General features: G+C 41.7%; 1 protein-coding gene and 2 long non-coding RNA genes across 3 annotated transcripts; 1 reads left to right on the top strand and 2 right to left on the bottom strand.

Moving 5' to 3' along the window:
* The first annotated feature begins 26671 nt into the window (after positions 1-26671).
* LOC311067970 lies at positions 26672-27801 on the top strand. The gene is made up of 3 exons (XR_014603315.1): positions 26672-26814; positions 26920-27182; positions 27589-27801. It is a non-coding gene; the product is annotated as an uncharacterized lncRNA (long non-coding RNA).
* Positions 27802-27927: 126 nt separating this feature from the next.
* Positions 27928-30918, bottom strand: LOC311067971. The gene is made up of 3 exons (XR_014603316.1): positions 30464-30918; positions 30224-30347; positions 27928-30070 (listed from the first exon to the last, which is right to left on the bottom strand). It is a non-coding gene; the product is annotated as an uncharacterized lncRNA (long non-coding RNA).
* Positions 30919-36562: 5644 nt separating this feature from the next.
* On the bottom strand, positions 36563-69432 carry LOC311067969 (uncharacterized protein). Its single transcript, XM_084090119.1, has 7 exons — positions 69360-69432; positions 68743-68839; positions 58553-58666; positions 58197-58292; positions 48720-48791; positions 45985-46158; positions 36563-38092 (listed from the first exon to the last, which is right to left on the bottom strand). The coding sequence occupies exons 2-7, from the start codon at positions 68790-68792 to the stop codon at positions 38086-38088; spliced, it is 513 nt and encodes a 170-aa protein (XP_083946245.1). The 5' UTR covers positions 68793-68839; positions 69360-69432; the 3' UTR covers positions 36563-38085.
* Between the last annotated feature and the right edge of the window lie 665 nt (positions 69433-70097).

Genomic DNA, 70097 nt, shown 5'->3' with positions numbered 1-70097 from the left:
TGTTTGATCACATCTGGGGCCTGTACCATGAAGGTAGCTGAACAAACTCGGGGTTACAGGATTAGTTTTGAGTTGACAAAACCAAACCGATGCAATCAGGCTTTATTGGTACCATGATGCAGCTCATCAACTTTCTCTGTCAACTCAGGCTTTGATCCTCAAGCTATGATTACTCCACGCGTGCACATAAAAGAGTGACGTCGACACTGAACAACCAATCGCGGGTAGAGCGAGAGCGATATATTTTCCCGTGGAGGAGCAAGAGATAATCATTAAGAATTACGATGAATTTAAATATGTACAGGTGCTGGTCATAAAATTAGAATATCATCAAAAAGTTGATTTATTTCAAGAATTCAACTTAACAGGTGAAACTAATATATTATATAGACTCATTAAATGCAAAGTGAGATATTTCAAGCCTTTATTTGTTATAATTTTGATGATTATGTCTTACAGCTTATGAAATCCACGAAATCAAAATCTCAGAAAATATTACATGAAATCACATAGTAATTACACAGTGATACCATGGTCATTGCACCAGGTTTTGTTTGTTTTGGCAGTGTGAGCAGGTGCAAATCCTGCTGGAAAATGAAGGAAGCATGAAGTGCTCTGCAAATGTCCTGGTAGACGGCTGTGTTGACTCTGGATTTAATAAAGCACAGTGGACCAAAGTCCTCTTTTCTGATGAGAGCAAATTTTGCATCTCATTTGGAAACCAAGGTCCCAGAGTCTGGAGGAAGAATGGAGAGGCACACAATCCAAGATGCTTGAAGTCCAGTGTGAAGTTTCCACAGTCTGTGTTGGTTTGGGGAGCCATGTCATCGGCTGGTGTTGGTCCACTGTGCTGTCCACTCAACGCAGCCGTCTACCAGAACATTTCCAGAGCACTTCATGCTTCCTTCAGCAGACAAGCTTTATGGAGATGCTGACTTCATTCTCCAGCAGGATTTGCACCTGCCCACAATGCCAAAAGAACCAAAACCTGGTTCAATGCCCATGGTATCACTGTGTAATTACTGTGTGATTTCATGTAATATTCTAATTTTCTGGGATTTTGATTTTGTGGGTTTCATAAGCTGTAAGCCATAATCATCAAAATTTTAACAATTAAAGGCTTGAAATACACTGCTCAAAAAAATAAAGGGAACACTTTTTAATCAGAGAATAGCATCAAGTCAGTTAAACTCCTGGGATATTGATCTGGTCAGTTAAGTAACAGAGGGGGTTGGTAATCAGTTTCAGCTGCTTTAGTGTTAATGAAATTAACAGCAGGTGCACTAGATGGGCAACAGTGAGACAACCCCCAAAACAGGAATGGTTTTACAGGTGGAGGCCACTGACATTTTTTCCCTACTCATCTTTTCAAACTGTTTTTCACCAGTTTTGCATTTGGCTAGGGTCAGTGTCACTACTGGTAGCATGAGGCGATACCTGGACCCTACAGAGGTTGCGCAGGCAGTCCAGCTCCTTCAGGATGGCTCATCAATACGTGCCATTGCCAGAAGGTTTACTGTGTCTCCCAGCACAGTCTCAAGAGCATGGAGGAGATTCCAGGAAGACAGACAGCTACTCTAGGAGAGCTGGACAGGGCGGTAGAAGGTCCTTAACGCATCAGCAGGACCGGTATCTGCTCCTTTGTGCGAGGAGGAACATGATGAGCACTGCCAGAACCCTACAAAATGACCTCCAGCAGGCCACTGGTGTGAATGTCTCTGACCAAACAATCAGAAACAGACTTCATGAGGGTGGCCTGAGGGCCCGACGTCTTCTAGTGGGCCCTGTGCTCACTGCCCAGCACCAGGGAGCTCAATTGGCATTTCCCATTTAACACCAGAATTTGCAGGTCCGCCACTGGTGCCCTGTGGTTTTCACAAATGAGAGCAGGTTCACCCTGAGCACGTGACAGACAGGAAAGGGTCTGGAGAAGCCGTGGAGAATGTTATGCTGCCTGTAACATCGTTCAGCATGACCGGTTTGGTGGTGGGTCAGTGAGGGTCTGGGGAGGCATATCCATGGAGGGACGCACAGACCTCTGCAGGCTAGACAATGGCACCCTGACTGCCATTAGGTATTGGGATGAAATCCTTGGATCCATTGTCAGACCCTATGCTGGTGCAGTGGGTCCTGGGTTCCTCCTGGTGCACAACAATGCCCGGCCTCATGTGGCGAGAGCATGCAGGCAGTTCCTGGAGGATGAAGGAATGATACCATTGAAGGGCCACCACGCTCACCTGACCTACATCCAATAGAACACCTCTGGGACATTGTGTTTCGGTCCATCTGACATCACCTGGTTGCACCTCAGACTGTCCAGGAGCTCAGTAATGCGCTGGTCCAGATCTGGGAGGAAATACCCCAGGACACCATCCGTCGTCTCAGTAGGAGCATGTCCCGACGTTGTCAGGCATGCATACAAGCACGTGGGGGCCATACAAACTACTGAGAACCATTTTGAGTTGCTGCAATAAAATTTCAGCAAAATTGACAAGCCTGCTGCATCATTTTTTCACTTAGATTTCCGGGGTGTCTTTGAATTCAATCCTCTGTAGGTTGATTATTTTCATTGCCATCAAACGATGTGGCATCCTTTTGTTCATAACACATTACCCAGTTCATATTAGTATAGATATCCAGCATGATATTTTTCCCCATTGAGATCTGATGTGTTTTCAAAGTGTTCCTTTAATTTTTTTGAGCAGTGTATATTACTTTGCATGTAATGAGTCTATATAATATATTAGTTTCACCTGTTAAGTTGAATTCTTGAAATAAATCAACTTTTTAATGATATTCTAATTTTATGACCAGCACCTGTATTTCAAGCTCGAAACAATACGGTCTCTGCGGCCAAAGCAAGAGAAGACTGTTGGAGAAAGATTGCTGATTGTTAATGTGTAAGTTAAACAAATACGTTCTATTTTTATGTACAATTATGTATATATGTATGTGTAGCCTATATGTGTAATATAGCCTATAGCCTATTTTTATAATATATAAAAATGTGCATGTACTAAGAAAGATTAATATTCATTGATTTTTAGATGCAACCCCAACTCCAAATGTTCTTGGCAGCAGATAAAGACAAAATATAAAAATATAATTAAAAGTGGTGAGTATTTACCACAACCTTTTATTATTTTTGTGAACATTTTATCACAAACACTTGTTTGCAGCAAACAGAAATAAAGAGTTAAATTCAGAAAACCAGAATACACTGGCGGAGGAGTTGGCTCTGAGTAGGCAATAAGGGACGGACGATTATGGATGGGATTACAGGTGCTGTACAATCTGACCCTGGTGCTGGCTCCTCTAAGCAAGTAACACTGGGTACGTGTGCAATACATTACTACTTTTTTAAGTTTTAAATATAGCTGACTGTATGTTCTGCAGTAGAGGGAAATGCAGTGTCCCTGTTGAAGCCAGCACACATACACACAGTCTCCCACACAGAGGTCAGTATGCAGCAGACAGAACACCAGAAACATAACCTGCTTTACAACAGTTATGCTCTACATTGGCCTATTTTTATTTATTAGGGTGGAGGAAATGAAGACACTCTGTCTGTGTGTTCTCAGACAGTTGCTGATGCGAATGCACTGGGCTTTTTATTATGGCAAACATTTGAATGTGTGGCATAAAAAAGGGACTGGCCCTTACACATCTCTTTTATTGTAGGATTTTTCACAACCTGCCCCAGAAACTGAGGCCTCAGTCAGGGCCCTGTACAAAAGGAGACTTGAACTAGACTGCACACTAAAGGAGACTTGAACTAGACTGCACACTAAAGGAGACTTGAACTAGACTGCACACTAAAGGAGTCTTGAACTAGACTGCACACTAAAGGAGACTTGAACTAGACTGCACACTAAAGGAGACTTGAACTAGACTGCACACTAAAGGAGTCTCGAACTAGACTGCACACTAAAGGAGTCTCGAACTAGACTGCACACTAAAGGAGACTCGAACTAGACTGCACTCTATAGACTGTTCACTAAAGGAGTCTCGAACTAGACTGCACTCTAAAGGAGTCTCGAACTAGACTGCACATTAAAGGAGTCTCGAACTAGACTGCACACTAAAGGAGTCTCGAACTAGACTGCACTCTAAAGGAGTCTCGAACTAGACTGCACTCTAAAGGAGTCTCGAACTAGACTGCACACTAAAGGAGTCTCGAACTAGACTGCACTCTAAAGGAGTCTCGAACTAGACTGCACTCTAAAGGAGTCTCGAACTAGACTGCACACTAAAGGAGTCTCGAACTAGACTGCACTCTAAAGGAGTCTCGAACTAGACTGCACACTAAAGGAGTCTCGAACTAGACTGCACACTAAAGGAGTCTCGAACTAGACTGCACTCTAAAGGAGTCTCGAACTAGACTGCACTCTAAAGGAGTCTCGAACTAGACTGCACACTAAAGGAGTCTCGAACTAGACTGCACTCTAAAGGAGTCTCGAACTAGACTGCACACTAAAGGAGTCTCGAACTAGACTGCACACTAAAGGAGTCTCGAACTAGACTGCACACTAAAGGAGTCTCGAACTAGACTGCTCACTAAAGGAGACTCGAACTAGACTGCTCACTAAAGGAGTCTCGAACTAGACTGCACACTAAAGGAGCTGGACTGTGAGCTGAGGAGGCTCAAAAAAAAAAAAAAAAAAAAATTGGAGATCAAACAGCTGGATAAAACTGATCTCAGTATGTGAACTTATTTAACCAAGTAACACTTTAGTATGAATATTTATTAATGCAACTTTTTCTTGCTCTCTTTCTCCCTCCCATCCCACAAAAGCAATAAAACAGTTTGAGACCTATCTGCAGTTTCAATGTGCTTTTATTAAGTGTAATATTGTATGGTGATTGCATCTACATCTGCACCAGCTGGGTGGTCAAGTGTGATCGGGTCAGTTTCATCGGGGAGAAGCTGGTTTTGTGGCGTTTCTCGCTCCTTTCTAATGGTGGCTATATTGTGCAGAATGGCAAGCAGCCACTATCTGTGATGCCCGCTCTGGTGACTCTTAAGCGCCGAACACAGTTAATGTGCCTTTAGGATGCCAAAGGTCATCTCTATCTTCACTCTGGTTTTACTGAGGGCCACACTGAAGCGGTGCTGTGGCCCTGTCTGAGGGTCAGGATATAGGGGGTTATTGTGTAGGTTTTTCTATCTCAGTTCAAATTAACAGTGTGTTGTACTGTACCAAATTTAACTTGCTTTCCTCAAAGTGCTGACACAACATACTCAGGGAAAATTTGTGAGACAAGCACTGGAGCCAGGCCATTTGGCATCCAAACTTGATCATATGTTCATGACCACAAGTCGTCTGCAGATGAAATGTTTAGTAGATCATTGTTATATCTGTTAAAGTTACTATTAATTTAAAGATTCATCTCACAGAAAATAATCATCTCACATATTCACATCATCTCTACCTGAACATTAAGGCTGTGATAGGACTTCCTATTAACATAATCTGCCTCATGTTCCCCTAGAGCAGTGGAGATTGGAGCAATAGACGTTGCAATGACTCGTCTAGGGAATCCTATCATAAGATTAACAGAATAATAATAAAAAAGATTTAAAATAATTCTTAACATGTATTATATTGTATAGTACATTTGTGAAATTTGCTTTTTGAAAAAAAAAAAAAGTGTTCATGTGATGTCACCCTATCAATACTGTATATCTTACCGGCAATTTTATAAAAGCCCTCTTTTATGGACATGGTCGATAAATGTCCGGCCAACACTATTAATGAAACTTTTCATGTACTCCTGCAGAGCGAGGACCACCTTGCGAATGGTTTGACAAACCGTGTTTTCCCCTAGCTTCTGTGCGTCACCCACCGTGCAAGAATGTACCACTTGCAAAAAAAACGCAACGCAATACAATTTGCGGTACAGTAAGTGCATGAATTTGACGTGTTAAATTCTTTATGTGCGGCTCAAGAAGTTTGGAAAGATAAGACATTGCTTCCGCGGAAAATCTGTATCTTTCATACAAATAACTATCAGGAAAGGCAAGGGGATTTTGTCATGCTTAAAATTCTTTCTTAACAAAGTGCTCGTCTAACAATTTGCGCTGAGATGTCACAGGATTTGGAAGAAAAGGTGAAGTCATTGCAACAGACACTGGGAATAAGTTACATCACCTATATGTTTCTTTGCTCTCAACTGATTGGTCAAACTTCAGTCTGAGATCTTGAATCCAGAACATAACCTGGCCCGGAGCAGGTTAGCCGCGCAGCGTAAGATACCATGGCGACGAACACAGATTCAAGCCAAGCTACTTTCATAGTGCCTAAAACCCAGGGTTGGCGGAAACTAAACTGAAACATAGCTGGCTAGCCGCCTAAACCAGCTTCATGGTACAGGCCCCTGAAATAAGTTTGTCATCATCCAATCATATTTATAATTACATTTAGTCATTTAGAAGATGATTTTTTCTAAGCGATCTACAAATGTGGAACAATGCAATGTGACATAAACCTGAAAGAATCAGATCAATTAAAACCATACTGTAAAAAATACTGTATTGTAAACTTTTTAACAGTTTAATGGTTGGTTTAATTTGTTCCTGCACTGATAACTTTATTGCACTTTGAACCACTTTTAATTTAATAACTGAATTGGTCAAAAGTCATTAAGAGGAAAGAACAGAAATTATTTAGAAATATTAAATAATGAATAAATCCTGATGTTGTAAAGTGATCTCTTCTGTTCCCTATATCGATACGGCTCACTCATACTGCGTCACTAGAAGCAATGGGAAACGTCTCAGGTTACGACTCTGTTCCCTGAGAACGGGGAACTCGCACTGTATCGATGATGCTTTGGGGAACGCCTCAGGCGTGACAGGTGTCTGAAATCACTATCAAATCACGGCAATCATGTTGACCGGCGACAGCCCGTGAATCATTAGCGTGAATGATTAACACGTGACCTGGAAGTATAAACGGGAGCCTTGCAAACATGACAATCATCTTTTCGTCTTCAGGGACTGTTCTGTCTGTAACGCTTAAAGAGGATTAACGGTAAGAGAACTATAATGAAGCGCAGGGTGAAGGCTGATTGTTTTCTGAAGTGTGCCGACCCGTGCCCAAGGTTTTTGATGCCGAGTGACACACATGAACTGATTTCTGCCTGGGTGAAGAGCACACACGGGAGGTTCTGGAGTGAAGAGGGCTCAGGACCTCGAGGTTCAGGTCTCGCTCGTGCTGAGGCAGAGCGGCGACTTGCCTCATGGAGTTCCCAGATGGAGCTCGTCGATCGTCATGAGAGGGGTGTAAACCTCTCAGACAATTCGGCAGCTGACAAGGGGGAGCTGCAGGTGGATGATGAAGATTAGGCGGTCGCCTAAGGCGCAAACAGCTGGGGGGCGCCAGTGAGAGCCCCCACCACACCAAGAGATTTTTTTCTCGCCCAAGCGAGTGGAAGAAAAATCCTTCTTTTTTTTACATTTCCGATAGTGAAGTGCCTGTCTTTTTGGCAAAAAGACGCCCACCACTATATATATATACAGTGGCATAGGTCGTAAGGCGTGAGGTGCCTGAAAGTAGCTTTTGATGCGTTCGACCCGAGTTCGAATCCGCCTTTTGCCGAACTCGCTCTTCTCCCTTTTCCCAACACATGAGATGTAAAATTTATAGCCTAACATAAAGGTCTCTAGCATTATATTTTGTCAACGAACTAAAATCGAAATCGTGATATGGCTTGGGGGGGGGGGGCTCAATAGGAATCTTGCCTAGGGTGCCAAAAAGGCTAGAAACGGCCCTGCCTGCAGCGAGTGCTCTTCAGGACGAGCAGGAGGTGGTGTATGCGGAGCGGTGGATGTTTTGGAGCGGAGAGACCGTTAGTGGAGAGACCGCTCGCGACAGGCTTGAGGATCAGTTTCTCCCCGGCCATAGGTCACCAGCTCAGGTGAGCCTTCCGTTCCTTCCTGATCTTCCCACAGAGATCGAGAGGGCGTGGAAGAACCCATACTCTGCCCGTATTCACCAACATCAGCGGGCTAGTTTCACTGATGTTGAGGGGATCGGAGAGCATGGGTATGTGTCGATGCCGCCCATTGACGAGACGTTTGATTTGATAGTGATTTCAGACACCTGTCACGCCTGAGGCGTTCTCCAAAGCATCATCCACCCAGTGCGAGTTCCTTATCCTCTGATTACTGAAGCCTTATAGAATCACGCAGCGGTCACCTGAGCTCAGCCTGGGATGATGACGAGTTACTCCGCGTTGGGGTTTGAGTAGTCTTTCCCTGAGGAGTCCACACACAGCCGCCTGGACGACTGGTTTCCTCGTCAGAGAGCATCACCGTTCTTCCCGTAACATCACGACTATGGGTGCTTCTCAATATCCTCCTCTTTTCCTCGCTCCTCCATCCTCCATCCTATGACCCGGAGTCCGATCGAGCTCAGCCATCTTGAAGGACATCTCAATTCTCTGACTGCACCGTGAGGAGGCGAGGATCGAGGAGTGAGGAGCTTCATGAGGAGTGATGAGCGAGGACACACGGGTGTATCTTGTGTGGAAGAGTTTTATCGACTAAACGTGACGCACATATAAATTCTCCTCCCCTTTCACATTGGTCACAATCATTTGAATTTATACTTTACCTTTGCAGTTTAAATAAACCACACATATCATATATTTCAACAGGATATCTTGCTTTATTATTATTTATTGTGAATTTCTTAAAAAAACAAACTTGAACAAAATAAGGGCAGATCCATTGAGCGCTGCTGATGACGCTGTGAAGTGACGCTCGAGTGATCAGGTATTTCAATGTATAAAAAAGCTTTCATTCGATTCCTCCGTCCTCATTTTCTTTCCTCGCAGCCTTTCCTCGCTTTCTACAGGGGGTCTGAGACTACTGAGATGTGAGGAAAGGAAATGAGGATGCAAAAATAAGAATTGAGAAGCACCCAAACTCACCAGGTCGTGGCTCGGGCCTCTCCTCGACACGCTTACGCACTACAAGCTCACCACCTACGGTCCTACAGTTTCCTCAAGCCAAACTCCTGCGCCTCATGGACGAGGGCTGAAGTGGTCCTGCCATGTTACGTGTGTGTGAGTGTGTGTAAAAACGATTATTAGGGCAATGTCACACTGTTGACAAACATTTCACAATCCTAACGGTTCACCGCCAAATGGCATTAATATTTACCTGATCTCGGGTCAGTTTTTGTAGTGTAAGTTTATTATTTACCTGATCTTGCGTCAGTTTTTGTAATGCAAGATTATTATTGTGTATAACACAAAAATGAGAATGATATTTAAAGGGGGGGGGGGGGGGGGTGAAACACTCATTTTCAGTCAATCTCATGTTAATCTTGAGTACCTATAGAGTAGTATTGCATCCTTCAAATCTCCAAAAAGTCTTTAGTTGTATTATATTTATAAAAGAAAGATAGGCTGTACCGAGTCTTTCAGGAAAAAAAAACGAGCGGCTGGAGGCGTGCCGTGTGGGCGAAGCTAAAGAATCACGAGCGCTGTTCACTGTTTACTTGCTGTGCTGACGCGCCGATAGCTAACAACACTCAGACATTTGAAGCAGACAAGCAGTTTTACTCACCGCCTGCGGTTCCAACGCACGACCGTGAACCTTTATCGTTGCGACTGCTCCATCCTTAAGCATTAGACGATCTGCGTCGAACTGGGCTTTGTTTATAAAACAATCATCGTCGAAATGCAGGGAACAAACAGTCTTGCACAACTCCGTTGATGCTCTGGAAAAACAAACTCCATCCACTGGTCCCTTAACGCTGGGTTCTTTGGGAATCTGTGCAGGGTTGTCTTGCCCTGGCAACCAAAAACCCACTTCTTTGGTGACATTGACTTCCCTAAAGCCGAGCAGAGTGCTTTGATGGGCGTACTGCTTTCGCTCTGTTGCTCTGGTCTACGGTTGTGCGCGCGCGCCCGCGACCTTCCGGCAGAAGTGCCCTTAGGACCCATATAAGGAAATTACGCCCCAGCTGACGTCACACAGGCCCATACTCGAAAAAACGTTCCGAAACTTGTGACAAACTGGAAGGAGCATTTTTGGCACAGAAATACTCCTTCAAACGTACAATTTAATTTTGGAAACTTTGTCCATGTTTAGCATGGGAATCCAACTCTTTAACAGTGTAAAAAACTCAGTATGCATGAAATAGCATTTCACCCCCCCTTTAACTTCTAATTGGTCAAGTCTCCCTAGCCCAGTCTAATAACACACAAAACATGCGCTACACATTCATACAAGAACACACATTTTACAGGTTCTAGATTACATCTAAAAGATCAGCCTACACTGAAAACATTTGCAACAAATGTAAAGGTGTGTTTGTGTTGAGTTTCCGCTGCAGTTATACACCAGTGTGACCAGCAGATGTCGCCAGCCTGTTGTGTTTCCAAACAGTAGGCTTGTTTGAGATGCGCCTTGCCTCGCCTGTAATGTATGCGAGAGTAGGCGCTGCAGTGAGAGGAGGAGTGAAAAAAGTGCAGGCAAGCCGGACAGTTCTCTCTTCTCGCATGCACACACAATTATCCATGTACTAGATAAATGTTGTGAATGTATTTTACTAACCACAAACAAATGCCATGTAATTTGAATTTGTGGAATTCAGGATTGAATGATTGTGAAGCGATATGTACAAATACAGACACGTTTGCGAATAAACATGTTCTGTTCTGCATTAATGAATCAAAAATTGCTCATGCGAAAATGAATCTGTGCATTTGTGGATCAGAAGATACGCGTACATTTATTGACTTCTTGTTTGAATCGATCGTGTTCGGTTCATTTGGATTTTGAGACTTCCTTTTCGCAGTTTTCAGCATTACACCCACCTACCCACACACACACACACACACACAACTAACGAACAAGCCAGTGCTATTCATTAACGTGAACACGATTCGTAAATGTGTATCACTATACAATGAAACAAATGCTTTTCAATCGGTGTCTGTAGAATTAAGAATTAGATAAATGTGCAGCAATTTGTACAAATAAAGTCATGTTTGTCAGTATAAATGTTCTACTTTGTATTAAAGTGTGACAATTTCCTACCCTGGTAATCCAGAGTTCTCGCGAGAACTTTAGTAAACATTGCAAGATGGCTCTGGATGAACACCAGTTGTTTGAAACGGCCTTGGCCGCTACAATGAACGAGTTAGGCTTGGCTTTTTCTCTAAAACAGGAACAGAAGACGGCGCTCAAATCGTTCCAGAAGGACGTTTTTGCTGTTTTGCCGGCCGGATACAGCAAGAGTCTAATCTACCGGTTAGCTCCGCTGGTAGCTAAGCGTACGGGGGTTTATTGTTGTGATTGTTTGTAGTGTTATCCAATTGCGTGCAGTGAGATTTTCAAATGCATGCTTGGTGCCGCCCCTCGAGCTGGCCGAGATTCATTAGTCGATGCCAGACCATTAATCTTTTAGATTTAGGTCTGGATTTCCAGGCTAACAATTTCCGCGTGCAAAAAGGAATCCGTGCATTTCTGGATCAGGTGACACGCCTGCATTTATTGATTCCTTGTTCGAGTCGATCCTGTTCGATTTTGAGACTTGCTTTCCGCAGTTTTCAGCACTGACGATCCACACGCAACTGAAAGGCAAGGCAGGCAGCTTCCACTAGATGGCAGTCGCAGAATTACCGAGGTGGGCTGCCCTGGTTTGACAACCGGTGACAATGGACACTGTTCGCTTTCTCCCGAAGAACCTTTAAAACATGGATAATACCATTTTAAACCAACAAACTGGTTGGGTAAGTAAAACCTAGCTTAGCACAAAGACTGGATGTAAATGGCTACAGCTAGCATACTAATCCCAATAAGGGATCTATTTTCGCAGTCCCCTATTTTCTCAGAAGGCGAAGCACTGCTACTTGGGCGAAGTGATTAGCGCAGCACCGGAGAAGCGCTGTTCCGTCAACAAAACCAACGTGACTAACTAGCTAGTAGCGAACGTGATTCGTGATCATGGCTGACAAAAAGGTATGTATGGACTTATCTTACTCTGGGGGATACAGTGAATAAGCTAAAGTCCCAAAAAGTCGAAGGGCCCTATCTTGCACCCAGCGCAATTGACTTTGTACAGCGACGGATGTTTCATTCCTATTTTGCACCCGTGCAAAGCGCGCTTTTCCCTCCACAGAAGCACGTCGCTAAACTAGGGAATGAACTTGCGCTCCCTGGGCGGTTCAGCGCAAAAAAGGAGGCGTGTTCCGGCGCAAACAATCCCTGGTGCTATTTTACTGTTCCATAAAACAATTGCGCCACTGGCCAGAAAAAACCTAGTCTAAAGTCAGTGGCGCGTTGCGCGTTGTTCATTATGCTATTTTAAGGGCGCATGCTTGACCATAATGTATAGCGTGCACAACGCACATACACTTTGATTCTCCAATCTACACAGAAGCAGCAGTTTTCATTTTTGCAAATCATATTATTACAAACGATAGATAGATAGATAGATAGATAGATAGATAGATAGATAGATAGATAGATAGACAATTTATTATAAAAGCATACATCTAGCTTACACATTTACCCACATTATTATATACACTCACCTAAAGGATTATTAGGAACACCTGTTCAATTTCTCATTAATGCAATTATCTAATCAACCAATCACATGGCAGTTGCTTCAATGCATTTATGGGTGTGGTCCTGGTCAAGACAATCTCCTGAACTCCAAACTGAATGTCAGAATGGGAAAGAAAGGTGATTTAAGCAATTTTGAGCGTGGCATGGTTGTTGGTGCCAGACGGGCCGGTCTGAGTATTTCACAATCTGCTCAGTTACTGGGATTTTCACGCACAACCATTTCTAGGGTTTACAAAGAATGGTGTGAAAAGGGAAAAACATCCAGTATGCGGCAGTCCTGTGGGCGAAAATGCCTTGTTGATGCTAGAGGTCAGAGGAGAATGGGCCGACTGATTCAAGCTGATAGAAGAGCAACTTTTACTGAAATAACCACTCGTTACAACCGAGGTATGCAGCAAAGCATTTGTGAAGCCACAACACGCACAACCTTGAGGCGGATGGGCTACAACAGCAGAAGACCCCACCGGGTACCACTCATCTCCACTACAAATAGGAAAAAGAGGCTACAATTTGCACGAGCTCACCAAAATTGGACAGTTGAAGACTGGAAAAATGTTGCCTGGTCTGATGAGTCTCGATTTCTGTTGAGACATTCAGATGGTAGAGTCAGAATTTGGCGTAAACAGAATGAGAACATGGATCCATCATGCCTTGTTACCACTGTGCAGGCTGGTGGTGGTGGTGTAATGGTGTGGGGGATGTTTTCTTGGCACACTTTAGGCCCCTTAGTGCCAATTGGGCATCATTTAAATGCCACGGCCTACCTGAGCATTGTTTCTGACCATGTCCATCCCTTTATGACCACCATGTACCCATCCTCTGATGGCTACTTCCAGCAGGATAATGCACCATGTCACAAAGCTCGAATCATTTCAAATTGGTTTCTTGAACATGACAATGAGTTCACTGTACTAAAATGGCCCCCACAGTCACCAGATCTCAACCCAATAGAGCATCTTTGGGATGTGGTGGAACGGGAGCTTCGTGCCCTGGATGTGCATCCCACAAATCTACATCAACTGCAAGATGCTATCCTATCAATATGGGCCAACATTTCTAAAGAATGCTTTCAGCACCTTGTTGAATCAATGCCACGTAGAATTAAGGCAGTTCTGAAGGCGAAAGGGGGTCAAACACAGTATTAGTATGGTGTTCCTAATAATCCTTTAGGTGAGTGTACCTGTTTATTTTTTTTTATTTTTTTTTTAATTTTTATTTTTTTTTATTATGCAAACAAACATGCTATTTAAAGGTGACAAATCCAATACAGAGTAACCAGGGTCAACAAAACATACATGACAGCCAACATGGTTTGTGTGAATACAGCACATACAGCCAACATGGTTAGTGTGAATATGAGTGTGTGTGTGTGTGTGTGTGTGTGTGTTTGTGTGTGTGTGTCTGGGTGTTGGGGTTGGATGTATAACTAAAAGAAAAAGTACAACAGTAATGATAACAGTAATAATAATAGTAATAATAACATTACTAACAAAAATTAGAGGATAGTAATTAACTCAAAAAAATAAAATAAATAATAATAATAATAATAATAATAAAAATAATTAAAAAAAATTAGGAAAGTTGGAGGGTTAGAAAGAGGACAGAATAGTAATAATAATATTAATAATAATAATGTTAATGGTAGTAAACATAATATTAATAACAAAATAATAATAATATTAATAATAATAAAGCTAAAAAGAATAAATATATTGTAAGGCTGCCTCTGGGCCCTCCTTAGGCAAGGCATAGTTTAAGCCCAGGACGTGCCATCTAGGAGAGGGGCTGCAGGGCACAAGGACCAAAGTCTCACCCCTGGCCGCCGTTCACATGTCATGATTACCTTTCATATGTACTGTATATGTATTGTTAGGTGTATGGTGCATTAAAAAAGTGTGACGTGCAGCGCGGAGCCAGCCCAGTGGAAGGCCCAGGCCCCCATGCTCACGTCCCACTTACCCTGTGTGTGTCTGATAAACATGTATGCATTTTTATTTATACATTTATTCATCCATTTATTTTTTTTCCTTTTTTTTATCATTCCTTCTTTTATATATATATATATATATATCCCTCTTTCCATCATTTTATTTTTTAAGATAGATATATGTATACCGTCTAGAGATGCAAAAAAAAAAACAAAAAAAAAAAAAAACAAGGCATGTAGTGCTGAGCCAGCCAGATGCAAGAAAACCAGGCCAAAGCTGGTACAGGTTGGAGTCCCCGGCCCCACAGCACATCCACCAACTACTAAACCCAACCACACAGGGCCACAGTCAACTGAGGCGTGAAAAGAGAGAGAGAAAAGAAAGGAGAGGAAGAAAAATAAAATTAAAATAAAAATAATAATAATAAAAAAAATAAAAAATAATATATACATATATATATATATACACACATACATACAGTGCTATGCATAAGTGAATACACCCATGCTAAAGTTGACTAAAAAGAGGAATAAAAAATCATATTTTGGAAATTGAACTTAATGCCTTAATTTAAAAAATTAGGAAAAATCCAACCTTTAAGGATACCAATTTTCTTTGTGAATGAATAATGTATCGTAAATAAATAAATGTTCTTCCTTAAAATACATGGTGCATAAGTGAGTACACCCCTATGTTAAATTCCCATAGAGGCAGGCAGATTTTTATTTTTAAGTATTTTTTTATATTTTTTTTTAGGATACTATGCATCCTGATAAAGTTCCCTTGGCCTTTGGAATTAAAATAGCCCCACATCATCACATAGCCTTCACCATACCTAGAGATTGGCATGATTTTATTTCAGTTAGCCTAAAAGCTAGTTTGATTTGCATTGAGAGATGATCTTATGGAAAGTACCCCATGCCAATCTCTAGGTATGGTGAAGGCTATGTGATGATGTGGGGCTATTTTAATTCCAAAGGCCAAGGGAACTTTATCAGGATGCATAGTATCCTAAAAAATTTTTTTTTTAAATACTTAAAAATAAAAATCTGCCTGCCTCTATGGGAATTTAACATAGGGGTGTACTCACTTATGCACCATGTATTTTAAGGAAGAACATTTATTTATTTATTATTTATACGATACATTATTCATTCACAAAGAAAATTGGTGTCCTTAAAGGTTGGATTTTTCCTAATTTTTTAAATTAAGGCATTAAGTTCAATTTCCAAAATATGATTTTTTATTCCTCTTTTTAGTCAACTTTAGCATGGGTGTATTCACTTATGCATTGCACTGTACATACATATATATACATACATACATACATACACACATACAGGAGGATTTGAGTTTGAGTTCCCGGCATCAGTTCACCGGAAGATTTTCGTTGTCAATTATTTAATGCTGAAGATTTCTGTTCTTTCCTCTGGACATTCTGACTCTGTTAATTAAAGTCTGCTTTGCTGCATTTCGCTCTTGGGTCATCTTTCTCTCCACGTTTATAACAGAATAATCTGGCCAAAATGGACTTTCAAGCAGCTGTTGAACTCCAAGGCGCGATGCTGGGCCGTCATCAGGAGGAGCTCTCTGCCGCAAGACAGGCTGTCGAGTCCCTGTCTTCTCAGGTGTCGGACCTTTCCTCTCGTGTTCATCATCTGCGTCCTGAAGCACCCGCCACCCAGGATCACCGTGAGTTTCCAGAACCGCGGATAAACAATCCTCCTTGTTACTCCGGTGAGCCCACTCAATGTCGCGCCTTCCTGACGCAATGTGAAGTTGTCTTCTCTCTCCAGCCCTCGACCTACGCTACTGATCGTGCTCGAGTCGCCTTTGTCATTTCTCTCCTGGCCGGACGAGCCCGTGAATGGGGAGCTGCTAACTGGGAGGTCGACGCTGACTGTGTGTTTAATTTTTCCCAGTTTAAGGCAGAGATGATCCGAGTTTTTGATCGCTCGGCTTATGGAGAGGAGGCTTCACGATTACTGTCTACTCTTCGCCAGGGAAGGCGTTCTGCAGCGGACTTCTCAGTCGAATTCCGCACTTTAGCTACCACTAGTGGCTGGAATGAGCCTGCCTTGGTGTCCCGCTTCCTAGAAGGACTCTCTCCAGAACTCAAGGACGAGATCTACGCTCGGGAAGTGCCTGCTCGTCTCGACTCGCTCATCGACCTGGCGATCCGCATAGAGAAGCGCTTTGAGTTATGTCACCGCGCGCGCCGCCGGGAATCGTCTCTGCTGTCTACTCCGCCTTTCATCTCTACTTCGCCCTCTGCTGGTACGGAGCCGGAGGCGATGCAGCTCGGTGGACTACGCATCACTGCAAGGGAACGAGAGTGCAGAATTACCAATCGTCTGTGCATGTACTGTGCCGCGCCTAATCATTTCGTCAGCGCTTGTCCAGTAAAAGCCAGGGCTCGCCAGTGAACGGAGGGCTACTGGCGAGTGCATACTCCAAGGACTCTCCATCGGGATCATGTACCTCTCTTCCTATCTTTATCCACTGGCCTGACACTTCAGTCTTTTGTTCTGCCCTTATAGACTCTGGTGCTGAGGGAAACTTCCTCGACGAGACGTGGGCACTAGAACAAGGTATTCCCCTCATAGACTTAAGAGACTCCACCTCCCTGTATGCCTTAGATGGAAGTTCACTTCCTAGGATTCAAAGGAAGACCATCCCTCTCTCTCTCACTGTCTCAGGGAACCATAAGGAGAATATTTCATTTTTAATTTTCTCTTCCCCTTTTAGTCCGGTGGTTCTAGGACACCCCTGGCTGGTCAAACATAATCCTCTTATCAATTGGTCTAATAATTCGATTTTATCATGGAAATTATCTTGTCATGTTGATTGTTTAACCTCTGCCATCCCTCCTGTCTCTTCTGTCTCTTCTTCACAGGTCGAGCCAGGTGATTTGTCTGGAGTCCCGGAGGATTATCTCGATCTGCAGGAGGTTTTCAGTCGGTCCCGGGCAACCTCTCTCCCTCCTCATCGGCCGTACGACTGTAGCATTGAACTACTCCCGGGTACCACTCCTCCGCGCGGCAGACTCTATTCTTTGTCAGCCCCCGAACGTGAAGCACTCGAGAATTATCTCTCAGAATCTTTAAGTGCGGGTACTATTGTTCTGTCCTCGTCTCCAGCCGGCGCTGGTTTTTTCTTTGTCAAAAAGAAAGACGGTTCTTTACGTCCCTGCATAGACTATCGAGGGCTGAATGACATCACTGTTAAGAATCGCTATCCCTTACCATTGATGTCATCTGCCTTTGAATTATTGCAGGGAGCAAAGATTTTTACTAAGCTCGATCTCCGTAACGCCTACCATCTCGTGCGCATCAAAGAGGGTGACGAGTGGAAGACCGCGTTTAATACACCACTCGGGCACTTTGAATATCGGGTTCTTCCGTTCGGTCTAGTCAACGCTCCTGCCGTATTTCAAGCCCTCGTAAACGATGTCCTTCGGGATATGTTAAATATTTTTGTCTTCGTCTATCTCGACGACATACTAATCTTTTCTCCCTCTCTCCAAGTGCACGTGCAACATGTTCGGCGAGTTCTCCAGCGCCTACTGGAGAATCGACTCTTTGTAAAAGCAGAAAAGTGCTCGTTTCACGTCTCTTCGGTCTCATTTCTCGGTTCGGTCATTTCTGCTGAGGGGGTCAGTATGGATCCTAACAAGGTAATGGCGGTTACGGATTGGCCCGTCCCCAATTCTCGTGTCGCGCTCCAACGGTTTCTTGGTTTCGCAAATTTTTACCGCCGCTTTATACGCAACTTCAGCCAAGTGGCCGCTCCTCTCACCGCTTTGACCTCTATTAAGTCTAAATTCGAGTGGTCCGATTCCGCTCAACGCTCATTCGATCGTCTTAAGACTCTATTCACTACGGCTCCCATTTTACTCACTCCGGACATTACGAGACAATTTATCGTCGAGGTCGACGCCTCGGAGGTGGGGGTCGGGGCTGTCCTGTCTCAGCGCTCTCCTTCTGATGAGAAGGTACACCCCTGTGTTTTTTTTTCCCACCGCCTCACTCCCGCGGAGCGCAATTATGACGTCGGTAACCGCGAACTGCTTGCCATTCGTTTAGCTCTAGGTGAGTGGCGTCAATGGTTGGAGGGAGCTCCGGTTCCGTTCATTGTTTGGACGGATCACAGAAATTTAGAATACATTCGTTCAGCTAAGAGATTAAACGCTCGTCAGGCTCGCTGGGCTCTATTTTTTACACGCTTCAATTTCACCATCTCGTATCGCCCCGGGTCTAAGAATGTTAAACCCGACGCTCTTTCTCGCCTCTTTGATTCATCAACTCCCGCCACTGCCCAGGAGGAGATCATTCCCTCTGCCTGTGTGGTGGGCGCGGCGGTTTGGGGAATAGAGAGGTTGGTCAAACGTTCACTAGCCCGTGTCGCTGTCCCGCGCGCCTGTCCAAAGCATCGTCTGTTTGTTCCTGTCACTGCGCGTTTGGCTGTTCTCCAATGGGGACATTCCTCTAAATTATCTGCCCATCCCGGCGTGCGGGGCACTCTTGCCATGATTCGCCAACGCTTTTGGTGGCCCACTTTGGACCGTGACGCGCAGCGTTTTATCGCTTCCTGTGTGGTTTGTGCCCAGACTAAGTCCGGTAATTCGCCTCCAGCCGGTTTTCTTCGTCCGTTACCGGTCCCTTCGCGTCCGTGGTCCCATATAGGGCTCGATTTTATCACCGGTCTCCCTCCTTCCGTGGGGAACACGGTTATCCTAACGGTCGTTGATCGTTTTTCGAAATCCGCTCACTTTATTCCGCTCTCCAAGCTCCCCTCCGCAAGGGAGACGGCTCAGATCATGGTTGATCACGTTTTTAAATTGCACGGTCTGCCCATTGATATTGTCTCCGATAGGGGACCACAGTTTGCCTCACAATTCTGGAGGGAATTCTGTCGTCTCATTGGAGCCTCCGCTAGCCTTTCGTCCGGGTTTCACCCACAGACTAACGGTCAGGCCGAACGGGCCAATCAAATTGTCGTCCGCATTCTCCGCAGTCTGGCTCATCGTAACCCTTCGTCGTGGTCAGAGCAGCTCGCCTGGGCTGAGTACGCACATAACTCGCTTCCCTCGTCCGCCACGGGTCTCTCTCCTTTTTCCTGCTGCCTGGGTTATCAACCCCCGTTATTTCCCTCGCAGGATTCGGAATCTAATGTCCCGTCCGTTCAGGCGTTTATCAATCGCTGCAAACGCACTTGGAGAACGGTGAGAACAGCTCTTTGTCGCTCGAGGAGACGCATGAGCACCACTGCCAACAAGCGTCGCGTAAGGAGCCCCTGCTACGTTCGCGGCCAGAGGGTTTGGCTTTCTTCGTCAAATTTACCACTCCACTCTGAGTCTCGTAAATTGGTCCCTCGCTTCATCGGACCTTTTCGCATTTGTAAGGTCATTAGTCCTGTCGTAGTCAAGCTGTCGCTTCCTCCTAATCTTCGTCGCGTACACCCCGTTTTCCATGTCTCCTGCATTAAACCGTCGATTCGTGCGCCCTCACGCCCCTCTATTCCTCCTATTCGTGTCGAGGGGTCTCCAATGTACAGGGTCCGTCGACTCTTGGACATGCGTCGCCGAGGTCGTGGACATCAGTTCTTAGTAGACTGGGAGGGGTACGGCCCGGAGGAGAGGAGTTGGGTGTCTGCCCGGGACATCCTGGACCCTTCGCTGGTCGATGATTTTCTTCGGTCTCGTCAGTCTCCTTCCTCGGGAGCGCCAGGGGGCGCTCGTTGAGGGAGGGGTACTGTCATGATCCTGGTTCTTCCTTTACTTTGTCTCCCCCCTCTGGCCACACACATTCTCACACACATACACACACACACACATTTACGCTCACACATCCCTGATTACTTCATTGGTCATTACGCACACATCGCTCTTTTCCCAGGTGTTCTCTTTCATTACTTATTATCCTCATCATCATTTCCACACCAGTCATCGCTTTCCCTAATTATCTTCTCTTTTTCTAGCCTTGTTTTCCCCTGTCTCTTTGCCAGATTATTTCTGATGCTAAGCGTACGAATTCTCTGCCAAACGTCCTGTCGTGTCGAAGTCCTGTCCTGTCTGTTCTATGCACGTAAGAAGATTGTTCTATTACTGTGAATTGCTACTAAGCTACACTCGTTACAGAGTACCTGTGACTGCGCTCGTGCTTTCTGATCACCTGGAGGTCCCGGAGTCGGCTGGCATTTCTCTCGGTACCCTCTACTTCCAGAGACGCTCCGCTGCTTAGACGGAGGATTTGAGTTTGAGTTCCCGGCATCAGTTCACCGGAAGATTTTCGTTGTCAATTATTTAATGCTGAAGATTTCTGTTCTTTCCTCTGGACATTCTGACTCTGTTAATTAAAGTCTGCTTTGCTGCATTTCGCTCTTGGGTCATCTTTCTCTCCACGTTTATAACATTTTCGTCCAGTAAGGTGAAATCTATGAAGTACTTTATATTGTATAAGTTGAAGATTGGCATTTTTCGTCATGAAGTAAATGCAAATTTGTGTCCAGAGAGCGGCATCGGGTAAAGTAAAGTAAATGCAAATTTGTGTCCAGAGAGCGGCATCGGGGGCAATAGATAAATCTGATTCCCATTTAACATTTGGTATGCCTAATGTATTGTCCGATTTTGATATAATTCTGTATATTTTGGAGAGTAGCTTTTTAGAAGAAGAAATATTTAATAGCGTTGATATTGGCAGGGGGAGGTCTAGATTAATTGTCCTAGAGTCAATTTTTGATTGAAATGATGATTTGATTTGTGAATATTCCAAAAAACAATTGCTCCCAATGCCGTATCTCTGAACCAAGTGGGAGAATGATGCCAGGTTATTGTTATGAAAGATATGCTGAAGTTGTGTGATTACCTTTTCTGCCCATGTGCGTAAATTGAGTGGCTTCTTGTTAGCTGCAAAATCTGGGTTATTCCAAATTGGGGTGTATTTAGATGGTGCAAGAGGAGAGTTTGTGATTTGATGGAATTTCCACCAGGCTGTCAGAGCTGCTGCTATTGTCGGCATTTTAAAACAGTGATGCTTTTTGATTGTCTGATTGTAAAAGGGTAAATCTGAAGTATTAATGTCCTTACAAATTGTTTGTTCAACATCTAGCCATGTGCTTTCTGATGGGTTAGGTTGAATCCATTTGTGTATATTTTGAAGTTGATTGGCCATAAAGTAGTGGTAAAAATGTGGTGCTTCCAGTCCTCCTTGTGTTCTCTGTTTCTGTAGAGTGGTCAGTTTGATTCTTGGGGTCTTGTATTTCCAGTAAAATTTGGTAATTATTGAATCTAGTGATTTAAACCAAGAAAGGGTGGGTTGTGTTGGTGTCATTGTAAATAAATAGGTTAATTTAGGGAGTATAGTCATTTTAATTACTGATATTCTGCCCATAATAGATAGTGGTAGGTTCATCCAGCGTTGTAGATCCTCATCTATTGCTCTAAGTAGTGGAGTGTAGTTGAGTCTAAACAGCTCTGACAGCCTGGAGGAAACATTAATACCCAGATATTTGATGTGATCGGTGCATAGAGGAATTGGTAGTGTATGGGATGTCACATCCAAACTGGTGGAATGTAATGAAAGTATAGCAGATTTACTCCAGTTGATTGAGTATTCAGAGATATTTGAATAAGAGTCAATGAGTTTAATCGTTTCTTGTAATGATGATGGAGGATCTTGTAAATATAATAATATGTCATCAGCGTAAAGACTTATTTCGTGGTGTATATTTAGTGTTTGAATTCCTTTTATGTTGTCGTTTTGACGGATGGCTGCTGCTAATGGTTCAATGAAAATGGTAAAAAGTGAGGGGGAGAGTGGGCATCCTTGTCTAGTCCCGCGGTGCAGTGTGAAGCTACGTGATGTTAGTCCGTTGGTGATGACGGTGGCTAAAGGTGATGTATATAGAATTTTAATCCAATTGATGAATGACTCCCCAAAACCAAACCTCTCTAATGTAGAAAAAAAGGAATTTCCAGTTTACTCTATCGAATGCTTTTTCTGCATCAAGACTGACTATGATGGTTTTGGCTTTGTGAATTGATGAATAATACATTAAGTTAAAAAGTCTACGTGTGTTGTTAGATGCAAGTCTACCGTTAATGAAACCAGTTTGGTCTGGATGTATTATAGATGGTGTGACTTTTTCTAATCTATAGGCTAGTGCTTTGGCAATGATTTTAATGTCTACATTAATTAGGGAAATTGGACGATAGCTTGATGGTAGTGTTGGGTCTTTATTGGGTTTGAGAAGAAGCGAAATTGTAGCTGTGTTCATATTATCTGGGAGTTTTGATTTTTGTTTTGATTCTTTTATCATTCGGATAAAGAGTGGTGATAAGATGGACCAAAAATGTTTGTAGAACTCAGCAGGGTATCCATCAGGACCCGGTGCTTTATTATTCGGCATAAGTTTAAGGGCATTAAAAAATTCATGTTCTGTTAACGGGGATTCAAGAGTATTTATTTGATGTTTACTAAGTTGAGATAAGTTGATATTATTGAGAAATGAATTGATGTCTTTCTGAGTAGGGTGTTTTTCTGAACAGTATAATTTACTATAAAAATTGTGAAAAATTTGATTTATTTCTTCTGGTGAATTGGTGGACTTCCCTGCTGTGTCTGCAATAGCTGCTATTGTTGTTTTTTCCTTATTTTGCTTGATTTGATTTGCCAAATATTTACCAGATTTGTTACTGTGATGGAAGTTTTCTTGTCTTAACCTTTGTATTAAGAATTGGGTATGTTTATTGATTAATTCGTTTAACTGAAGTTTAAATTTTCTTAATGTGTCCTGTGTTTTTTCTGTTGGATTATTTACATTCGAGTCTTCTAGTTCTTTGATTTTTTGTTCTAATTCTGTTTGTTGTTCCTTCTCTTTCTTTTTTTTTGTAAACGGAGAATTTTCCTCTTAGTACTGCTTTCCCTGCTTCCCACAGAAGAGAAGGAGATAATTCCGGGGAGTCATTCATCTCTAGAAAGCATGCCCACTCTCTTCTAAAATAGCTGTCGAAGTCATGATCTCTCAGAAGGGATGTGTTAAATCGCCATCTAGTAATGGGTTTATGTGGACTATTTATGTTCCATTTTAATGTTACTGGGGCATGATCACTAATAACTATTGGATGGATCTTTGATTCAGAAATATTTGATATGATAGAATTACTGGTGAGAAAGAAGTCAATGCGGGAATACGATCGGTGGACTGGTGAGAAAAAAGAATATTCTTTAACGTTAGGATGCTGTGCACGCCAACTATCGGCAAGACCAAAATCACTCATGAACTGTTTTATGGTTTCCACAGATTTCCAGATACGTGTATTGTCTGAACTGTTAAATCTATCTATTGTAGGGTCTAGGACTATGTTGAAATCACCTGCTATTATGACTGGACAGCTAGAAAAGTTTGCAAAAAATGTCTGAAAGAAAGATGGGTCATCTATGTTTGGGCCGTATAAATTGCCAATTGTAACTGGGCTATTATTAATTGAGATGTTTATGATAATGAAACGTCCCTCGGGGTCTCTAATGGTACTATTATGAACAAATGAGATTTTTTTACTTATTAGAATGCATACTCCTCTCTGTTTTGTATTGAAGTGAGCCGAGAATAAATGACTGTACTTTGATGATTTAATTTTGTTATTATCAGATTCTGATAGATGTGTTTCTTGCAGAAGGCATATGTCGGCTTGTAGTTTATTTAGATGATTCAAAACTTTAATCCTCTTTGTCTGAGAGCCGAAACCACGAACGTTCAAGGTTATAAAATTGATAGTTGACATGTTTTAATAGAAAGTGAACAGAAATAAATATTAATGTGTGGGCCTGTTAGTACTGTATATGTATAAATGTGTGTGCATGTATTTGAAAGGGTATAGCAGTACACATGTGTGTAACAGTGCAATGTTGTTGGCAAACTGACAAAACTACAGATACATAATTGACAGAATGTACACAGCAGGACAGCACAAACAAAACAAAAACCATTAAATACAGACATAAGGTGGAATACGGTAGGGGGGCACGAGACCTAGGTGCAAAAACAAGATCACATCTTATATATTAGAGAGAGAGAGAGAGAGAGAGAGACTGCCCTGATGACAGTTATCGGAAGTGAAATGTTCAGAAAAGCCAGGGAGTAATGTCCTTATCGCGATATAGTTGTCCATCTATGTATAATTTGTCCACTGAAATGATTGCTCTTTTTCCTTCATTTATCTTCTGTTTTCGGATTGTGAAAAGTTGCTTTCGACGGTCGAGAATGTCCTTTGGGTACTGCTCGTTGAGACCATAGTTTGTATCTTTAAGTTGTCTGCCTTGTCTCTGAACCAGTTCTTTGTGTTTGTAGTGTTTTGTGAATTTTGCGATGATCGGTCGTGGTCTGTTGTTGTTGTTTTGAGATCTGATACGATGAACACGGTGAAAGGTGATGATCTGTACAGTTTCAGCTGGTAATTTGAGTTGTTTTATCATAAAGTCCTTGACTGATTTCTCTGGGTCGTCTGGAGTTTGTTCCGGTATGCCTGTGAAAACTAAATTGTCCCTCATGCTGCGCGTTTGCAAATCCAAAATGTTTTCTTTCATGATTTTGTTATCTGTGGCGACGGAGGTGAGTTGAGTGTTAAGTGCATGAACTGAATCCTTTAAGAAGTTATTTTCTTTAGTGAGGGTGTCTATCTGTTCTTGGCTGAATTCTAAACTGTGCCGCAATTCCTGGAGATCCTTGTGTATAACTTCTATCAATGAGATCCTGGTGTCAAGTCCGGAGAGTAGAATGTCGCTTACCTCAGTGCAGCACTGCGGTTTAGGTGATGTGGATGGTGTTTTGCTTGGACTGGAAGGTGAATCGGGGCGAGGTCTCTTGGAGATTGGGGTGAGGTTACCTTTGCTTTTTTTGTTGTGATCTGGTTTGTCCCTGTTCATGGTGCAGCAGAGTGTGTTATAGTGCGCTTCGATATACTCCTCGAGATAATCCAGGTTGTAAAACGATATAGTCCAGTTTTGAAACGAGAAGTTTATGAAAAGACGAGAGAAAGAAGGAGGTTTACAGTCTAGCAGACGGGAGCCGCCATCTTAGATCACGCACCAGGTCTCGTGGGTTCTCGCGTTACTCAGCCATTGCCATCAGCCATCAGCATTCATTTTCTTATTTATTATATACCTGTTTAACCGAAGCTAATTTGGGTGTGTTTCTCCATCCCCAATGTCACTTCTCTCTTGGAAGTGGGCGTCCAAGGATTGAAGTGCCTACAGGTCACATTGCCTATCTTCTGGAGATTGGACTCCCTGTTACAACTATTTCAAATTTGCTGGGTGTTCCCCGGGCTACACTCTTTAGGAGGATGGCCGAAAACAATTTATCAGTTAGGGAACTGTACAGTACCTGCACTAAAGCAGAACTTGATGGACTTGTTTCCCAGGTCAAAGAAAGAATGACACATGCAGGCTTACAGATTGATTAAAGGGACACTTAAGGCGCAAGGTCATCGTCTGCAGTGAAACAGAGTAAAAGCATCAATGCACCGGGTGGACAGTCTTGGGATTCTCTCAGGAATGACTCAGTTGGGATGTGTAATCAGAAGAACATATTCAGTGCCATGCAAAGTACTTAATACATATAGACACAAACCATAAACTCATCAGGTAACTTGAGAATTTCTTTAACAATAAATGTACTATGCTCTACAATAGACTGTTTTAATATTTCCAACATTATTAAAGAGTTTACAGTTCAAACGCATTGCATTTGTCTACAGGTACAATATAGTGATCTTTGCTGGGATTGATGGTTTTTCACCCAAGGTGAGCACATGTTTTTATCTAAAAGTACAGTTCATACTGGATATGTGTGCTTAAAATGCTCCTGTCTTTTTTATAGATAATGTACCTGGGAGCTGCAGACAACAACCGATCTGACACAACCCTATCCTTCTTCAGTCAGGCTGTTGAGGAATTTAGGTACCCACTGAAGCAAAACTATTTATTTATTTTTCTTTAATTGCATACTGTAAAAAATAAAATCAAATAAATAAATAATAATTATAATAACTTTCTCTAGACTAGGAAGATAAAAACAATGTACATTTAATACATTTGACATTACATTTTATAAATATTCATTTGATAAGATATTAACAAAAAAATGTTGGTTCTTGATTATGTATGTTATATTCTTGTTTAGAGTGCGAGCTGATCAGGGAGGAGAGAATGTTGACGTGGCTCGTCTGATGTTTTCTGTACGTGGGACAGACAGTAACTGCTTTATAGCAGGCAAAAGTGTCCACAATCAGAGGCAAGACAGATTAATCTAAGATCGTTTAAATGTCTTTAACTACTACTTGAAAGACCTGTAATGTAATTATTTTTTGTAATTTGTCTTTTGTAAAATGAATAGTAGAGAGACTCTGGCGTGATCTCTGGATGGGAGTCACCAGCGTGTTCTACCAAATCTTGCACACACTAGAGGAACAGGACATGCTGGATTTGAGCAACACTCTTCACCTGTTTTGCTGCCATTATGTATTTTTGCCCCGACTGCAAGCAAACCTCAATGTGTTTCGTGAGGGATGGGACAACCACCCATTGAGAACAGAGCAAAACCTCTCACCAAACCAACTGTGGGTGGTTGGTCAGATGGAAAATCCCATTGACAACCCAGAGGTACTGAAGCAGTTAAACAAAGAAATTATCATTTTACAGGGATAGTTCACCCCAAAAACAATTATTTAGTCATTTACTCACCCTCAAGTTGTTCCAAACCTGTATGAGTTTCTTTCTTTTGTTGAACAAAAAAGAAGACATTTTAAAGAATGTTTGTAACCACACAGTTGATGGCACGCATTGGCTTTCATAATAGGAAGGAAATACTATACTAAGAAACTCATACAGTTTTGAAACAACTTGAGGGTGAGTAAATGACAGTTTTAATTTTTGGTTGAACTATCCCTTTAATCCAAATATTACAGACCAAGTTGATTTTCAAGGTGATTGTAACACTGTAATTGAATTAGCCATTATTAGTCTTTAGTAATGAAACAGTGAATCTTTCCCTGTTGTTTTATTTCAGGAGATGAACATTCCTTACATTGACTGGGAGGACAGTGGGTATATTTTGGATCCACACACTGTGGTGAATGTTCCCCGGTTCGACAGCCCTCTAACTCCTGAGCAAGTGGAGATGCTGAGAGAACATATTCATCCTCTACAACCCTCTGAGGCCAATGGCATGGACATTTTTTTGAGTACAGTTCAATATGTTGAGAATTTGCTGGCTGAAAATTAGATAGTGTTGCACGTTATTTTTTTATGCTTTTTAGTTGATTTTTCTAACCATTATACTTTTTTAACCAGAAGATGAAATTTAATCTATTCAAATAAACAATATTGAGTTTTTGTATAAGATTTGTATTGACCATATCACATCGACCTATATCATTAAACTACAAAATGTAAAACCCAAAAATGGGTGAACGGCCCAAATTACACATTAGTATATTATTATAACATTGCCATATTTAATAGACAAGCAACAGTAACAAATAACATTTTCAATCTAGAACGGTTTAAGAAATTCATAAACATCTACACAAGGCCAAAAGCACTGTCCACAGACTGCAGACATGCTGTCATGTCAGCTGAGAGAGCTGAGAGGAAGGTATAGTGATCTACCAGGCGAAGGCGCTCTTGACAAGTGTATGCCTTTGGTAATTGGTTTGGTCCACTGGACTGAACTACTTCCAGCTTGAGGGTGCGTGGCACTATTCCCATCCAACCCAGAATTTGAGAAGTTTCCTCAGGTTGCTGGGTGATGCTAAGACAAAAAAGAGAAAGAAATAAGTTATTGTTTAATGTTCACATATAACAGAAACAAATCTAGTACCCTCTAGTAATACAAGAATATTAGCATGTTCAACAAAGGTTCTCAAAAGGCCTGTAACGAGATTAAGTTTCTCAGGCTGTATGTCATCACAGTCTTCTGTATGCTGTGGTTGGGGCCACTGGATGGCTTGCAGGATCATCTGTAATTAAAAAGAAATAAATTCAGTGTTCAAGTCACGCTACCAAACCAAATATTTTTTCAAGTGAATTTATAATTCTTGCACAACTTCACTTTCTCTTGGGAACAGCAGGGGTAACACATCTGGTCTACAGCTGATAAGTGGCCAGACTCCAGTGTCCTTCAATCCCTTTTTAAATTGTTTTAGCTGAGCACCGACTCAGCCAATGACCTGTAAATTAAAATAATTTTCAGCATTATAAAAAAATAAAAATAAATAACAATTATAAGTAGTATGAATATGTATAATGAACTAGAAAATTATTTGATTAAGTTTGTTAACTTTGTAGTGTTGTTGAGGACAAAAAAATAGAAAGAAAGGAGGACACACAGAATATATTACAGCATGAGTGAGAAGCTGTTGGAAGAGCAGCATCTTGTTGCTCCTCTTGTTTGGTACTGCAAAGTAAAAGTCCAAACTAAGGTTGGATACTTGTGAGCAGGCCCTGAAATTAACACCCGACCACGCGCCAAATGCGGGTGAATTTTGCAATTGGCGGGTAAAACTGTCAATCTACCTGCCACATTGCGGGGTAGCCAATGAGAATTGAGTGGTTCATTAGTTGTTTTTTTTGCGTCTGTTTTTTTTTTTTTTTAAGTCCGCGACGTAAAAGACGACATTTTGGATGTGCGAGTACAGTATTAAACTGTTGGTGAGAGATGGGATGTGATGAGATAAAGCAAAGTTGACGTTGGTTACGGTACAATGACAGTTACACAGATGTGTGTGCGTGTGTATGTTGGGAGTTGGGAACCAGTGAGAAAATGTCCGGTACCCGGTAACTTTACCAGTAATATTAATATTAATTTAGTTCTGCTTAACGGTTCCTGAAGGCTGTAATTAACAGTTGCCAGGAACTGTCCACTGACTAAATCAGCCATCAACACAGCCGTGTGATTTGTTTACATACGAGCTGCGGTAACTCTATATCTGTTGAGTTAGCATGGTGTGTGTGTGTGTGTGTGTGCGTGCGTGCATGCGCTGGCATGCATGTGTTATCAAGCTTACTGTGAATTGTCATTGTTTCTGTAGGGTGGGTGAACAGAAAGGGTTAGCTGTAGTAGGGAAGACATACAGAAATGCAAACCAAGCGCGCGTCCGAGTGAAGAAAGTGCGGAGTGTGCGCGAGCCACACGAGAAAACACTGTATCCGCGCCTCTGATCGCAGCAGCAACGAGCACTTTGATCACTTGATTTAAAAAACACATTTCGGCGCTGGATCGTCTCTTATTTAAAACATGAACGAAATGAATGCTCTGCCAGTTAACTGGAGATGTTTTATTTATTTGTAGAATTGGTACATTCGTGCCGCGAGATGTTTTAAAAAGTGGTGGGGACAATATCGACCCTGGCAAAAAGTGGTGGGGACATGTCAAGGAGACCAGACCTCATGGAAGATGCAGCTGCAGCAGAGGTGGAGGAAGAGGAGTGCATCTGCTCCTTTTTTGTGGACTCAGATTAGCAGCAGTCAGTATATATGAATATGACTGTCTGTAACACACCAAATCAATAAATAAAAAGATTAAAAAAATTATAGTCTAAGAGTTATTATTACTTATAATGATTTCGTTAATAACTTGACAGCACTTAAATGTGTATTCTTACAAGTTAAAGAACAATGTTTGTGTGATTTCTATTTTTCACCTTTATGAGGCAAAAAACAAAACAACAAAAAACTGGCTGGTAAAAAGTTACTGTGGCAGGTGGTCAAAAAAGTTAACTTCAGGCCCTGTGAGGTCTCATCCTCAGTCCATTCATCTTTCAGCAGCTATAAGATACAAGCATTATTTAGTGCACAGAATTAGCAGCTATTTTTTAGATGTCTGCATTTCATTAGAAACCACAAAACACTGCTGAAAGACCTGGTTAATTTTCTGTACTCACTAGACGAATCGTCTCCCTTTGTTCAATGTCTGGGCTGTCCTCTAAACAGAGATTTGTGGTGGCTGTGTCCTTTCTGCCCCCTGTCAAAGAATGTACTATTGCAGGCTTAGGCCTGACAAAGCAGGACCTTGATTGATCAACGAGTGGCCAATCATTCTTCACTCTCAACAAGTACAGCTGATGCAGAGGGCAAAGGTGGTCTACTTCCCCCTAAAACAAACAGAGTGGTCTCTGCTGCAGTTCCTGATAAGAATACATTGCAATTAGAAAATGACACTCAATAACAAGCTTGTAAATATATATATTTTTTTCAAAACTTGAAATTTGAGATATTTTACGGCAACCCTTTAAAATAAGGTTTCAATTGTTACCATTAATGTATTAACTAAAATGAAATACCCATGAGATATACATTCCTTAAAATATTTATTTATCTTTTTAATGTTAGTTAGTACAACTTTTTATTTTAATTATGTATTAGTAAATGTTGGAATTAACTTAACTAATGTTAGCTAAATAAACCTTATTGTAAGGTGTTACCAGTTTTAAAGCTGGATTGACAAACATATAGATTGCTAGATAATGTTGTGTCTGATTCATATAGCAATGCTAAATACGTCTTGCTTCATATTAAAGGTAAATTAGATTTTCTGTTTACTAGACATTGTTCAGGCCCTTAGACGGTTCAGGCCATCAACAACAAAAAACTGCCAAAAAACATAACTCTCTATGAGGACACTAAAATGGCTGTTAAATAAATGTACTTCTTCACTTAACTAGATGCATAGTCCTGTAAATTTTCTAAATTATGTGAAAACTGCATTAGCAATATTTCATGCCGTAGTTCAGTTTAAATCCATGCTTTAATTTAGTAATGGCTGTTGACAGGATATGTCTAGTCACTCCAATGCCAATTGCTGCGTCTCCTACAAAACAAGTCTTCAAGAAGAATTAGTGTTCCATTAATAAATAATAATCATAGATTAAGTTATACTGGTTTATGCTGACTTATTCCCTACAGTACAGGTTCAGCATCATGTATCAATGTTATTGTTATAAATTCTTATATAATTAAATCTTATATTTTTATCATATATGTGTTAGATAATTGTTCATTAGAATCATATGTTTTAGAAACATCATATGTTGTTAACTTGATACCTTGAACGTGACAGTTAAATGGAGCAGCCCACTGGTTATTTTCACGTTGTTGTTTGTAAAATGAAATGAGGGACCTGTCCCGTTCCTCATCAGTATCCCTGGAATCCAGTGTCAGGAAAAGAGTTGGCTGTCTTTTACCTCCTTCACGCAAATGCTCAAAGAAGAGCTGTACAGCGTCCTGAGGGTTCTCCACTGTTTTCCATTCTAAAAAATAAAATAATTAGAACCATTAAAAACAATTTATCAAACTAAATAGACAATGACTTGGCAATCATAAAGTTGGAGCCCATGAGATATTGCATATCATATGTAGCCAAGCCATGCATTCATCCTATGTCTGAGTATGTGCCCCTACAAAGAACAAGAGTCATACAATTTCTACAGTTTTTAGTAAAAAAGAATGTTAAAGTTGTATGTAAGATCAAGTTCCATTTGATTCGATTTGTATGAGTGCAGTAGCATTGAGATGACCTCAATCTGTAATAGTCTCAGAACTTTAGATTTTATGCAGTTTAAACATTTTTCCACTTATTTTCCAACAGTGTCTCAAATGCATACAACCATTTTCACTCATGTACATCATAAAATTCCATTCAATAAAATGTAATTATTAATTACTTCACTAATGTATAACCGTAACTGTTGACATTCACAATTGTATAATTCACCTTCTGTTGCTGGTCCTGAAATACGGGATGAATGAGCTGCAGATGATGGCCCTGGCTGCTCCATGTCATCTTCAACAACACTTGTGCTGAATGATCTTAGAGTAGACATTAGAAAATATAAGACATTTACCTTACGATAACACTGATGCCTTCATAACAACTGAATTCATGCCTTCTTTTATTGTTTGTAATGTCAAGTATAGCCTAACATATTGTATACGTACTGACCTGGGGCCTGTACCATGATGGTAGTTGAACAAAGGGTTGCAGGATTAGTTTCAAGTTGACAAACCCAAACCAATCCAACCAGGCTTTGTTGGAACCATGATGCTGATCATCAACTTTCTCTGTCAACTCAGGCTTTGATCCTGAGTTTAGGAGTTTAGGTGTGACATCAGTAGCAAACAGCCAATCACAGGCTGAGAAAGAGTGAAACTGCGATTCATTTCTTGCGAGAGAAGCAGCGAAATTCACTTATTAAATAAAATAATTAAAATATTAAGAATTTAAACAAATTTACACAGCAAGAAGAAAATAGCTGTCTATAAGAGGACAACTAAAAGTAAAAGTCTCGCTACTGTATATCATTGTTAGTAAAATTTGTGAAGTTTATACAGTTGATAAAGGTATAGAGAGAACTGAACGTAGTCCTTTTATAGCTTCCAAAGCGTATTTATATGACCTTTATATATGTATTCATTTAAACTCTGCGTAATAATAATAGATGAACTAAAATTGTACCTGTGATCGATTTAGGGTATGATAATTACATAAATAATATTTAAATCATACAAATGTATTATTTTAAATTAGCATTACTAAAAGCCATACGATTTTGTCTTTTAAAATAATTTGCTATGTAGTGACCTTTAATTTGTACCGTCAGTTTTTGCAATGTAAGATTATTATTGTGTATAACACAACAATGAGAATGATATTTAACTTCTGATTGGTCAAGTCTCCCAAGCCCAGTCTAGTAACACACAAAACACGCACTACACATTAATACAAGAACACACATTTTACATGTTCTAGATTACATTTAAAAGATCAGCCTACACTGAACATTTGCAACAAATGTAAAGGTGTGTTTGTGTTGAGTTTCCGCTGCAGTTATAAACCAGTGTGACCAGCAGATGTCGCCAGCCTGTTGTGTTTCCAAACAGTGAATCATGTCTGGAAAAGCTTCGTGTCTCTGCGGTGAATGAGGTGGAGATTTCGGGCTCAGTGATTGGCGCACGTGATCCGAATAAACCGCTCTGAGGTTCCCATCTCCTCCTTCAGTCAGAAGATGTTTATTTTATTTTATTTAATTATTTTTAGAAATCACTTTACAAACATTCAGTCATCACAATCCATAAACAAAAATTATACATCAAATAATTACAAGTAGCAAAATACAAATAACAGGAATGAAATTAATAAAATAAATAATAATAATAATAATAATAATAATAAAATAAAAAACAGACTTACAAACTTCCTTAATTATAATGATAAATGGATTTTTCCCCCTTTTTTATTTAAAAGTTTATATATCAGTTATTAACATAGCTTTCTTATTTTTTTACCAATTTAAGAGACTCAAAATATATGTCAGTTTCAATTTGGAATAATTTAAAACATAAATTTCAACACTTTTCCAGAATGTAATACAAAATGAACAACCATAAAAGAGATGAGTTAACGATTCTTGTTCTGACTTACAAAAACTACAAAAATTATCAACAGGCGTGAATTTTGAGATAAACAAGTTTGTGGGATATATATTATGCAATATTTTCAAGTGTAATTCCCTAACTTTGTTCGTGATACACAATCTAAAAGAAACAAGCCACGCCCCCTGCCAATTAATCTCAGTCAAATGAGAATTCCAGAAAAATTTCCCACGAGTTGTTATTTTCTTTAAATTTAGAAAGCATTTGCTGATATGCTTATTAGTACAATTGCTGCTCATAATATCCATACCGTTTATATAAAGAGTAAAATTAAAACCAGGAACTTAATTTAGTTTTTTATAACTTTTCATTAGTTCTAATATGCCATTAGGTATAGATTTGAAAACTGTGTTATATTCTTTGAACGTTATTGGGAATGCCTTCTCTCTGAGAAAGGATTTATAGTTAAGTAATTGGTTATTACAATCAAAAAGGTCTTTTATAAAGATAATATCTCTATCGATCCATTTCTGCAAATAGAGTGACTAAAGTTCCCTTTAGTGATGCATTCATTATTCCATAAGATGGACTTGTGTGGAGAAAAGTTGTGAGAATGCCATCGCTTCCAGGCCAGAAGAGCTTGTTGATCAAACTGGGATAGTTTTAGCGGCAATCTTGTAATTGTCACGGTGTGGTGAAGGCTGAAGAAGCGAACAGACAAAAGGCTCCAATACACACTTTTACTTTATATATTTCCAAACAGGCACAGATAGGCTGTACACACACACTAAACAAGACTAAGAACAGACAAAGACTGACTGAACTGAAGGAACTGAAATACTAACACTGATGAACACTCATGATGTAGTCAGCAGAGATGGTGTTAGCTAGACTCTCTCCTGTGAAGGCCTCATCAACACGACAGGCATCGGCACTGATCCTCAGCAGAGACACAAGAACCAGACCTGTCCTCTGCACAGACCCTATTTTCTTTTAGAGCTGCTTTACAGCTTTACTGACTCAGAATGTGTATTCATGTATGAGCTAAATAATAAACAGATGGTAGTCACAGCAATCTTAATGACAAAAGGAGCCAAAATGAATGTGACTCATATTTTTCAGACGTACAGTTATTTGTTTTCTGATGTTCCTTCTCATACTTCATTGATAGAGCATGATATTAGGGATGCACCGATCTGATACTTAGTATCGGTATCGGCTCTGACACTGCCATTCTTGGCCGGATCAGGTATTGGTCAGACGAGACCGATCCAAATCCGATATTGTGCGTATATACTATTCTGTGTTATTGTTAAGCCCCACAAAAGGCACAAAAACATTATAAAGCACAATAAAGTTTTCATGCACAATGTTATACGTGTCACGACAGACAGATTCAATGTTACTATTATTACACTTGATCTGTAGATAAAGGTCTATGGTTTCGCATAAAACAACTTTATCTTGCTGGACTTTATTGCTGTACCTTAATCATGTTACTTTCTCCCGGGTGTCTGTTAGATCACAACACTGGAGTAGAGAGCACTATAATTGTTCTTCATGGGCACAGTAACTGACATTTAAAACTGTTAAAAGAAAAGGCTCAATAAACGATTGCATAGATAGATACTGTATAATACACTACGCATCAATATGTCTTTCCTGTGTGCTTTGAACTTTTCAATGCGAAGCGCTGTGACTCCATGTTGCTTCGAGAGCATCATTCACTCAGGATGCGCATAAGCGCTGTGTGCCGCACTGTATTGGAGCCTTTCATATCATAATACTTGTGCACAATGAAAGATTATTAATAGCCTTTCTCGTTCTGTCCTATCTATCATATGTTGCTGCTTCATTAAACAGCTGCGCTATACATTTAAAATATGTCTTAATTCAGGGTTCCCACACCTTGGTTACCTTCAATTCAAGGACCTTTCAAGGACTTTCCAGGTCCAATACCTTCAAATTTAAGGACTTAATTTGGGGACACATCTGTGTTCAACAACAAACGTTGAGGTTCCATCGTAGTAGTAGTAGTAGTAGTAGTAGTATATTCATTGTGTATGTGTGTGTTGTGAACAGTAGACCTGCATCAGCTGGACCGGTCTTCCCCAGCTCATCTACTCTAGACCTCAAACTCCAACCAACCCTGTAGAGTTCATGAAGCTTAGAAGAGTTAAAGGAACAGTTCAACCAAAAATATCCCATAATTTACTCCTGCTCAAGCCATCCTAGATGTATCTGGCTGTCTTCTTTCAGCCGAACACAATCAGAGTTCCTATAAAAATATCCTGACTCTTCCCAGCTTTGTAATGGCATTGAATAGTGTCCGAGTTTTTGAAGCTCCAAAAAGCGCATCTATCCTTCATAAAAGTTATCCATACGACTCTAGTGGGTTAATAGAGGCATTCTGAGGCGAAGCGATGAGGTTCTGCAAGTTTTGGGTCTGAATGTTTATTAGGGACCATTTATTTCTGTATAAAACATATTTTATGCTGTTTTTTAAATAATGAAGTATGTAAATTGGAAATAGAGCAGAAGCACTGAATGGAAGCAGAGTAGTTTTGTTTCCTGGTCCAAGTGTTTGTTGCTATTTTATTTTTATTGGTTGTTGCAATTGAAGAGTTTTTCTTGTTTTCTTGTTAAACCGCACCTCTACCTCAGTCTCCTGTGAGGAGGATGCTTGGACTACTCAGTGAACCGGCTGAAAACTGCAACTACAGTGATGCCAGGACTACAATGGCCAAGCAGCTTGAAAAGATGCAGCACAACCCAACACAACTGGTCTCTGCATTTTACAGTTTAGGGATGTTAAGATGTTCAGACGAGCTGCTAGACGACCAGGTCCATTATTGGCTGTCAGCAAACAGCAGTGGCCCGAAGATCAACCGAGACTGGTTCGAGGCGGCGTTTGACAGCGGGACGCCCCAGAAACAGCACTTCTGGTTTAGAGCACGACTACAGTAGACATTCAGGAAAAGGAGGGAAAAGGGTTGTCAGGATACGCCACAAATTGTCAGAATCGTTCAGCCTTGTGTGGCCAATCAGCTCTGTGATCATTGGTAATCATTAACTTTATGCAAACAAATACTTTTAAATGTTATGCAGGAGGACTGCAGGTTATGGATTCATATTGTTTGCAAAACTATATTAAACAATGAAGAATCAAATATTGTTTTTTGTTTTTGACAAACCGTTTTCTTGTGTTTGTAGAATTATTCCATACAGTAACGCATGTAGTTTTCTCAGTGTTAAGCTCTTTTTTGCTTTGTGTGTGTGTGTGTGTGTGTGTGTGTGCACACGCGTTTAAAATCATATTTATTTTGGACACTCGTTAACACTAGCAATTGCACAAGGAAAAAAATGCACTTCTTTTTATTTACATAGTTTTATGACATGTTTTTTATTCATCTTATGGGCCCTTTTTAATGTTTTTTTTATATAAGTTGTATATTCGTTGTATAAGCTGTATAAACTTTTAATTTTGTATACACACTTGTTTCAGCGATGATGTGAGGCCAATCAACACTTTGATAGAGTTGACCAATGAAATCGAGCCATAGACGCGAGTCATCGCTGCAGGGCGTGGTTTGCGCGTAAGGGGCGTGGTTTGCGTGTAAGGGGCATGGTTTGTGTGTAAGGGGCGTGGTTTGCGCTTAACTGGTTTGGGGGAAAAATCACGCAGACTGACCCCGTCACGTCCATAGACATAAATAATATAAGTATTTATTATGTCTATGGTCACGTCAGTCAAGCCCGAAGCAAGACACACGCAAGTGACACAACCCATAGCAACGTGTTACCGCAACGACACCTCAGACTGACAGATACAGAAAAATAGGCTACTTTAATTTTGTTCACATTGTCATGTTAATTATAATTATAATTATAAGTATATAATTTTTATAGGAGACTTTGAGCTTTGTAAGTCTGCAGATCTTATACATGCAAAAACATCTACATAACACACTAAAGAAAAAGAAAACATGAAAACGCATCATATGACCCCTTTAATACATTAATACAAATGTAATGCAACTATTATTAAAAACATGATGTATAAAATCAAGCTTCCACTGTATCTTCAGTCTCTGTCTCTCTCCATCAGATGATCATCAGAAGATCACACTGTCATCTATAACCTAAAATAAAACACACACAGTCACATTGTCACGGTTACCGTTGGTTTCTGCACTACATTACCCAAGATTCCCTCTAGCACACCTGCACTCACTCTCAGGATCATTAATCACCCGCACCTGTTCCCAATCATTAACCTCATCAGTCAACGCATAAAACATTCTCTGTGATTTCAGTCTGGGTCAAGCCTCCAACAGGAACAGACCATAATCTGTTGTCTCCGTTTCCTCTGATACATCAAGACTTCAAGCTGTAATGTATACTTACCTGAAACACTCACCTTTATGTCATTGTTGTGCTGTCTTCAGAAATCCTGTCTGAGTCCATGCTGCCTGAGATCCTGTGTTCCTTTGAGTTTCCAGTGTTTCAACTGAGCTTGTTTGATTGCCGATCTGCATCTGAAAGAGAAGAGACAAAGATTACTGAACTGAGATTGCTTGACGTCAACTTATCCAAAGTGAAAGTGCTTACCTGCTTTTCACTCCACATCGAGTTTCCTTCACGACTTCTGCACTTAAATTGAGTGAATACTCACCTCGCACTCTGATCATCTGTAAATAAAGCTGTGTTTGATTCACTTACCTCTGTCTCCTGGTCTGTATCCTGACAGAAGGCTTGACCGCATATCGTTATGGATCCTACACAGCCTGCAGACCGTGCTTCCGCGAATCCCATGGAATACACTATGTTTGACCAGAATGGTAGAACTTTGGAGGAATTTGCTAAAGTTTACCTTAACCTTTACCAGGATGGGAGCTGGGATGAGGAATTCCTTCAACAGGAGTTCTGGACCGGGTTGAATGATCCACTCGCCCAGTCGCGGATTTGCGTCGCGACTGAGTGCGTTGTTGTGTTTGGAGCTCCGTCGAATTAATTCAGAAACCTTGATTTTCTTCTTTACACTCTTTTACAAACGAACTTTTTCATTTGTATAGCGCGTGAACATATCTGGAATACTATTCTCCTTAAAAAACAATCGGATTGCTCTGATATCGCTACTTATATCCAACCTTTCGAACTTCCGCTACTAGCCTTAGCCCGCTAGCATTACACGCGTGGTCGCGCCTATCGATCGACTTATTTACACCCGTATCACTGAAAGCTATAAATCGCCATTATAGCACATCTGCTATAATGGCGAATATAACGGATGTGTGTCTAACGTTACCTTTGAGTGCAGGTGAGGACACCTTCGAGCTGCATTCTGTGCAGTTAGAGCTGGAATCCGTGGAGAAGCAGATCCGCGACCTACTAGAGAGACAGGCCGAGCTACGAGATCGGCGATTCGCGCTTGAAACATCACGCGCCGATGCTCACAAGTCAGTGGTTAGTAACCTTTTGACTCCGACCTCGTCTACTCCATGTGTTTCTCTGCCCAGGATGCGATCATCCCTGGTTTCATTCACTCCGGCACCGACTCAACACCATGGACCCTGGGTGATTCCACAGCGGAAGACGCGGGCCAGGACCAGAGCTAGGACCTCTCCGCCCCTCCCGGCCTTCGAGATCTCCACCCGGAACCGCTTCTCCCCTCTACGCGAGACGGAACGCGACGCTGTGATCATCGGCGATTCCATTGTCCGGCATGTCCATGCTACCATAGGTAAAGGTAAGGTGCACACTCACTGCTTTCCTGGTGCTCGTGTTCTCGATGTCGCTGCACAGGTTCCCGGGATTCTGAATGGTGACGAGCCCGTCGGAGCTGTCGTGCTGCACGCGGGAACGAACGACATCAGGCTGCGGCAGTCGGAGGTTCTGAAGGAGGACTACAGGAGCCTGATCGAGACGGTACGCAGTACATCGCCTGAAACAACGATCATCGTGTCTGGACCGCTTCCCACTTACCGACTAGGACACGAAAGGTTCAGTAGATTATTTGCTCTAAATGAATGGTTAATGTCATGGTGTAATGAACAGAGACTGCTCTTTGTAAATAATTGGAATCTTTTCTGGGAGCGACCTAGGCTCTTCCGTGCTGATGGCCTTCACCCCAGCAGAATCGGAGCGGCTCTTCTGTCGGACAACATCTCCAAGATGCTACACACCATATGACTAGTAAGTCAAAGTCCAAATCACACTCTTTGCTGTCCAAACTTAATTGATATAAGTACCAATGTAGAACATTATATTGAAACTTTGTCTATTCCTCGTTTAGTGAGATCAAATAATAAATCTACTGCAGGATCTAGGAAAAATCTAATTGTGATTAAACCAGAAAATCTCAATATTAGTGAACAAAAACAATTTATAAAGCTAGGTCTTCTAAACATTAGATCGCTCACACCTAAGGCAGTTATTGTAAATGAAATGGTCACAGATAATAGTTTCGATGTATTTTGCCTTACTGAAACCTGGCTTAAACCAAATGATTATTTCGGTCTTAATGAGTCTACTCCTCCTGGATACTGTTACAAGCATGAGCCCCGTCTGATTGGTCGTGGCGGTGGTGTTGCTATAATCTATAAAGATATTCTTAGTGTTACTCAGAAAACAGGTCACAGGTTTAATTCGTTTGAAGTACTTGTGCTAAATGTTACTCTCTTAGATGTAAGAAAGAAATCCCTATTATCTCTAGCCGTGGCTACTGTATATAGACCGCCAGGGCCTTACGCTGATTTCCTAAAAGAGTTTACAGACTTTCTCTCAGATCTTTTGGTCAATGTCGATAAAGCATTAATTGTTGGAGATTTTAACATACACGTAGATAATTCAAATGATGCGTTAGGGGCTGCGTTTACAGATTTATTAAACTCCTTTGGGGTCAAGCAAAACGTAACTGGTCCCACTCATCGTCTTAATCATACGCTAGATTTAATTATATCACATGGAACAAATCCAACCGATATAGATATTATACCGCAAAGTGATGAAGTCACTGACCATTACATGGTCACTTGCATACTACGTACCGCTGAAATTTGTCATGTTGCGCCACGTTATCGACCAGGCAGAACAATCCTTCCAACAACTATAGATAGATTCTCAAATAGCTTACCTGATCTATCTCAGCTGCTTAGTGAACCCAAACAAACAGATGAACTAGAGGAAATGACTAGCACTATGAGCACCATTTTCTCTAGTACATTAGACATCGTTGCACCAATTAGATTAAAAAAGGTTAGAGAGAAAACTAAAGCACCATGGTACAACAGTGCTACACATGTTCTAAAGAGAGAAACTCGTAATTTAGAGCGTAAATGGAAACAAACTAATTTAGAGGTTTTTAGAATCGCTTGGAAAGACAGTATGTCACGTTATAAAAAGGCCCTAAAAGCAGCCAGGGCTGAGCACCTCCGCAAACTAATAGAAAATAACCAAAATAAACCTAGGTTTTTATTTAACACCGTGGCTACACTAACAAATAAACAGACGTTACCTGAGCAAAATATTCCGTTACAGTGTAGTAGTAATGATTTTATGAATTTCTTCACTGAGAAAATAGAAAGCATCAGAAATACAATTGTAAATGTACAATCTTTAATGGTGTCTTATGATTCAGCCTCAATTATCGCCCCTCAAGAAAAACTACAGCGCTTTGCAACTATAGGACAGGAAGAGCTAAATAAACTTATCATTGCATCTAAACCAACAACGTGTTTATTAGATCCAATACCAACTAAACTACTGAAACAAGTGTTACCTGTAGTGGAAGAGCCTCTTCTCAATATTATTAACTCGTCTTTATCCTTAGGTCATGTTCCAAGAATATTCAAGTTGGCAGTTATAAAACCTCTCATTAAGAAACCACAATTAGATCATAATAACCTAGCAAATTATAGACCAATTTCAAATCTTCCATTTATGTCTAAAATTCTAGAAAAAGTGGTGTCCGCTCAACTGTGCTCTTTCTTACAAGAAAATAACATCTATGAAAAATTTCAGTCAGGATTCAGACCGCATCATAGCACAGAAACTGCGCTCGTTAAAATTTACAAATGATTTACTTCTAGCTTCTGACCAAGGCTTTATCTCAATACTAGTTTTACTCGATCTTAGTGCTGCGTTCGACACTATAGATCACAAAATACTCTTAGACCGACTACAAAACTACACTGGTGTTCAGGGACAGGCATTAAACTGGTTTAGATCGTACTTATCAGACCGTTACCATTTTGTCTGCTTAAATGGGGAAAAATCTAAGATAACGTCAGTAAACTATGGAGTACCGCAAGGATCTGTGTTAGGCCCTCTGCTATTTTCAATATATATGCTACCACTTGGTAATATTATAAGAAAACATGGAATTAATTTCCACTGTTATGCTGATGACACTCAATTATATATTTCATCACGACCAGATGAAAACAATAAATTATCTAAATTAACAGAGTGTGTTAAAGATATAAAATACTGGATGACATGTAATTTTCTGCTATTAAATTCAGATAAAACGGAGGTATTACTTATTAGTCCAAAAAACTGCCCACAAAACCTCTTACAATACAACTTTAATTTAGAAGGGTGTCCTGTTACTTTATCCTCTACAGTAAAAGACCTGGGTGTTATATTAGACCGCAACTTGTCTTTTGAAAATCATATTTCATATGTTACAAGAACAGCCTTTTCCACCTTAGAAACATTGCTAAGCTACGTAACATGCTATCTGTTTCTGATGCAGAAAAGTTAGTTCATGCATTCATGACCTCGAGACTAGATTACTGTAATGCTTTATTAGCAGGTTGTCCTGCATCCTCAATAAACAAGCTACAGTTAGTCCAAAATGCAGCCGCTAGAGTTCTTACTAGATCAAGAAAATATGATCATATAACACCAATTCTGTCGTCTCTACATTGGTTACCTATAAAGTTCCGTATCAATTACAAAGTATTACTACTGACCTATAAAGCCCTAAATGGTTTAGCTCCCGTGTATTTAACGGAATTTCTATCGCCCTACAATCCATCGCGCTCTTTAAGATCACTAAATTCGAGGCTTCTGGTCATTCCTAGGATATCTAAGTCCACTAAAGGAGGGAGGGCGTTTTCACATTTAGCTCCTAAACTCTGGAATGGCCTTCCTGATATTGTTCGAGGCTCAGACTCGCTGTCCCAGTTTAAAACTAGATTAAAGACGCATCTCTTTAGCCAAGCATTCACATAATACCTACCTTTTATACTACAGTTGAATCAGATTGAATGCATTAATATTACGAACAGCAGCTACGCTAATTATTTCCCATCTGCTTTTCTGTTGTTATCTCGGGACGCCAGTCCCGAGGTAAATACAGATCGTCAGCTCCAGTTTGTATCCAGCCTCTCATGGAAACTACAGATTCTCCAACACCCGTGCAGAGACGACTCGGCGCCTGTGAAGAGACGACTCGACGATGGCGATATGTTTATGCCCTAAATCAATACATGATTAACTAACTGTATTTCTCTATGTACATTTCTGAAATGCACTTTCTGTAAAGCTGCTTTGAAACAATATGTATTGTGAAAAGCGCTATACAAATAAATTTGAATTGAATTGAATGCTGCTGCTGGATGATCTCGAACTACCTCTCATCAAACTCGTTGACCGAACGCTGTGGGTGTGTGGTTCATCATTCACTGTGAGAGACATACAGTCCGATCTCCATGTCCAGCCCGATCCTCACCTCATCAGCCACGTCGAACCTGCTCTCACTGTCAACCCAGACAAACCCACAGTATCACTCCCCGTTGAACACCGTATCCGTTCTGGACAAGTGGCTGAGATCACATGGCCCAGAGCACGAAAACTTATTTCGAATAGTGCGGATCTAGTGTCTAAAATGTTTGACCCACCTTGGATGTCCATCCGGGGAGCACTCAAATTTGTTCCACGTCCCACCAGATCCACTGATCCAGTCGCCTGCCCAGCCGAGCCTGCACTTCACGCCAGTCCAGCCGAGCCTGCACTTCACGCCAGTCCAGCCGAGCCTGCACTTCACGCCAGTCCAGCCGAGCCTGCACTTCACGCCAGTCCAGCCGAGCCTGCGACTGAGAGCGTCATCCCCGCCGAGCCTGCGACTGAGAACGTCATGCCCGCCGAGCCTGAGACTGAGAGCGTCAGGCCCCCAGAGCCAGTCGTCGGCCCAGATGTTCCGAGTCCAGTTCCGAGTCCAGTTCCGGAGCAAGTCTTCGAGCAAGAGCCAGAGCCAGAGCCAGTCTTCGAGCAAGAGCCAGAGCCAGAGCCAGTCTTCGAGCAAGAGCCAGAGCCAGTCTTCGAGCAAGAGCCAGAGCCAGAGCCAGTCTTCGAGCAAGAGCCAGAGCCAGAGCCAGTCTTCGAGCAAGAGCCAGAGCCAGTCTTCGAGCAAGAGCCAGAGCCAGAGCCAGTCTTCCCAAAGGCGCTTCCTTCGCCGCTAGTCTCGCCCAGCTTAAAGCCCTCTTCGCCGCTGGTCCTGCCCAGCCCAGAGCCGCCTTCGTCGCTGGTCCTGTCCAGCCCAGAGCTGCTTTCGCCCCCTGCCTCATCCAGCCATGTGTCAAAACCTGACAATTTCCCCATTAAAATTTTGGGGGGGCGCAGTATACCTGCTAGGGGGACCGCGGAGGTCTCTCCGACGAGGTTCCCAGTGTCACCATGGCCACCAGAAAAAACATCTCCGCCATGGCCACCCGAAGGGTCATCTCCGCCATGGCCACCCGAAGGGTCCTCTCCGCCATGGCCACCCGAAGGGTCCTCACCACCATGGCCACCCGAAGGGTCATCACCACCATGGCCGCCCGAGGGTCCGACAGATCCGCCCTGGCCAAGGCCACAGCCTGTTCCGCCCTGGTCCCCTGACCAGCCAGCTCCGCCTGGACCGTCCTGGAATCTAGGATGCCCACCCTCCCACCCCTTTGGATGTTATATGGCGCGAGGACGCGCCTTCGGAGAGGGGGGGGGTACTGTCACGGTTACCGTTGGTTTCTGCACTACATTACCCAAGATTCCCTCTAGCACACCTGCACTCACTCTCAGGATCATTAATCACCCGCACCTGTTCCCAATCATTAACCTCATCAGTCAACGCATAAAACATTCTCTGTGATTTCAGTCTGGGTCAAGCCTCCAACAGGAACAGACCATAATCTGTTGTCTCCGTTTCCTCTGATACATCAAGACTTCAAGCTGTAATGTATACTTACCTGAAACACTCACCTTTATGTCATTGTTGTGCTGTCTTCAGAAATCCTGTCTGAGTCCATGCTGCCTGAGATCCTGTGTTCCTTTGAGTTTCCAGTGTTTCAACTGAGCTTGTTTGATTGCCGATCTGCATCTGAAAGAGAAGAGACAAAGATTACTGAACTGAGATTGCTTGACGTCAACTTATCCAAAGTGAAAGTGCTTACCTGCTTTTCACTCCACATCGAGTTTCCTTCACGACTTCTGCACTTAAATTGAGTGAATACTCACCTCGCACTCTGATCATCTGTAAATAAAGCTGTGTTTGATTCACTTACCTCTGTCTCCTGGTCTGTATCCTGACACACATATGCAGTATAAGATATTACATCTGTCACATCATTTCATAAGAAAACTAACTAGATAATCTATATTAATTCATTCTCAAACATGATCATATAGCTTCTATCTGATGCTCAAAGTCACTTTACAAAATCAAAAGCACATGAAAGGTCACTTTCACACAACGGACAGCTGATACAGAACCAGCAGAATCACCTTAATGAGGAGCAGCTCATGTGTTCAGTCATTTACAGATCAAACACATGAACTCACAGCGGCAGGAGAAATAGAGCAAACGCTTTAAAATATTAATTCTCCATCATAAGAACAGACGTAAAAAATTATTTGATTTTGATCATGTTGTTTTAATAGCTTTGCTTGTGATTAATGAAATAATAGTTATTTCCCTGCATTTTATTCCATTTTGATTATACTTTATGAATTCACAGTGACAGTTTCATGTGAGAGTCACGTATGATCTTACCACAGTTCCTCCAGTTTACAGTGAGAATTCACCAGTCCAGCAGAGAGCAGCTTCACTCCTGAGTCTCCTAGATTATTCCCAGACAGATTCAGTTCTCTCAGGTGTGAGGGGTTTGATCTCAGAGCTGAAGCCAGAGCAGCACAACCTTCATCTGTCACACCACAATTCCTCAACCTGTAGAGAACAATGACACACATTAAGCCTATATCCAGAGATAAACTTGACACTTAAAAAATAAATAACATTATGCTGTCAATATGAAATATATACAAAATATTCATTAGTTCAAGTTGTTAAATTACATCAGTTAGGATTGGGGGATTCAATATACAGTTTGTACAGTATAAAAATCATTATTTCTATGGAAAATCCCCATAAAACATGGAAACCCAACCTGTGTGTGTGTGTGTGTGTGTCTGTAATTAATGTATTTGTAAACATTTTAAGGAACTTGTGTGTGTTAGGACTGGGAGAAAAAAATCGACTCCCCAAACTATTGCAATTTTTTGGTTCACAATTTTAAAATAGATTTTTTATTATTATTCCAGAATCACCATTAATTCAAATTAAATTGCTTTAGTTTTGTCCTTGCTTATAGACGAGGTTGACAGAAGTTAGCCACTTTCGTTCCAACAGAGGATGAAATGCGTCGTTATCTACGAGTGTCGTAATATCCATTTCAAGTGGACGTGTGGAAGAGACGTGAGACTGAAAGCACTAAAAAGCCCTCGCGCTGCTCATATGCTGAGAGAGAGATAAGACAGTAGAGCTGCACGATTCATCTTTAAAATACTGTGATCTCCATTCAAACACACACACGATCTTCTTCAAATTTGTCTGTCTATTAAACCTTTGACAAAATAAAATTTGAATTAAAATTAAAATTAAACCTTTGACGCAATATTTTAAATCTGTGTTGGCGCTGCCGCTGACCCAAAGAGAGTCGTCATGAAACAGCTTAAATAGAAGTACTGGGATAAAAGTTTAAAGTTCAAATATAAACACTGATGTCTACGGTAGCGATCACAATAGAGTAAATCAGCTTTTGATAGAAACAATCACAAATCCCAATTCTTAAAAATCGCAATACATATTGTATCGGCACCCAAGTATCGTGATAATATCGAATCAGGAGAGAGGTGCATCGTCCCAGCCCTAGTGTGTGTGTGTGTGTCTGTACATGTGTCAGCTTACTGTATTTTTAAATTTTTTTAGCGAATTGCTTAAAGTTATTGAAACTTTAGAGTGATTAAGAAGCATGGATAAATGAACAAAATGAGCTTGATGATTTAAAAACACATGAGAACTCAAATCGGCACTCACACAATGGCTTCTTGTGCCGCCTGACAGTGTGTTCCACTTTGTGGCATTTTAATGGTCAAATACACACAAAATGACGTAAAAAACACCAATCTTGCTTCTTGTGCGCACGCTCATATTTTGAATGACTTTACACAACAGTTTGGAAATGATGTAATCGAGTCACAGGACAATGGTAAGTGCTTACAATCTTGTATATTAAGATATTAGGTATTTCTTATGGCCAGTTAGATTGGTGTCTGCTGTACTTCATGGATTCATGTATTAAGTCTGAGTTGTTTTTATCTGCACCATCATATTACAGACAGCTGCTGGTGTAATTATGCACTTGTGGAGACGAATGATGATTCCAAAGCAATACATGCATATACACTAGCAGTCAAACGTTCGAGATCGGTAATATCAAAAATAACAGTAATATTGTGAAATATTATTCCAATGTAAAACAGCTCTTTTCTGCGTGAATATATAGTAAAGTGTAACTTTCTATTCATCAAAGAATCCTGAAAGAAAATTGTACACAACTGTTTTCAACATTGATAATAATAATAATGAATGTATTTTGAGCATAAAATCTTTCTGAAGGATCATGTGACACTGAAGACTGGAGTAATGATGCTGAAAATTCAGCTTTGATCACAGGAATAAATTACATTTTACAATATATTAAAATAAAGACCAGTTGTTTTAAATTGACATAATATTTAATAACATTACTGTTGTGTTCAATCATTTACAGATCAAACACATGAACTCACAGCGGCAGGAGAAATAGAGCAAACGCTTTAAAAACATTAATTCTCTAACATCATATGAACAGACGTAAATATCATTTGATAAATTTGATCATGTTGTTTTAATAGCTTTGATTGTAATTAATGAAATAATAGTTATTTCCCTGCATTTTATTACATTAAAATATTTTTATTACAGCAGCACAACCTTCATCTGTGATACCACACTTACACAACCTGTAGAGAACAATGACACACTCTTCACTCTCTCAGATCAAAACAGAAATCTTTGCTTTTCTTAATTCTTAATGTTTATCATTTGTGCAATATTTCTTTTTTAAACAATTAATTCAATATATCAGTAATTTATTCTAAGAGATCATGTCTTTATGTGAGGGAGAACGATTATATAAAACTGATCAAATGGAATACATTACATACAATACATACATTAAATATAAATGTTTATATACATACATTACAAATGCATATATTTGAATATAAATTTCTCACACAAATATCATAAAAAACGGTTAAGTAGATCACAAATCAGGTCAGATAGGTGGAGTGTTTAAAAGCTGAAGTGTGACTCATATTTTTTGTTAAACCATTAATTTATAATGTTTAAGTAAGAACTGTTATAATGTTTTAACAGAGATGATTGTTCTCAGTGTTACTTACCAAGCTGATCTAGTTGCTGTAACCACAGGCATCAGCTTCTGAAGAACTTCATCTCCAGTGTTCTGTGTGACACTAATTGAAAATAAAAAATAAACAAGTTAATTATTCATGCTAACAATAATAATAATAATTCCCATCATAAGTAAATAATACATTATACCTTCCTAAATACCCTCAAATAATTGTTTTAATTAAACACTGCTTTATAAAGGGCATGTGAAAAAGTTGTTTTATATCTATAACTGTAGAAGCCTCGTATTCAGCCGTCACAGATTTGTTTTTTCTTCTTCTTGTTAAAGGGTTAGTTCACCCAAAAATGAAAATTCTGTCAGTAATTACTCACCCTCATGTTGTTCCAACCCCGTAAGACTTTCGTTCATCTTCGGAACACAAATTAAGATATTTTTGATGAAATCTGAGTGCTGGATCACTCCTCCATAGGCTTATGGACACTATAACTTGCTGGCCCAGAAAATGTATTAAAGACATTGTTAATATAGTCCAAGTGACTCCAGTGGCTCAATCTTAAGTTTATAAAGCGACGAGAATACTTTTTGTGCGCAAAAACAAACAAAAATAACGACTTTATTCCACTTTTCATTTCCTTCTCTCTGGACCTCGAGTTTTTTTTAACGTAGTGTAATAGCGTAGCGCGTCTGTGTTGCACGTCACCACGTAGGCTCACTATTGGGCAACTCTGGTCATGTGTGATACGTGGTGACGTGAAACACAGACGCGCTACGCTATTACACTACGTAAAAAAAAACTCGAGGTCCAGAGAGAAGGAAATGAAAAGTGGAATAAAGTCGTTATTTTTGTTTGTTTTTGCGCACAAAAAGTATTCTCGTCGCTTTATAAACTTAAGATTGAGCCACTGGAGTCACTTGGACTATATTAACAATGTCTTTAATACATTTTCTGGGCCAGCAAATTATAGTGTCCATAAGCCTGCAGGAGGAGTGATCCAGCACTCAGATTTCATCAAAAATAAATTAATTTGTGTTCCGAAGATGAACGAAAGTCTTACGGGGTTGGAACAACATGAGGGTGAGTAATTACTGACAGAATTTTCATTTTTGGGTGAACTAACCCTTTAATGTTGCTGTGGCAGGTCTATTAGTCTGCATTTACACTACAAAACTATATTGTGACACATCAGATTTGTTTGCCCTGTCCGTTGCTATGGTTATCACATAAACGTCACCAGAAACAGCATCAAGTCCATTAACTGTTTCATCAAGTTTACTTTGGTGTCTGCGTGAGGTGATTTTCATCATCAGGAGGATCCGCTTGCAGCCCAATTTTAGTGAGGGCGCAGACGCACACAACGCTCAAATGAGTTTACTTTGAAAGGCTTGCGCACTCAACTGTAAATGAAGTTACACGGGTCCTTCTGAGGCTTGTAGACTCGAGTCCTCAGCATTAAACACTAGAATGAGACGCTCTAGTAAGTGTGCATGGCTACGTCACACATGTTCCCGCCCCACGGTCACGCCACAAAAATACTATTAAAACTTCATTCAGGAAAAATACTTCCTATTAAATATCTTTATATTAACTGGCTTTTTTATTAATGCAATACAGTGAATGACAGCCGTCTGTGTCTCCCAGTGTCTTACATTATTGTCAGTTTAGTGTTCAGTGACTCATTTACACAGAAACGTATTCGGTTACCTAATGTAACCTCGGTTCTCTCTAGAAGAGGGAACGAGTATTGCGTAAGTTGCTTACGCATCGCATCGGGAAAGTCTTCTTTCTTCGAGATCTGAAGCCAAAAATTATCCTTAATTTTGTATTCATTGTCAACGCAGTGCGGCAGCCGGCAGACCATGGCAGGCTGTATGAGCATGCTCATTGGCTGCTCAGCGGCAACTGCTTAAGCCTACCAGTGAGCCCTGAGTGACGTCACATCCAATGAGGGCGCTTTGCGCCCTCCACACCCCTCTAACCATCAAGATGGGTGTGGCCAGTGTGTATATAGGCAGGGCTCACAGGCTGAAATTCTGGTTTTCGTAGTCTGAAGCGCAAAAGCTCGTGGCGCGTCACGGCAGGTTACGCAATACTCGTTCCCTCTTCTAGAGAGAACCGAGGTTACATTAGGTAACCGAGTACGTTCTCTTACGAGAGGTTCTCTCGTATTGCGTAAGTTGCTTACGCATCGGGAACCCCTTGTCAACGCCGTGCACGCCGAGCATCCAGCACATGAATCCCAGGGAGACCGGGGAAAACATACCGCTGAAAACAGGTGGCCGGTCGGAGAAACGGGCCAACACATGTACAAAGCACTTCACTTCGTAGATAGATAGAGCGGCACAGCCGGTCTATACATATCAATGTAAATAGTGCGGCCGGCAGCGCGGGCCCACACAGTACGTAAGCACATATTAGGGAAAGAAATAGAGCGGTTTCACAGTCTATTTGTTGGGAGAATAATCCCAGCGCGACAGAGTGTAGGGCGGGCGGCCAGCACCAGTACACAAGCGCGTAACGGGGAATAAAGGAACAGAGCGGCACAGCCGGTCTGAGCACAAAATACTCCTTCCCTTGGTGCCATAGCAGAAAAATCACCAGTATGTGAACGTAGTCTGCGCATAATCGACTGGGCAGAGCATACATGCCACTTATACTGATAATAGTTTAGCCTGCAAGGCAGGAACTTCCAGATTATAAAACCTCACGAATGTCGATGGGGAGGCCCAGCCCGCTGCCATACAAATATCGTGAATAGAAATTCCGCTGGACCAGGCCCACGAAGAGGCCATGCCTCTAGTGGAGTGGGCTCTGATACCCAAAGGGCACTGCAGGTGTTTGGAGGCGTAAGCTGCTGCAATCGCGTCCACTATCCACCTGGACAGGCTCTGTTTCGAGGCGGCGAGACCCTTGGTGCGTCCGCCAAAAGAAACGAAGAGCTGCTCGGAACGCCTGAAAGTGGCGGAGCGCGTGATGAAAACTCTTAGCGCCCTAACAGGGCATAGGAGGTTATCACTGTCCCCGTTATCGGATGCTGGCAGAGCCGAAAGGGAGATGATTTGTGCCCTAAAGGGGGTTCCAATCGCTTTGGGGATGTAACCGTGTCTCGGTCTGAGAATGACTTTTGAGTCATTTGGTCCGAACTCAAGACATGCAGGGCTAACAGATAGCGCGTGCAGATCCCCCACGCGTTTTACTGAAGACAGAGCTATCAGAAAAACGGTTTTGAGCGAAAGGTACTTTGGATCCACGGATTCAAGCGGTTCAAAGGGAAAAGCCTTCAGGGCCGCCAGGACCAAGGACAGATCCCAGATAGGAACCGAGGGGGGGCCGCGGGGGATTCATCCGTCTAGCTCCTCTGAGGAAACGGATAATAAGCTCGTTCCTTCCTATTGCCCGGCTGCGCGTCGTCTCAGCGAACGCTGCAATAGCCGCCACATACACTTTGAGCGTGGAAGGGGACCTGCCCTTATCCAACAGCTCCTGTAGGAAGGAGAGCACTCGCGGGACCCCACATGTATGTGGATCGAAGCTTTTAGTAGCGCACCATTTAGAGAACACTGACCATTTAGATGCATAGAGCCATCTCGTGGAGGGAGCTCTAGACTATGTGATCGTGTTCACAACCCCTTCTGGCAGGTCAATGTGTATCCGTTGATTATCCATGCATGCAGAGACCATCGCTCCGGATGGGGATGCCAGATCGATCCACCGGCTTGAGAGAGGAGATCCTTTCTCACCGGGATCGGCCATGGGGGTGAGTGCGACAGCCTCGCTAGCTCTGGGTACCAGACTTGGTTCTCCCAACGCGGGGCTATGAGAAGCACTGGGTGGTGCGTTTCCCTGATCCTCGCTATGACCTGTGGTAACAGGGAGATCGGAGGGAAAGCGTACAGCGGGAGGCTGGGCCAGGTTTGGGACAGCGCGTCCTCGCTTTGAGAAAAATATCGGGCAGTGAGCGCTGTCTTTCGACGCAAAGAGGTCGACCTCCGCTCTGCCGAATAGGCGCCAGAGGAACTGGACTGTCTGAGGGTGCAGGGACCATTCTCCCGGGGGAATAATGTCTCTGGACAGTCTGTCTGGACCGACATTCAGGTGGCCCGGCACGTGCGCGGCTCTCAGCGAGCGCAACGAGCGGTGAGCCCACACGAGAAGGCGTTCTGTCAGGTTGCACAGGTTCCTGGACCTGACACCGCCCTGTCGGTTCACATAGGACACCACGGACATGTTGTCCGAGCGGACTAGCACATGGTGATCCCGTATGAATGGGAGAAAGCGCTTGAGCGCATTCTCGACCGCTATCATCTCCAAACAATTTATGTGGAGGCGTTTCTCTTGGTCTGACCACAGGCCAAAGACCGGTTTGCCCTCGAAAAGAGCGCCCCAACCTGAGGTGGAAGCGTCCGTCGAGATAACTTTGCGGTGTGAGACGGCTCCCATTGTCACTCCCCGCTGGTACCAGTCGGCCACTAACCAGGGCTTCAGTGCTGAAACGCAGCTCTGAGTCACTCTGATTCGAATGCCACCGGAAGCCCAGGCTCTGTGAGGCACTCGGGCGTTCAACCAGCATTGCAGCGGGCGCATACGCAATAGACCCAGCTGAAGCACTGCTGCAGCTGAAGCCATACAACCCAGCATCCTCTGAAATGTCTTGAGAGGTGCGGTGCTGCCCGGTTGGAAGGACGCAGCCAGGCGTTGAACGCAGCGTGCGCGCCGTGGCGATAGGCGGGCCGTCATTGCCACAGTGTCCAGATCCAAACCCAGGAAAGAGGTTGATTGACTGGGCACTAATGAGCTCTTGGTCCAGTTGACCGTGAGCCCCAGGCTTTCCAGGTGGCTGAGAAGCACTGTTCTGTGGGCGATGAGTTCGGCCTCTGACTGTGCTAGAATCAGCCAATCGTCCGGATAGTTCAAAATTCGCATCCCCTGACCTCTCAGGGGAGCGAGAGCCGTGTCCATGCACTTCGTGAATGTACGGGGTGCCAAAGACAGGCCGAACGGCAGGACGGTGTATTGATATACCTGACCGTCGAAGGCGAATCTCAAGAATGGCCTGTGACGGGGTATTATCTGGATCTGAAAGTATGCGTCCTTTAGATCAAGAGAGATAAACCAGTCCCTCGGGCGAATTTGCGTGAGGATCTGCCTGGTTGTGAGCATTTTGAACGGTCTTCTCATAAGAGCTTTGTTCAAATATCTCAGATCCAAAATCGGTCTGAGAGCTCCGTCCTTCTTGGGAACGAGGAAATATCGGCTGTAAAAGCCCGACTCGCTCATAGAAGGGGGAACCGGTTCTATAGCCCCTTTGCACAGAAGTGTGGCTATTTCTGCTCGAAGTAGATGTGCTACTTCCCCATTCATTCTCGTCTCGGTACGCGCCCGAAAGCGCGGGGGGCGGCGAGCGAACTGCAGAGTATAGCCTAGTTTTACTGTGCTTAGCACCCATTCTGATGTGCATGGAAGAGCTTCCCACGCTCTTGCGTGTGCAGCCAGGGGCAGAATGGCCTCCGGGCTCTGATCGCCGCGCATCGCGGGCTCGAGAGCTCGAAACGGAGGGGCGCTCTCGGTGCTTAGATACGGCGGATCGCACACAGCGATAGCTGGCCGTTTTACACACAGTGTCCCGGTGGCTTTGGACGGGGAACATATAGTGTGAGGCGCGACGCGCGAGGGCGGCGTCGAGGGCGAAATGTTCGTTAGTATGTGTGAGCGCTCGAGGGCAGGCACAGGATTTATATTTAAAACATGTATCATGTAAGAAACATGTAACATGTAAGAAAAACGGCAGGTGGACACGTGACCTACTTTTAACACTCGAGCGGCTTCTGCCTACTTTATGAAGAGTGGGCTCTGTGAGAGACACGGGATTTATAGTGCTTGTGTGCAGGGGTGAACACGGAAACGTGGGCACATTCACTGCATTTGAAACACATACGTCGTGAGCCGTGCAACCGGACATTATGCTCATTTGAGATTTCTCTGGGTCGCCGTGAGAACGGTGGTTGCGCGCAGGCGAGCGGGTAGATATACCGGTTCGTTGGCTGCGAGGTAAACATCTGCAGTAGCCGTGGCAACGGGGACTGACAGAGCGTGAAGCTTTGACGGTGGTCCAGCCGCAGCGGGACTTAACCGTCTTTTCTTCCCTCGTGTATAGACGCTCATAAATAATCGAGCACCATGTGGTGCGAGAGGCGGGTTCGCTTTCTGTATGTAAGAAAAACTGGCCGCGAGCTCGGAGAAGCGAACAGTAAAAAATTTTATTTGCCGCGAGAGCTGGGCTCAAACACGGGTCTCTGGCGTTACAGCCTATGATTCTGCCACTGGGCTACAGGGGAGAACACATTAACGTTTGGTTAGCGCGAGCATATAAGAGCGACCTCATGTTTGTTTGCAGTCGTGCGTGTATTAAAAACAGGCTCGTTTACTGCAATAGTAATATTTCCAGCCGCCTGAACTTAAGAGGGGACTGAGAAATGTTTGAGAATTTGGCGGTTTGTCCGGCCACAGCGGGACGAAAACACTCTCTCTCCTCTTTTCGCCGGTGAGTGAGGCGCGCGCGCTGAAAGTTGCTCTTGACCGTCCGCTCTGTCATCCCTTGTGAACGGCGCAATCTGCGCGGCCCAACAAGGGGAAGTGCGGGTTCGCTTTCTGTATGTAAGAAAAACTGGCCGCGAGCTTGGAGAAGCGAACAGCATAAACTTTTATCTGCCGCGAGAGCCGGGATAGAACCCGGGACTCTGGCGCAAAAGCCAAAGATTCTGCCATTGAGCCACAGGGGAGAATACAATAGCTTTAGGTTAGAGCGAGCATATAACAGCGTCAGACTTGTGACGGCGTTTGCTTGCAGGCGTGCGTGTATTCATAACAGGCTCGTATACTGCAATATGAACAATTCCAGTCGCCTAAACTTAAGAGGGGACTGAGAAATGTGTGAGAAATTGAGGTAGGTCGCGGCTCGAACAGAGGGAGGGTGTCTATCTCATTCGCCTCATCCCCTGACGCGGCGGCGGCGCGGGCGATAGCCGGCGGTTGAGCGGCCGGGAGGGGGGGCGGAGAGAGCGAGAGAGAAGCTCAGGGCCCAGGGGCACCAACCATTCACAACTACTAGGGGGGCACCACATGACACAAGCTTTAAAAATATTTTTCGTAAATTGTTATATTATTAACTTGAAATTCTTGAAAGACCACACATAACTCGTTTATGAACACTAATTTAACAATAATAATAATAATAATAAATTATAAATAAATAAAGATTACATGACCACTATCACTCCCCCCCCCCCCAATCTGTCAGATTTGAGTTGGTCCACAACAAGTACGCGCAAATGTGTCTTTTTTTTTTTTAACGGCTACAGAAAATGAATCTAAATCCAAAATGGACAGATGTCAGTTGAGTGGTTTTGCAGTTGTTATATATGTGTTAAAGATTTTATTTTGGATGTGTTCATTGTGATTATATTGGCTGGGTTTATAAAAGTTTATAAAATTGAAAGGATCTTTGCTTGGTGCATTTGGAAACAAATCTTGTCTATTTCTAAATGTAATCGCGTGCATCGCTGATGATTATACTGTCCGTGTGTTGAAAAAAAACTTTGATTAAACACACTCGCAACCAAATCGGAGACGTTGCAGTGCACTGAGCGGAGTTTTGCCGCTGTAGTGGACACTCACTGTTACTGCTAATGTTATTAGGCATCGGCGATGACCGCCAGCCGAATGAGGTTATTCTTCTTGGGGATGACAGGAGCGAGGAAGACTCGGGTGAGGAAGAGGACATTAATGAAGGTTTTTTGGGCAAACGTGAATTGACGCTGTCAATGAATTGATGTACATTTTTAATTGAGACATTTGAATATAGTGCTCACTGCTCATATGCCTACATGTACGTTATGTAGTTGGACAAGTTAGTAAATTACATTTGAGAAATCACCTTGATTATGTCTGATTGGGGGGGGGGCCTTTGAGGTATAGTGCCCAGGGGCACCACACTGTCTTAATGCGGCCCTGCTTCAGAGGCGCTTGATGACGTGGCAGTCGAGATATGCAGCCTTACTAGGACACAGCCACGGTTCGAGAAACACCCGCAAATGATCTACAATATCCCAGAAATCAGTCTGTGTATACAAGGTGTGTATACCTGGCTCAAAACGAGGCGGAGGTGGTAAAATCTGTGTCCGTGATTTAAACACCTCTGATCTCTTAGTTTCTCTTTGTTCATAATGTTTTAGACTGTAATGATTGCACTCAGTCAGTGTTACTTACCAACCATTTCTGTCTCCAGTAAAGCTGTTAATTTCAATTAAGCTGCTCACGTTAAACTCCTGCAGTGTCTCCTCTGAGGACAACAACACAAACACTAAAGCTGACCACTGAGACGAGGAGAGTTTCACATCACGTAATCCTCTATACGTATGAGGTTTAGCTTCGTTCACTAGAGAAAGATCACCCAGTTCATTCAGACAGTGAAACAGATTGATGTATTTATCTGGAGAGGGATTCTCCTCTCTCTGCTTCACTCAACATCTCCTCTAGAACAGTGGCTGAGATCCAGCAGAACACTGGGATGTGGCACATAATAAAGAGGCTCCTTGAGGACTTCAGGTGTGAGATGATCCTGTTGGCCAGACTCTGATCACTGATTCTCTTCCTGAAGTATTCCTCCTTCTGTGTGTCACTGAAGCCTCGTACCTCTGTCACTCGATGGACACACTCAGAGGGGACGAGATTCGCTGCTGCTGGTCTGGAGGTGATCCAGATGAGAGCAGAGGGAAGCAGATTCCCCACAATGAGGTTCGTCAGCAGCTCATCCACTGAGGCTGATTCAGTCACATCACACAACCTCACATCGCTCTGAAAATCCAGAGTCAGACGACACTCATCCAGACCATCAAAGATGAACAACACTTCATACTCATCACTGGATATTTCCATTTCTTTTGTTTCGGGGAAAAAGACATGAAGAAGATCTGAAAGACTGAGTGTTTTGTCCTTCATCAAGTTGAGCTCTCTGAAAGCGAGTGGAAATATGAGCTGGACGTCCTGATTCTCTTTCCCTTCAGCCCAGTCCAGGATGAGCTTCTGCACAGAGACTGTTTTCCCAATGCCAGCGACTCCCTTTGTCAGCACAGTTCTGATGGGTTTGTCTTGTCCAGGTAAAGGTCTAAAGATGTCACTGCATTTGATCGGTGTGTCCTCTGTTTCTGCTCTCCTGGACTGTGTCTCAATCTGTCTCACCTCATGCTCATTATTGATCTCTCCACTTCCACTCTCTGTGATGTAGAGCTCTGTGTAGATCTCATTCAGGAGTGTTGGGTTTCCCTGCTTTGATATTCCCTCATACAAACACTCAAACTTCTGTCTCAGATTTGATCTCAATGTGTTGAGGACTTCAGCAGGTTTAGAGTCATTGTTGTAAGATTAAAATACCACATTATTACACAAGTCAGAGAAGCAAATAGCCATAAATTACAAAACTATTTATGGGACACAGAACAAGAGTTTTACCTGAAACCAGGATACATGCTTTCATTAAAGTCTTGTGGTTGAATCACAGGCTTGTACACAGTTTTGTTTTTAACTGGTCTGGATAGAAGGTTTGACCTTAAATCAGAATGAAAAGGGTAAAGAATCAGACACACTGATATTGATGTAATTGTGTCATTAACTGAGTAACAGACCAACAGCTTTTACAGTGTGTGAATGTATTAACAATACAATACATAGAGCTTTACACAAGAGCACAATGATAATCATTAATAGACTGAAACCAGCAAGATTGTAACTCATTAAACTGCTGTATATTAATAACAATTTCATAAAAATCAAATATAATAAGCATAACTTTTATAGAAATTATATACCTGAGATCAGGCCATTTGTCTCCACTCTTAAACACTATTGGCTGCTCCATAGACCAGTTACTCTTCATAGACACACAGCTGGACTCTGGGTTTGAGCTCTTCTGCTGGACGGAACTGGAACAGAGAACAGATTCAGTTTAATCCTTTAGTTTACTGTGATTACATTCATCCTGCATCAAAAAGTACTTTGAGGAAACAATAATCTGTGTATCATTCGTTCAGTCGTTTTTTAACTTTTTTTAACGCGTTTATTGCAACTACATTTCATCTTTTTTCCATCAACCAGACTAACGAATGGCTCGACACAACCTGTGACTATATAATGCATTTTAATAATCTAAATAATCTAAATGTTGACTTTGAAAAGTAGGCGCGACAGAAGGCTATTCACTCTATTTTGGTTCATTTTTGGTGTGCGCCAGAAAGATGTTCAAGGAGACTGAGATGCGCTAAAGCAGCGCATCATGTTGTTTTCTTTATTTTTCAAAGGCATGACATTTTGTAGTTATTTTGAATGTACACATATAAAAATATAAATGTTACTGTTTCGAATGACAGAGTATTAAACGACAGAATATTAAGTTATTTCTCCTGCTGAGCAACAAATCCAAGTGATGGCGCCGGCGCATCGCTCGCTCACACAACATCTATAGGCTATTATCAGTTCACTTCTGGCATTGCTAACTTGACATCGCAGCCTGTTCATTATTAAAATAAAACGCAGTCAACCAAACATATAAAAAGTTATTCTGCTTAATTGAATTGGTCTGTTATCAATGCTGGTCAATATAAATGCTGTGCTGCACAGTCACATTGTCATGATTCCTGTCTTGTGTTCTCCTTGTCTTGTGTGGACTTTTGTTATTTCCTGTTCTGTGCCATGTTTTGTAGTCCTTTGTAGTTTTTCTTGTTTATTAGTCTCTCCAGGTGTTTCTAATTAGCCCCGCCCCCTTGTTATCTTGTTTAGCTGGTTTGCCTGTGTATTTAACCCTCTGGGGTCTAAGGTGTTTTTGGGGTCCTTGAGATGTTTTGACATGCCCTGACATGCCCTGACATGCCCTGGCTTTTTTCAGTTGCTTATAAATATATTAATGGCAAAGGTGTAATTACACTCTATTTAGCACAAACAGGGCTACCATAATATGTGAGCAACATGTATGTACATGTTTGTATTTTTGAGAGAATGTTTATCCATGGTTATTGAAAAAACTAAAAACGAAAGTTTCTGAAATAAGGCCACAAAACACATACTAAATATGTGTCCACAAGACTTCTGAATAATGCATTTTGTCGCCTAGAGTTTTTTCTTCAAAATGATGTGAAAATCATCTTGCCTAATCATTCACATAAAACAATACATTGATTTAAATTTTGTAAGACACTTTTTGTTTGGAAAGGCAATATGCGTAGGGGCGTGATTTTATATATATATATATATATATATATATATATATATATATATAATACAAAATTGGTTCACAGTTGGAAACACAGTTGTTGTTGTTTTCTTCACAAATTGTGCTTGCAAATTGTATAATATCCAAGGTAAACATTTCTAGTAATTGTGCAGTTAATTGTTCTCATACTGTATTTTTAGAAAGTTTTGGAATATATTCTCTACCCAAATGTGTCACTAATAAAACACAATAAAAATGATTTAAAGAGAAGGCTTATATTGACCTTTTAAGATTTTGTTTACATCTATCCTTGTATATATATATTTTTTGCTATTTTATTAAAAAGGTTATACAATTACAACAACAATTTTTTTTAAAATATATTCTGCATATATTTAGCATATATTTAAGCATATATTTAAAATTTGAAAATATATTTAAAGCCCCTCAATAAAAATATAAAATATATTTAAAGCTCCTCAAATATATAAATATATTTGAGGAGCAGAGAGTTCGCTCAGAGTTGGAGTAAATCACTCCGCAGAAGTAGCAGTGCTTCGCCTTCTGAGAATATTGTTCCCAGTATGTATACGGTTAGAAGATGGCTGTGTCTCATGTGACCTTGTTATTTACACATGCTGTGACTATACAAATCACAACATGTAAATAGGAAAATGTTGGCGTTATTTTGTCACTTACTGGGAGCAGTATGCTAGCTGGAGCCGTTTACCTCCAGTCTTTGTGCTAAGCTAGGCTAGCGGTGTGTGCGTTAGACAGAGTTACGGCACACACAGAGATGAAAAAAGTATGTATGGACTTATCTAACTCTGGGGGATACGGTGAATAAGCTAAAGTCCCAAAAAGTCTAGAACAAAGAAAATATAGAACTGACCTATTCCTCAACTGGATCCGTTGCTCCTCGAAATGAAACTTCCAGCACTTCTGAGGTAAATTTTCCAGGATTATTATTAAGATAGTATTATTCCTCACAGCGTCGTAAAGTACATGACTCTGATAACTCGCGGTGTGTGTTATCCAGCTGATTGTGGGCGTTCACAGGTTTGCATGGATGCCTCAGATCATTTGCGTTTGAATAGCGTGCGCTCTCCGTGGGCGGGGTCACATTAAAACTTAATGAGCTGAGATGAGAACGGCTGACATCTCTCTCTTTTCATACATATTACATAAACTGAGAATATTTGTTTTTTATAAAAATCACTTCATTTAAAATAAGAGAATTCAAGCTTCATGCCTGTGTGTCTGTATGCCTGTTTGACAGAGTTATAGTTCATTTTCGGATGTGTTTCAGAATTGACTTCACTGACAGTGAGAAGGCAAAACTCGCATCATGTTTATTTTTCTTTATTTGGCAAAAAACACAACACTTTGTTTTTATTGTGAGTATACACAAAAAAATAGACACTTAACAGGATCGAACAACACTTGTATGTAGGATCAAAGTTAACAGAGTATTTTGAGTCTCTCACTGATAAGAAAAAAAGCGAGCCTATCGCGCCGGCGCAATAGCCGACCCCAGGGGGTTAAACCTCTCTGCTTCAGTTGTTGTTTGTTGGTCGTTGTAACTGTTTCCATGTTCCATGTTCCTGTCCTGAATTCCGTGTTCACCCTGGATTACCTGTTTACTTTATTAAAGTAGTGCTTGCATGTGGATTCTCTCTCCGCTTCATTCCTGCCTCATCATAACAGAACGACCGACCAAAGATTAATCCAGCAACATTAAAGGGGAATCTCCAGCCAAGTAGGCAGTCACCTCATGTCAGGCCTGCCGAGCCGGAGCTCCTTCATGTCAGCCCTGCCGAGCTGGAGCTCCTTCATGTCAGCCCTGCCAAGCCTGAGCTTCATGTCACGTTTGCCGATCCAGAGACTGTTCATGTCACGTCTGCCAATTCAGAGACTGTTCACGTCACGTCTGCCGATCCAGAGACTGTTCACGTCATGTCTGCCGATCCAGAGGCGCTTCACGTCACATCTGCCGATCCAGAGGCGCTTCACATCACATCTGCCGATCCAGAGACTGTTCACGTCACTTCTGCCGATCCAGAGACTGTTCACATCACTTCCACCAATCCAGTGTCTCCGGACAAGATGGCCGCCGCCACGCTGTCTGTTCCTGTTCCCGGGCCGGTGTCTGTTCCTGTTCCCGGGCCGGAGCCTGTTCCTGAGCAGAATCCCATAGCTGCCCTCAAGAAAAAATTTTTGGGGGGGGGCAGTGTGTCCCTTGACAGGACCATGGAGGCCGCGCTGCCATGGCCTCCCGCAGTGCCTGCTCCGCCCTGGCCTCCCGTCCTACCGTAGACTCCAGGCCCTCTTCCGCTCCCGGGCCCGCCTCCGCTCCACCACACTCCTGGACTGTTTTCCTGAGGAGCGTCTGGAATCCGCTCCTTAAGTGGGGGGCTATGTCATGATTCCTGTCTTGTGTTCTCCTTGTCTTGTGTGGACTTTTGTTATTTCCTGTTCTGTGCCATGTTTTGTAGTCCTTTGTAGTTTTTCTTGTTTATTAGTCTCTCCAGGTGTTTATCAAAAGTAAAGATGAAAAACCGCACTCTCAGGTTCTATTTTCATACATTTATTATTACTATGTCCTCACAAACGCGTTTCGGCCTAAGCCATCATCAGTGGGTACACACTGATGATGGCTTAGGCCGAAACGCGTTTGTGAGGACATAGTAATAATAAATGTATGAAAATAGAACCTGAGAGTGCGGTTTTTCATCTTTACTTTTGATAAACGTTTTTTATTACTCGCACCCATAAACTATTTTGCGAGTTGAGCGCGCCTGCTCTTAATACTTCTCTCCAGGTGTTTCTAATTAGCCCCGTCTCCTTGTTATCTTGTTTAGCTTGTTTGCCTGTGTATTTAACCCTCTGTGCTTCAGTTGTTGTTTGTTGGTCGTTGTAGCTGTTTCCATGTTCCATGTTCCTGTCCTGAGTTCCGTGTTCGCCCTAGATTACCTGTTTACTTTATTAAAGTAGTGCTTGCTAGCCTTCTTTACATTATTAGTTTGCATCCAAATGTTACATTGCAAATATGGAAACTTTGGACCGAATGAGAGATGCACAAAACCAACATTGGTACAGTTTAAATTCGGATAAATTCATTTAGGCTTGGCGTTTAAAATAGGCTAAAGGTTGTTTGTAATAAAGTGCACAGTAGGCTATTTTTATAGGCTACTATGAATATTTTTATTATACTTAGCTACTTATTTTTCATTCTTGTCGTTTTCTGAATACCATTAATTTAAAGGTCCCATTTCATGAAAATTTCACTTTATGAGTTTTTTTAACCTTAATATGAGTTCCCCTAGCCTGCCTATGGTCCCCCAGTGGCTAGACATTCTGATGGGTGTAAACCAAGCCCTGGGTATTTTTGAGAAAATGAAAGCTCAGATGGGTGAATCTAGCAATCTTCCCCTTATGTCGTCATAAGGGGAAAGGTCACCTCCCCTTTCTCTTCTTTGCCCATGAGAAAATGAGCTGAGCGAGCGCGATATTGGTTTTTCCTCAATCATGGCTTGCAAACGAGCGAAGCATGGCAGTTGCTCAGTGTACAAATGAACACAAAAGTATTTTTTTAGTTCCTTCATCCGAGCCTCTGAAGAACCAGTGGGTTATGTGAATTTCTCTGGGCCGGCCCGCGGCATAGGCAAATGGCAAATAGGCAAATGCTAGGGGCGACACTCATCCATAGGGGCGCCAAAATGAGTCAACGAGTGATTTTTTTTTTCTTCTTTTTTTATTTTTATTTTATTTTACTAATACTATTTTAAAACCATTAATTCGAAATACTACCAAATAAAGCAAAAAAACTCCACAAAAACGTAACTAAGTCCCCTGACTCCGGTTCGGTGCATCAATCTTCCCCCGCCCAGTGAGTGCTTGAAGTGCGTCAGAAACAGAGCGCACGCGATCAGTTGTTGGTAATTTGTTGTGTAGCGTCGCCTCTCGCCGCATCCAATGTAGTCAGCACTGCTTTTGTTTGAGGGCGCTTAACACAAGCACCCCTGTAGAAACGGGCCTGGCAGCTCGCGCCAGGTCTAGACACGGTGAAAGTTACCTGATTGTGACGTATGGCCGAATTTACATGACACATTATAAATTAGCATTATAGGCCCCGTCCACACTACTGCGTTTTCGTTTAAAAACAGAGACCTTTTGCTACGTTTGCACCTCCCGTCCACACTAAAACGGCAAAAACGGAGACCCAAAACGGAGAAGTTTAGAAACGCTGCTGACCCGTTTTTCGTTATGAATCTCCGGAGGGCGTTTTAGTCTGGACGGGTCAAAACGGAGGACTTTAGAAACAATGACGTAGTAGAGGCTCACGCTCGGCTCTATGATTGGGTGTCATCAGTCATGATGTATATCTTTGCTATCAGCTGTTGTGCAAGTAAATTCTGCATTTTACAATGCTATAACTGCCTACATGCGCCGGAGGCAAGCTATTATTCGAGCGATCTGTGACAATTCCCGTGTGCAGCGGCGGTACCGACCGTACATGGAGCGTCGGTTTTGGGTTAACCCGGGAAGAACCAGCGCATGGTGGGATAATTTTTATCAATGAAGTTGTGTTTACACCGGCACGCGCATGCCCAGTGTTGGTGAATGGTCACGTGATCCGCGTTTTTAGTCGTTTTAATGTGGACGGAGATCAATTCTAATACGCAGCTAAAACGCTGGTGTGGACGGAGATCGTATTCGTTTTAATTCTCCGTTTCTAAACTAAAACGCAGTAGTGTGGACGGAGCCATAGTCTGCAATAGATACAGTGTCAAAAAGAAGAGAAGGGGATAAAGACAGAGGTAAAGTGATGGAATAAATGAACAGTTTATCTAATTGCATAGTAGTAAGATACTATAATTTAATGGCAATCATTTTACCTTAAACTTTATGCTAGCAGTTGTTCTGAGTTCTCCAAAAGTGTGATTTTGTAACAATCATGTCAGTTTTTTTAGACGCATTTAGGCCTACTATCACTTTTTTAATTAATGTTTTACTCTTTGTGCAGTTTTGGGGGGGGATATATGGCTTTTTCTTTCTTTCTTTCTTTCTTTTTTTTGTGCCAAAATTAGTAATGATTTATATACAGGTTTATTAAAATAGCAATGTTTTATGTAAAATTCACATTTAAGAAGACATTTCTCAGTTTTTATTCATGGTGAAAACATGAAACGTGCCATAGTTTAGTGGAAGATTGCTACCATCAACTGGAAAACAAACACTTTTGCTTGTGCTCCATGAATAGTTTGTGCATGAATGACATTTGGACGATGACATCACTGTTTTATCCAGAGTGGCTATATATAAATGAACAAAATTATTTACAACAAAAATAAACCATCACTGAACTTACTTAAGCTGGACTATGACACTATTTTCTTCTAGATCTGTTGTACAGGACAAGCAAAATTTTTTTGCGTTATTTGTTATCACTGTAAAGCTGCCTTGAAATAATCTGTATTATAAAAAGCGCTATATAAATAAAGGTGACTTGACTTGAATGCTAGATGTAATGCTCTTGCTATTTGTGTTTAGGCTGTAATGTGTATATAGGCTAAATAATCATGAACACAATGACGGGGTGAAGTGGGCTGTGATGCATGGGGCACCAGGTAAAATCTTGCCTAGGGCAGCAAATTGGTCAGGGCCGGCCCTGGAATTTCTGATGTGTAATAGTTCAAGTTCAGACAGATAATATTTCTCTCAAAGTCGTTCAATACTGTTTATGCATCAGTAAATCAAGCCAGTGACTAAACGATCAACTTCACGTCGTTTCTCTTAGTAGGATGAAAATAATCTTATTTAAACTGTGATTAATATACAGAAAGCAATCAAAGAACAATCCCTTTCCAATCGCCCAAGCTGTCAATCACACAGCGCGAGTTTATCTGGACACTTGCCAAAACTCGTTATGAAATCAATGACATTGTTACACTGCACAACGAAGCTCTTACTGTACTTACCTCATGTTTGCATTGGTGAAATCATTAGTGCGAGTGCAGAAACTGTTGCAATGATAAGATCTTCATACACGTGATCAACAGGCTGTCATCTGCTCAGTGCTCATCACTGCAACCTTTTATGTGATGGGAATAGATCTAAATACTTAAAAACTTCTCACGATTCATTAATCTCGATAGCTGTAATAGTAAAAACGTATAATAGCTGTAATAGTAAAAGTTTTTGAGAGAGTTCCACATGTAATGCTAGATATATGCAAGAACTGAAAAGAATGTAAATGTGTACTTGAAAATGCAATGTAAGTCGCTTTGGATAAAAGCGTCTGCCAAATGCATAAATGTAAATGTAAAAAATATTTCATATGCAAGCATGTCAGCCAATCACAGCAGTGGGCGTTTACACTGAAGTCTCACAGCAGCCAATCACAGCAGTGTTATTAATAGTGTTTATAATGTTCATTTTGTATTTTATTTACCGGTCTTTTACACTATTTCTGATTAGGCTAATAATAAAATGCGTTTTTTACAACGATGTGATGCGCGCGTGTTTCTCAACATGATCCGGTGCGCCACGCGCATTTTTTAGATATTAAATTCTAGGCTAATAAATTTTAATAAAACAAAAGGTCATAAAACTCAGTATTTTAATATCTCTGTCGTTCTCTGTCCTCCGGTTGTTAGATAGTCAGTCTGAATGACAGCTCATGCGTGAACGTTAGGCCTATTATATAGTCTAGTCAATATTCTTTCCTTTTTGTATTAGTGTTTAAAATCTTTCATTTATAATTAATTATATTGATTTATATCTTAATTTATTATTATTATTATTTTTAAACTTACTGAGTGAGGGCGACCATGCTGACAGCCGTCATTTACCCTGCCATACAGCTGATGCAAAGCGTATGTGAATTGATATCTACAGAAGAAATCCCTGTCTAGGCTCTTCCCCTTTACGGCTCACGTCGAGCCCAAGCGGCAACCTCCCCGTCTCTCTCTTGAAACCAACACGGAAGTGAGTTAAACTGCAATTCGTTGACTGGCCGCTTGAGGCTGATGTCAAAAGTGAGTCAAATCTGTATCTCCCCCATGTTAAAATGCCAAATTTTACAGCAGAAAAAAACGTGTTTACAGCCTGGTGTCTGTATGTGGCTTTGGTCTATACAGCTATTTTTGCCCTTCATGACAACTGTGAGGGGGGTGAATTTTTTTATAACTCCGTTAAAAATCCGTTTAGTTGATTAATATTTAAAGTTCTGCATAATTAAGGGTGTGGCCACTTGAGTGACAGGTGGGTTGTCGCTGATGTCAATGCTAGCCGCTTGTCTGTTGTTACTAGTCGTCACTTCACCTCAGCAAGTGTTAGCTGTTGAACTTGCCATCTCTGCCGTGTTTGTGCTTTTTTTTTCGGGATTATTTCATACAATTGAATACACCCATTAAGTAACGCTAACTTCGCCCACGGCTTAGGATTGTTGTCGTCGAGTATCGTTTGAGAGAACAACCAGCGCTGTATTTCAGTTTTCCTCTGTGAACATGCACTTATGGATGTCTGACAATTTCGTTGCTTTTTGGGTTTTCAGATTTAAAAACGTCAATAAAGGCTCGTTCGTTCTGCTCTCACGGAACAGATATAGATTATAATATGCTTATGTACCGTCAGATGAAATCATGCAGGCGTCGGCGCTTTCTCCGTCCATGCTATAAATGCACATCCATGAATGAGCGCGGATTTTCTAGCGCATTTACTTGAACTTCATAGGCAATATATCTATAACCCATTTGAGAGGCGGCCAAAATCAGAATTTAAAATGGACTGAATAAAAGCTCTCTACGAACTTGACGAGCGATGCCGTGCTGACGGACCATAAGAAAGAGTGACTGACATGTGCACATAAATCACACACACACTCTGAGTAATATTAAGTTACTGCATAATACATTTTCAACTAACGTTAGCAGAATAGTACAGAATCACAATACACAGTCTCACTTGTAGCCGTGTCTTTTAAATATTATAATATAATATTTCGAAGGGCAAAAACAGGAACTTTTAATTGGCTTTACATCATCAGCTAACTCGATCACGTCGAGCCATAGATATAAACAGTGTTTATAGATATATCATAGATATAAAACAGTTTTATATCATAGATATAAAGCAGTGTTTATATCTATGACGTCGAGCTAGATGATTTCGGCTCCTCAGCTCCACTCACTTTGCCTCTTTGCCCATTTTCTGTTATCCGGGAGTGACGCAAGGCCAAGATGGCGACGGCCGGCTCCACCTACTTTAGGCTTCAAAAATGCTCTTCAGAAACCTACGGGTGACGTCACGGACACTACGTCCATATTTTTTTACAGTCTATGGTCGAGCCATTAGTCTGGTTGTTTGATGAGAGAAATATGAAATGTAGAAGTTGCAATAAACGAGTTAAGAATAACTGAAGTACGAAGGACTCTTATTCTGCAGTGCAGGACTGAGGAAGAACTGATGACGGGACAGTTTGATCTTCGGCTGACAAATCAGAGGAAAGGGGCGTTTCATTCCCGAATATTCCAGCTGTTTATTAATTTTTCTACTTTCAATATTAAATAATAAAAAAAAACGACTGAATGAATGATACACAGATTAACAATGATCTTTCTATTTAATATTTCATGCTAGTTTCAAAACAATAGGCAAACAAATAATAGTTTTTCTGTAAACTTTCTTTGATCTGTGTGTGTGTGTGTGTGTGTGTGGAGGGGGTAATGTAACATTTTTGCAATGTTTCACACAGAAACAACTTTTTCTGTGATGTAATGTTGAAAGTACCTGCATCCTGGAGAACAATCTCCATCTCTGGATCCTTGTGAATCAGCCATGATGAAGCTGCAGGAGAATCTGATGAGTTTGATCTCCTCCACTGACTCTGAATGAAGAAACATTCAGACACTAAATTAAATGATTAAATTAAACAACCTTCATAATTTAGCTGAACATATCTGGAGTGTGTGAGAAAAGGATCATGTGACTGCGTTAACTCAAGCTCATTGGCCTTTTCACACACACAAGTCGGCCGTTAGATTTAGAATTTTCTGAAAAATAACTGACACCGAGAAACACTGATTGAACATGTTCGGGTGAAAAAGAAAACAAACCCCGACACACATCGACACACACTGATCCGATAAAAAAAAAAAAAAAAAAAAAAACTTGTTTGTTGACGTTTGTGTGAAATGGCCTACTGTATGTTAGATTCATATTACTATGAGAAAGTCACACATGAACACTCACCTTGATCAAACTTTTACAAGATACAGGATCTCAAATCCTCCAGCTTTAACATCATAAAACTACACGTAAATTCCTTTTTAATGGTTGATAAACACTTTGATGCTCTGTTTTTATCATATCGTATTTCTCCTGCTTAAAATGGCGACAGAACTTACTTTCACTCTCTGTGACGAGAGAGAGAGACGCGTGTTCATGAGAGCACCAGGTGAGCCTTCCGTTCCTTCCTGATCTTCCCACAGAGATCGAGAGGGCGTGGAAGAACCCATACTCTGCCCGTATTCACCAGCATCAGCGGGCTAGTTTCACTGATGTAAGGGGATCGCAGTGCGAGTTCCTTTTCCTCTGATTACTGAAGCCTTATAGAATCACGCAGTGAAAAAAAAGGTCAAGTCACCTTCATTTATATAGTGCTTTTAACTATATAGATTGTTTCAAAGCAGCTTTACAGTGATAATAGATAATTTAAGTAACAGAGATTTAAAAATTCATTATACTGATTTTTTTTTTCAACACAGCCGTCACTGCTCAGGGCTCAGCTATTAGGAGCCGGAGTCGACTGCCATCAACTCTCTCACTGACAGACCACAGTGTGTGAGGCTCCAGAACTGTGTGTGTGATGTGTGTGTTTGCAGCACGGGGGTCCCACAGGGCTCAGCGCTCGCTCCTTTTCACCCTGTACACATCAGACTTCAGATACAACACAAACAGCAGTCACCTGCAGAAGTTCTCTGATGATACTGCCATCACTGGACGTGTATCAAAGGGAACGATCAGGAATACCGGAAGGTCATTTCTAACTTTGTCAAGTGGTGTGTGTTAAACCACCTTTGCATTAATGCCAGCAAGACAGAGGAGATGGTGATAGACTTTCGTAGGAAGGCGCCCCAGATTAC

The sequence above is a fragment of the Abramis brama genome (genome assembly GCF_963993115.1).
Source record: "Abramis brama genome assembly, chromosome: 17".
Lineage (NCBI taxonomy): Eukaryota > Metazoa > Chordata > Actinopteri > Cypriniformes > Leuciscidae > Abramis > Abramis brama.
Note: the sequence above shows the minus strand (reverse complement) of the source record. Positions and strands in the feature narration are given on the sequence as shown.

What these genes read in the sequence shown, in the direction of transcription:
- LOC311067969 (XM_084090119.1), bottom strand. Translation starts at nt 68,792, where the DNA reads ATGGCTGATTCACAAGGATCCAGAGATGGAGATTGTTCTCCAGGATGC. An exon ending in GATTGTTCTCCAGGATGCAG is followed by an intron (nt 58,667 to 68,742) that starts GTACTTTCAACA and finishes TCTCTGTTCCAG; the next exon opens with TTCCGTCCAGCAGAAGAGCT. An exon ending in AGCATGTATCCTGGTTTCAG is followed by an intron (nt 48,792 to 58,196) that starts GTAAAACTCTTG and finishes ATTTTCAATTAG; the next exon opens with TGTCACACAGAACACTGGAG.